General features: G+C 37.6%; 2 protein-coding genes, 1 long non-coding RNA gene and 2 other non-coding genes across 6 annotated transcripts; 3 read left to right on the top strand and 2 right to left on the bottom strand.

The window, feature by feature from the left end:
* Positions 1-7,419: 7,419 nt before the first annotated feature.
* On the top strand, positions 7,420-11,102 carry LOC113300144. 2 transcript variants are annotated; one of them, XM_026549343.1, is made up of 6 exons: positions 7,420-7,609; positions 7,743-8,304; positions 8,716-8,943; positions 9,463-9,636; positions 9,753-10,203; positions 10,326-11,102. In XM_026549343.1, the coding sequence occupies exons 2-6, from the start codon at positions 8,065-8,067 to the stop codon at positions 10,829-10,831; spliced, it is 1,599 nt and encodes a 532-aa protein (XP_026405128.1). In that variant the 5' UTR covers positions 7,420-7,609; positions 7,743-8,064; the 3' UTR covers positions 10,832-11,102. The 2 variants fall into 2 exon arrangements, with proteins under 2 accessions (XP_026405128.1, XP_026405127.1); XM_026549342.1 differs by having other exon boundaries at positions 7,420-7,616.
* A 22,750-nt stretch (positions 11,103-33,852) lies between these two features.
* Positions 33,853-38,726, top strand: LOC113296342. Its single transcript, XM_026544650.1, has 2 exons — positions 33,853-34,917; positions 35,425-38,726. The coding sequence occupies exons 1-2, from the start codon at positions 33,853-33,855 to the stop codon at positions 36,163-36,165; spliced, it is 1,806 nt and encodes a 601-aa protein (XP_026400435.1). The 3' UTR covers positions 36,166-38,726.
* Positions 38,727-39,980: 1,254 nt separating this feature from the next.
* Positions 39,981-40,087, bottom strand: LOC113300800. Its single transcript, XR_003335924.1, has one exon. It is a non-coding gene; the product is annotated as a small nucleolar RNA R71 (small nucleolar RNA).
* A 23,085-nt stretch (positions 40,088-63,172) lies between these two features.
* On the bottom strand, positions 63,173-63,279 carry LOC113300716. The gene has a single exon (XR_003335905.1). It is a non-coding gene; the product is annotated as a small nucleolar RNA R71 (small nucleolar RNA).
* A 3,502-nt stretch (positions 63,280-66,781) lies between these two features.
* On the top strand, positions 66,782-68,402 carry LOC113300143. The gene is made up of 2 exons (XR_003335461.1): positions 66,782-67,972; positions 68,073-68,402. It is a non-coding gene; the product is annotated as an uncharacterized LOC113300143 (long non-coding RNA).
* Positions 68,403-72,089: the final 3,687 nt, after the last annotated feature.

Below are 72,089 nucleotides of genomic sequence, written 5' to 3'. Positions count from 1 at the left end.
AATGAAAGGGAAGAAAGAAACGCTTAAATTTATATTAAAATTAACGTGGGAGTAGGTGACAGACGCGGATTAACGCAAATCAGATTATATTGGTGGGATGAGAAGATTCTAGCCACCGGTTAGAAAAATGGATGTATCTTAGCCGTCCCTGACACAACAAACACTACTGTTCTATAAGCATTGATGTGAAAAAAGAAATCGTAAATGCCTATTTTAATAAGCACCAAAATATAATGTTATCGCACTGATTATCAATTTATATATTAGTTGGGCCCTACTGGAAACTTAATAGTTTTATTATTTTATAAATATAGCAGGGTTATTAATTTAGTACACTAACCCAAATCGAGACTGGCAAAAAATATTATTTTAGCAAAGTTATTAATTTATTGTAATTTAACTATAGCTGAATACCACTAAATACCTACACAAATACGATATGGGCATCCCAAACAATTTGCCTTAGAATATTCATCCAAGGTCACTTTTGCTACCAAAGGACATGTATAAGGGAGGGGTATGTTTGAGAATCAAGAACCCTAAAGGAACACATTTTGTAAGTTGCATGGCGACTCTTGAGAGCTAGAAAAGCCAAAAGAATTTTTTTTTTGATGATTAACCAACGGAACATTTTCAAATCTGCTAAACAAACTTTTGAAAGAGACATGGAGAAATTGTTTAATTAAGAAACTCAATTAGGTATTGTCTTTGTTTATGTTTTAGACTTTAATTAATAAGCCATTGAATTCCTTGAGATGATGGAATCTATGTAGAGACAAACAAATGGGTTGGCTAATGACAACTAATTTCATCTTAAAATAGCAAAAATAAAAAATACAAGAAAACTGAAACGTAATCGAGCTAGAGAGATTTTAAATTCTCATTTTTTAAACCAACAAATCCTCTACGATGTCGCAACATTACATTACGATTCTAAAGATTTATATATTAGTTTAAGCAATTGATTAACATTAAATGATTATAACGATATTTGATGTTCACATTCACATTCAAAATTTCAAATACTATCATAATATGCTTCAAAAAAAAAATACTATCATAAATCGATAATCTATAGACATCATTTTCAGACATATTGTACTGGAAAGTGCAATACTCGATTCGCGGCCGATGTTCGGTCGTGTCACTTTTTTGTCGTTTATCATTTTCAATCTCTAATTAGATGATCTTATTCGCTAGTAGTTCAGTGGCAAATGATTATTTGAAGTTAATGTTAGTGGATTTAGTCTCCCAATTAACAACTTATAAGCTTAAGGAATTTTAATCACGATTTCTCGTATATATCTAATGAATTTGAATCATTGAGCATTTGTGGAAACAAGTAAACCTAATTAACTTTAACTAACAACATGCAATTAACAAATACTAATCCTCTACTGCTGTTGAAATGAGAATAAACTTACCTCAGGTACCTTCTAATCTTTAACTGTTGATTTTTTATTTTTTTTGATCGGCAAAAAAAAAAAGATTTTACTGATCAAAAAAGAGGGTATAAAAGGATTATACCACCCTAACCAAAATAAAAAGAAAAAAATGCTAAAAACAGACTAATAGCATTTTAAGTAATGTCAAAGTAAATTGCACTCCAATTCCTCATTACTTCCTTAACATCTACCTCCTCAAAGTCTTTGAATGCAAGAGCCCAAGTAAACAGAGTATAAATAACCTTATTAGCAACAACAATTGCATCATTCAGCTTATCAGAAGAGACTCTACCATTTCTTTCTTTCCATAAGCACCATATTATAGCAACATACACCAACTTCCACACTTCATTCTTCATCTTATCAGAGAACTGCAGCTGCCAAGATTGCAAAGCAGGCACAGTATCCAAAGGCATTACAAACAACCAATTCAATTTAGCAGATAAGAAGTCCCATACCTTTCTTGCAAACTCACAGTGGAAAAGCAAGTGAGAAGTAGTTTCATTAGCAGTGCAGAACAAACAATGGGCTGGCACATCCATTCTTCTTCTTAACAGCATGTCCCTAGTAGGAAATCTCCCATGAGCAATAAGCCATAAGAAAAAACCAATTTTAGGAGGACACTTTAGACTCCAGATAAACTGAAAAATTGCAGCATCATAAGGCTCATCAATCTCCAAGGAAAGCTTGTCATAAGTAGAACTGACAGAGAAAATATTAGTTGAGGTTAGAGGCCAATATAGTTCATCTTCACAATTAAGATTAAATCTGAAGTTATTTAGATCAATAGTCAGTAAGTTGAGCTCAATTCTAGCAGCAATATTTAATCTTCTAGGAACAAGCAAATTCCAGACAACAGAAACACCATTCACCACTCCCACTTCAGCCACAGTAAAATTCTTAGCTCTTGACACAACAAAAAGATTTGGATAGCAAGCTTTTAAAGGATGCTCATATAGTCAATTATCATGCCAGAACCTTACCAAAGAGCCATTATTGACTTTGAACCTAACAAACTTCAAAAAAAAATTATGTTAGATTTCATGATAGCTCTCCAAACAGATCTCCCATAAGTGCATTTAGGAATATTAGGAGACCAAATAACATCACCAAATCCATACTTTTCAGTCACAATTTTCTTCCACGGAACATCATCCTCAGTGGCATACCTCCAAGACCATTTAGCAAGTAAGGACTGATTTGTCATCTTCAAATTTTTTATTCCTAAGCCACGAAACTTCTTCTTCCTGCATAAAGCCCTCCATTTGATAGAATGAATCTTCCTTTTCCCTTTATTGTCATTCCACAGAAAATCCTTCATTATCTTCTCCAACTTCTTAATCACAGAAATAGGCATCTCAAACAAGGACATATAATAAACAGGTAGACTTGCTAGAATGTTGTTAATCAAAGCAATCTTACTAGCCCTTGAAAGGAGTATTTTTGCCAACCAGGAAGCCTAGCAATGAACTTATCCACCACCCTGTCCCATTTAGCAACTCCACCACATTTATCACCTAAAGGAAGACCCAAATAAGTTGTTGGTAATGAACCATTGTAACAACCCAAAAGAGAAGAAAAATCTGTCAAATCCCCATCATAACCAACACCATAAATTTGGCTTTTAGCAAAGTTGATCTTCAAACCAGTGAGCATTTCAAAAGAAAGAAGAATAATCCTAAGATTTTTAACTTGTTCAACATCAGCATCAAGAAAAATTAAAGTACCATCTGCAAACTGAAGATGACTGACAAGTAAACCATCATTCTTAACGTGAAAACCATATATTAGACCTTGTTCCTGAGCTCTCTTGATCATGTAAGTTAAAGCTTCACCAACCAAAAGAAATAAGAAAGGTGAAATTGGGTCACCTTGTCTTATAACTTTCTTGCTCTTGAAATAACCTGTGGCACTACCATTCACAAGAATAGAAAATTTAGTATATTCCACACAACATCTTATCCATTGTCTCCACTTAACTCCAAAGCCCATAAGCTGAAAATTTTCATCAAGAAAATCCCAATTAACATGATCAAAAGATTTTTCAAAATCAACTTTGCATAAAATACCTGGTTTTCCACTTCTTAGCCTTGAATCAATAAGCTCATTAGCAACAAGAACTCCATCCAAAATCTGTCTCTTCTTGACAAAAGCAGATTGATGATGAGAAATAGTAATTGGCAGTGTTTTCTTGAATCTTTCAGCAAGAATTTTGGACAGAATCTTATAAGCTCCATGAATTAAACTAATTTGCCTCAAGTCTTTAATTTCCTCAATAGTGTCTTTTTTGGGAATCAAAGCTATGAAGGTATTTTTTAATCTCTAATCAAGAAAAGATTTTTCCTGCAGTTCCTTAACAACATTCAAGAAATCATGTTTAATAAAGTCCCAACATAAAAGATAAAAGCTCACAGGGAACCCATCTGGCCCTTGAGCTTTATTTTGGCCCAAATTTTTGATAGCAAATAAGCATTCTGCCTCATCAATGTCACTCTCTAACCAAGTGCTCATGTCTGCAGGAATAGATGGAAACTACATACCTTCCATACTTACAGTTCTAGGAGATTGAGTTTGGAAAATATTTTGAAAGAAAGCCACAATTCCATTCTTGATCTCATTCTTATTTGAGGTAATACTGTCATTGACTTTAATAGAACCTACGAAACTCCTTCTTCTCTTGTCATTGGCAATTCTATGGAAGTATTTAGTGTTATGCTCAAAATTCTTGATATAAGTTACTCTTGCTCTACTTCTCATCTTCTCAGCATTAAGGATTGTAAGCTTGCAGTACTCTTGTCTTGCATTAAGTCTTGTTTCCCACTGAGCTTCAGTAAGACCGTTATTAGTATTCTCCAAAGCATCCAAATCAACAAAAACATCTTCTAATTCCTCCAACCTTCTACCAAGCTCTCCAAAATGATGTTTGCTCCAATCTTTCAACTTTGGTTTTAAAAGCTGCAACTTTTTATAGGAGATAAAGCCTTTACTTCCTGAAACAGAAAAAGACAACCACAGATCTTTCACAAAATCAAGAAAATTTGGGTGAGAAAACCAGAAATACTCACAGCGAAATGGCAATGGTCCATGCTTCACTCCTTCACAGACTAAGGCAATTGGATTATGATCAGAGCAGGATCTAGCAAGAGCTTGCTGAATTAATTGTGGGTAAAAAATTTCCCAAGCAGGAGAAACAAAGATTCTATCAATTCTGCTTCTGACATTTTTTTTTGAACTGGAAGTTTTATTTAAGATTAGGAATAGTTTTAACAGTACGGGTGTAGGTGACCCCGTTTCTATCATCTAATACAATGTTTGAAACAAAATTCAGACGTATATCATCCCATATTCTCGTTGATGTCGTCGTTGGGTGTTGTTGTTGATGGTCCACTTCCTCATTTGCTAACTTGTCAGCTGTCTGGTTTGCTTCCCTATAAGCATGCGTAATTAACTTTTGATCTTCAATGATCAGGTTTTCAAAATTCTCCACCATCAAAAAATAAGAAAACAAATTACATATACCATGTAAAGTATATGCTAACTAGAAACTGTGATATCATACCAAAAATGTACAAAACAAGAAGTGGGACATGAATGTAACGCAATTCAACCCCATTATATGCCTTTTTTAAGGATATATTCAGGGGGTATCCCATGGAATTGGAATTAAAATCCAACTCTTTGAAGGATATTTTAGAACTGAAATATTCAAGTTACATAAAAGTCCCAAAATAGCCACGTTACTTCGACATATATATTTATTCTTTCTGAGCGAAAAAAACTTTATTATATAAAATCAAATTTATAAAAGTAAATTCAATAAGAATTATAGGTTATATTAGGATGCCGCAGCTTTAAAGTAATAAATTCAACAAATGAATGTTTTTATATATATATAAGTAATAAAAAATTGTATTAATGAAATAGCAATATCTATAATAATGTTTACAAAATAACAAATGAATGTCTTCCGATTAAAAAGAACACTAAAAATCGAACACCCTTAAAATATCTAAATTAATGCCTCATAACTTTAAATAAACTTAACGGAAACAATAAACTCATCTTTAGCCTTCAATCCGGCGATTTTATTCGGCTCCTTCCAAATAGAACAACGAATGACGTAAAGTAGAAGTCTCATGATCTTACATATCCAATTGTTGATAGCTTATATTAGAATTTTGTGTTTCCCCCAATATTTTCTCAATATTGGGGGAAAAGTTCATAATGAAGCTTTTTTTTTCCATGCAAGAGCGTGAGTTTTGCACTTAGGAAACTGGTGAAATTTTATCCAAAAATTCTCAAATAAATGTACAAATTAAACCCCTATGTAAACTAAATTAGTACTACCGTTGCCACGGTGGGAGGGCCGACCGAAGTAGAATCTGAAGATGGGGTTTGTTCGCGACTACTTTCACATTCCGTTTCAGGAAAAATGATCTTTTCTCCTCGTTTCGTAAAAATTGATACTTTCACCTCGTTTCAGAAAAAGTGATATTTTCGCTTCGTCTCAGAAAAAGTGATACTTTTGCCCCGTTCCAGAAAAAATGATGCTTTCGCTCTGTTCCAGAAAAGTATCACTTTTCCCTAAACGGGGCGAAAGTTTTCCCGAAACGGGGCGAAAGTATCACTTTTCCCGAAACGGAGAGAAAGGATCACTTTTCCTGAAACGGAATGTGAAAGTATTACTTTTTTCTTAAACGGAAAATTAGTCGATCCATAAACCAAAATATGGTTGCATAATGTGTTATCCATCCTTTATGGCGGTTTGTATAATGGCTATGCATTCAATTTTCGAGAATTGTGCCTAAAATGAAAGTATCACTTTTCTTGAAACGGGGAAGTACATCGTTTTATTAGTTGCAACAGAAAATTAGTTGATGCATAAACCAAAATATGGCTACATAAAGTATTATGTATCCTTTATGGTGGTTTGCATAATGAATATACATTTAATTTTCTAAAATTGTGCCTAAAATGAAAAATACCTCCCAATTTTTCATAAAAACTCAAAATTTGATATTGTTGTTTATACTCATTGCATAGCTTTTTTTATTACCTTTCTAACAAGATAAAATTTGTAAAATTCCAAAGCACGGATTTTTAGGTATATTATATTAAAGTTTGTTTTTCAATTATACCCTTAAAAAAATAGGATACATAAAGAGTTATAGTAATTGGACTAAAAGTGAGGGATAATTGTGTCAAGTGAAAAAAACCAACCATGGACACCAAATCCAATCTTTTTGTGTCAATTGATGACTTAGGATTTACAAAAAAGTAACCATATAAAGGTCCTCCCTCGCTTCGCTCGGTCGGCCGAATTAAACTACCAAGAATGTTGTATTCAACTACAATATACACTGCCAATCAGTCGAAAGGATTGATGAACTTTGAGGTCGGGCAATCACTCAACTTCCTAAATAAAAGACGGAAAATGGGTAATTTGTCTAAATATTTTTAGAACATGGTTCAAATGGACGAGTAAAAATTTGTATGAATGAAATGCACACCAAAAAAAATAGCAAGGATGAAACTAGATTCATCCTGACTTAAACTTAAAAAATAGCAAGAATGAAACTGAATGCATCCTGATTTTGGTCTTTTTAACGAATTTTGTGAATAAAAAATGTCTTTACCCACCAATAAGTTATTGTATGTGATTCAGCAGCCAAAGGTATTCCCGACCGGGAGAATATTCTTACCCGTGCGATCAATTTCATTATTACTTTTCTAAAAATATCAAATACAAATAAAGCATTAGTCGTCTCATCATTTTCTGCTTATTAAGGGCATCTACGTCATGTACAAATTAATTTCTTATTATGTAGGTGGAAACTATCCAACAAAACAGTGGCAGTTACTGAATTCTATACGACTTAAACAGGGTTGTTTTGGTCACTGGAAAATTGCGGGACTAGGGAGTTTATAACTGTTTTCCTTTCAGACATTTCCTATAAATAAAGCTTCAGAAGCTCCTCACTGCTTGGTTTCGTTCAAACAACTTGATAAATCAAAATCCCAGTGTTTGATTTCTGAGATTTGCGGGAATTAAAAGTTCTTGTTTTCAACTTCAGACAAAAACAAACAATATCGCTCTCAAGTTTCAAAGTTGTGGGTTTTTGGTTGAATCTTGTAACGGAAATCGTACGTAGAGCTACTGTGTGGTGACTGGTGAGTAATCTCAACACTCTTTATATAATAACCTACTATAGCAATAATTTTCTTCTTTATTTTCATTTTTGTAGGTGTTTGATTTTTTTCATATTTACGTGTTGTTTGTACTTTGAATGTTTGCAGTGTCTTTGTAGCCAATTGAGAGCACTAGTTTGATTGGAAAAGAGAAGGTGAAAGAGTTGGATTACTAGCTTATTATTTTGGGTTTGAGTTGTTGACAAAATGGATAGAGACATAGAAATCTTTGAGCACCTAAAAGGCTAGAAACCAGATGAAAACTGCAGCCTTTTTTGAAACCGTAATGACGAGGAAAAGGTTATGGATTTTAATTTCATGCGTAGAAGAAAGTAGTTTGGAATATCTAATGCTAAAAAAGACCGGGGTTTTGTTATGATATTTGCACGGTAAATTGAAAATTTTCATTTTGGTCGGGATTACACAGTTCATGGCAACGGAAAACTTAAAAACCAGTAGTTTAGGAAATATGCGGTATCAAGAGCTTGGTCATCCAGTTTTCGAGGTAGAGGTCGATGCTACAAATGTTCAGCAGTCCGGTTTTGATTCAGATGCTGCTTATACGGCAACTTCAAGAGTTTTTTCCGGTGCACAATCTCTCAAGTTTGAGATGGAAGAAGAAAGTAATAAGAAATACAAACAACTGAGATTATCTCATCAAGTACAACAGGTGAGTACACATGTCATATAATTTAGTGTATTTGATGCTTTGTAATATTATCAGCCCTGGGAAAACAAGTACTGGTGGGGCGATATCATCCATTTGTTTGCCCAATGCTGGTACAAAGGTGATATGAATAACACTGTTGAAGATATTCACAATATTAATTAGGAATCAGAAACTGTAGTAAGATACAGAAATGAGCACATAATGTAGACTTAACGACCAAATGAATATAACTCAAAAAGCAGTTTCTTTATCTGTTATTCTTTTCTCCTTCTTCTTTTTTCTTTTTCTTTTCAGGCTTGTAAACGTTCCACGCCTTATTTTTGGGTGTTCACGTTTTGAATAGTACTTTCATTCTAATCGGTACATGCTAGCTATCTTTGGATTCTATTGACCATTTTTATTCTTACGCAGTGTCTTTATCTCAGCGTACCAGAGAATTCAAGTCCATTGGGACTGATTTTGAGGAAAACCCCATCATTTCTAGATCTAGTGGAAACCAAACTATCTCATGATTATTCATGTTCAGCAACTAGAAAAAGAAAGAGCGTAGATGATGATGCTAGTAGTACCCATCTGATTAATGGAAAGATGAAAGCTTCTAATTTCTCTGCATCAAGCTTGAATATTGGCTCATGGGAGGTACAAATTAAGATTCTCCGTCGTGACTCGTGACTATATTGTTTTTGGAGCAAAATATTCGAGTCTTTGAGGTCTTCTTAATTGTATATGCGTTAAACAATGAAATGTTTGCTCAAAATTGTAGCTTTGACTCCCTAACCTCAAAATGCTTTTAGATTAATTACTTCTGAAATTTTCCTTAGTGTGTTACAAGTCATAACATCATAGAACTTCTTTCTCATATCTTTCTGCGTTTTTTTTTTCTCGGTGCACACCTATACAAGACCCAAAAACACTTATTTATTTTTCTCTAAAACAAAGCACGTGTTTATGCTTCCCTTGCTTTTAATGGGTTCGTGAATGCATTCGTTCTTCTTCATTCATGCAAATAGTGTAGGATCAACATTTGCTGAATAGAAAACCTTCAGGCAGTATACTTTCATAGTTTGATGATCTCTTTGTGTCAATATTCCCTTAAGTTGGCTCATTAGTGCAAGTAGAAGTGCCAGTTTCTTCCTTCACTAACACTTGAGTTTGCAGAGAATTTCAAAACATGATGGAGATCTGGTAGCAAAGTGTTACTTTGCGAAGAGGAAATTCTTATGGGAGTTGCTCGATGGTGGATTGAAGAACAAAATAGAAATTATGTGGTCGGATATAGCTTCCATCAGAGCAACTTGTAAGGATAATGGTCCCCAAACACTAGAAATTGAGGTAATCTTATTAGTTCCACTATGTTCTCCTTGTATGTCACTGAAATCCATTATGCCTTGACAATTTGTTTGTTATGTGAAGTATCGATTTTGACTTTTACCTGAATATAAATCCAGTTATTGAGGCGGCCTCTTTTCTATCGAGAAACGAACCCACAACCTAGAAAGCATACTCTATGGAAAGCTACTGCTGATTTTACTGCTGGTCAGGCTTCCATTTTCAGAAGACATAAGTTGCAATTTCCTCAAGGAACTTTGCAAAAGCACTATGATAGACTTCTGAAGCTAGACAATGGACTATCTTTGCTCAGCAAAAATCCCTTCCCCTCATTGGAGTCTCCATTTTTTGGTCCAGATGATCTAGAAAGTCAAAATCCAAATGATTTCATGTTGTTTGGGCTGGAAGGTCAAGGTTCAAGTCTTCTGAAGCGGATGTTCGAATGGGGAACGAATGCTGACCAGTCAGAGAAGCTACCTTGTTTTACCCTCACTGGAACTTCTGTTCCTTTGCCGTACTCAAGTTCAGACCATGCTTTTACTTCTCCTGAAGCAAGTTCCTCGAGTTCAGGTACATACTGATACTTGTATTCATATTTCTAATATACCATCTCCAGAGTCCAGATGCATGCATGCTGCAAGATTCTAAAAATAATACAAATTGGAATATTTGAAGGTTGCCATATTTTGCAGGAGCAAGCAGGAGTTGTATGGGGCAAGGAACTCCAACTTCGAACTCGAACCTAGTTCCTGGTGTATTCCCCTCATTGAAAGCATCCTTACCTAACTACACAACACTAAGCTCTGATGGAAGGATATCAAGAAAAGCAACGGCTCAAGTACTAGGAAAAAATCTTGGTTTGGCAGTGAATAGTAACTCCAACTGGCATCATACTTCAGATTGCTGGATTTCAGACACTCAAACAGATAAAAATCTAACTAGTTCATTTGAAGGTGGCAGCATTATGCATAAGAGTGATCTAGATCAGGTCTATGACGAGTTCTCTCATTTCGAAGAAATGAATGGTGATCTTCATCCTGAGGACATGCCTAGCAGTTGCGCGGAACTCTTTGCAAATATATGCACCTTTCCAGTTGTCATTCTAGAGGATGAAGCAGCAATAAACATTCTAGAGGATGAAGCAGCAATAAATGAAGCAAAAGCAAAAGAGAGCATGGAATGGATGCCATGGGCGTAAGACATCAGCAGTGATACACATCCCCAGGGTTGTCCCACGAGAGAGAAAGAGGGTGGGGATCTTGTGACAGGGGTGGGTTTAGTGTGGGTCCCACCTCTTGTGTCATATAGGTACAACCCACGTGATTAGGCCCGCCGGATGTAAATCATTTTCGGTAAGACATAAACAAGTAGTACGATATTTGCATTGTATATACTACGTCAATCAATTGTCCTTTCTTTGTATCTGTGGGATTGTTCACCTAATGAAACTAAGTCGACATTGCCAAATACACCTCATTTATCCTACGTCATTATGCAGTTTTGTCGTCCGCGGACGGCGACCCATCCAGTCAAAATCTAACCGGGATAAAGACCAAATTTCTGGAAGCTATTTGTTTTCCCAAGGGAAAATTAGGCGCAAGTCCCGATTTTCTTGGCTTACCGTCAGGCCCAGAATTTATTTCAGATCCAGTCACACCCAGAATTTTTTAAAAATATTAAAAAAACGCAAAAGTTCGCTAATACCCTTGAGCGGTTTCAGGCAGTTTTATCAACTCCCTGAACGGTCGCAACATTTATTTCTTCTTCACCCGTTTCTTTTCTACTCCTACATTTATTTCTTCTTCACCCGTAACGAATCGATCTGCAGACAAATTTTTTTCTCCATCACTCAATTTGATGATTGAAGTTGATTAAACCTTAGAAATCAGCTTTACAACAGTTTACAAAAACCTAAAAAAACCCTAAAAATTACGTACAGTTCAATAAAAATTGATGAAACACCAACAAAAACACGTCTTCAGAAGTCAAAAGCTGCTAAAGAGAACAAATCTGGTATTAAAACTAGTTTAATCGATGGTATTCTTGCATGCATTCAGTAGATTCGATTATTTTTTTCGATTTTAACTTTTGTTCTTGATGGTGATGACCTAAAAGACGAAGAAGGGAAATCCGGAGGGAAAATCAAGTCGAAGAAAAAAAAAACGGTGAGAGTTATCATTGGATTCATCTGTTAGTATTTGATTTTGTTTTTTCCATTGTTTTTTTTTTTCAATTTTAAGTTTTGTTATAGTAACTGCCGATGATGAACCAGAAGCCAGTAATCCGGAAAAAAAAAAAGAACAAATCTAAGAAGAAACATGTTTCTGGTGAGATTTGCATCCTGAATGTGTTTACCCATAATTTGTTTTTCTTTATCTCTATCTTCTTCTTCGATTTTAACATCATTTTTTCCTGTTGATGTTGAAGGTGAAAAAGGAGAAACTGATAGTGACCAACCACTAAAGGAGATGAAAAACAAGGCAAACCAGGATGCTGTAAAGAAGAGAAAGAAAGTGTTTGGTATGCATCTACACTAGTTCATGTGTGATTCATGTTTGCATAAAAAATTCTGCTGAAAATAACATATGTTATGCAGGAAAAAGATGGTAAATAACAAGTTATGCAGCATAACATAAAATGTGCATAACCAGTTATACAGGTGCATCGCAAGTTATGCAGCATAAAAATAAAATTTGCATAACCAGTTGTGCAGGTGCATCACAGGTTATGCTTATCAAAAATCACTGCATAACCTGTCAAACTTGTTATGAATAACCCTTTTTTCCATTTTACTTCTTCGATTTTAACATCATGTTTATCTGCTGATGATGATCACTTAGAAGAGGAAAAGAGGAAAACTTATGATGACCAATAACTAAAGGAGATGACAACCAAAGAAAGCACAATGCTGCTAAGAAGAGAAAGGAAGTCTCTGGTATGCATCTACACTAATTCCATGTGTGATTCATGTGTTATGCAGGAAAAAATATTGAATAAATGTTATACAGCGTAAGTAAAATATGCATAACCAGTTATGCAGTTGCATGAAAGATTATGCTTACCAAAGATACTGCTTTACCTGTTATCAATGACTTATTTATTTTTTTTCACTGTGTGTTAAAAAAGATCCTGAAGCAACCCCATCAAGGAAATCAAAGAGATTGAAAGATCAGGAATCACCTAAACCTGAAGCAGATAAGAAAATAAAGACTAAAAAGAAAGTTGGTGAGAACTTAACTTGCCTACATCTTTCATGTTTCTGAAAATTTATTTATCTCTCTATTACACATCTTGATCTCTTCTGTCATGCATGATGTTGTTCTTGTTTGCTATTAGATTTTGATCGGGTAGCTGAGGAGTAATTAATTGCAAACACTAGTGCATCTAGAGTTCAGGATGATAAAGCTACTAAGGGAAAAAAGAAAGCAGGGAAAGCTGCACCAAAGGAAGTTTTGGATGATGATACAGAGAATGAGGATGATACAGATGATGAGAAAGAAGTAGATGATGACAAAGCTGGTAAGATTTGCTTGTGATATCTTTTGTGTGATATATTGTTTCTTTGGTGTGATTGATTTGTTTCAATATTGATTTGGTCTGTTTCAGTCAAGCAAGTTGTTGATAATCAGAAGAAATAAAATAGTCGTGAACCCAAACAATCAGAAAACCTGAAGAAGAAGAAGAAGAATAAGAAGAAGAAGAAGAAGAAGAAGCAAAGTGAAAGATCCGAAAGTGAAGAAGAAGAACTTGTTCAGCAATGTATCATCTATAAACCAGCTGCGTTCAATTCCTGTTATGCATCAGTTAATAAACTGTTCTTATCGTTTACCTGCTTGTTCTGTAGTTAACAGTTTGTAATACACATAATGCTTCTTAAAAAAATAAATGCATAACAGGTTATGCTTTCTTATAAACTATGCATAATAGGTTATGCAGACAACTGGTTGTGCATAATATCATATTACGTGTCTGATTATATTTTAAGAAGTAGTGCATTATAGGTTATGCATGGTAAATAATATGCATAACAGTTTATGAAGATGCCTGAGAAAGAGGCATAAGAGGTTATGCAGTCAAAATAACAGTTCTAACTTAGTAAAATGCACATTTTCTTGTTCTTTTGTTTATGTAGTTAAACCCAAACCTGCAACTCAAGGAGGTACTTATAGAGAAGGTTTTCTAAGGGTAAGTACCTTGTTCGTTAAGATAAGGAAAAGAGGTGGTTTAACTCCGTTGTAGGCTGGTTATATGAATGTGTGTCCGTTTGGGAAATTCTATAACTGGTTATATACTGCGAACATGTCATACTTGGATGGTAAGAGCAACCAGCTGATAGATGGGTCCTTCTATCATATGACCATGATGATTTGAGTCAGCATTCATTCAAGGTGTCCGAAAATAAGACTATACAGTCAACAACTAGTGAGCTTGATGTTACTTTTCAGATGCCAAGAGTTAAAGGAAGCATAGGAACTGATATTCTGACTTTAAAGGACGAAATAGGGCTGACTCAGTCACTTTCCCTCGTCCCATGCAAAACAAATTCAGGTGTTGTGAGTAAGGACCCTAAAGCACAGTAAAAAACGTATGGATAGATGATATTGAAAGGCTGGTGTTGGATAAACTTGATCAGAAAGGTCATGAAGAGGAAGTTGTCTCCCTTGTCTGCATTTACATGCTAGCCGTCTTGTTCTTTTGTCGGGCAATGGGAGACTCTTTGGACGTCTCATATGTTGGTTTGGTGAAGGATTTGGAAACCATGGACTCTGTATCTTTTCCTGATCTAATTCAAAAACACCTGATGGACGGCATCAAGACTGTGAAAAGAGACAATCTTCTTATCAGGAATTGCGGTGGTTGCACTATATATCATATCAACACCTGATGGAAGGCATCAAGACTGTGAGTTTTTTTTTACTTTCTTAATCTCTGTAGTTAAATCATATCAACAGAATATCTTATTAGTTGTTGTTTCTTGCAGCTGTATTTGGGTACCCTCGTCTTTTCAACAACCACACCCAATATTTCGTTTAGGTAATCTGTATGGACTAACTCCAATATTTTTCCAAGAGAATCAACTAGACAGACAGACTCAATCAATGAAAATACATCTGAGAGTTATATCTCTGTTTCTCAATGTAATCAGCAAATCAAACAGATAAAAATACGCGAGCCTGATTATTATGAGAAACAACTTGAATGGTACCAAAGACCAATGTTCAAGTTTCAATCAATTTATATCAACAACCAAAGGTTAGATTATCTAATTGATTGAACTACGCACAACCTGTGATTTTTCAATTATATAGAAAATATAATGCGGAAAAGAAATAACACATACACCAGAATTTTGTTAACTAGGAAATTGCAAATGCAGAAAAACCCCGGGACCTAGTCCAGATTTGGACACCACACTATATTAAGCCGCTACAGACTCTATCCTGCTACAAGTTAACTTCGGATTGGAATGTTTTGTTGAGCCCTAACCAATCTCACACTGATCAAGGTACAGTCACGTTCCTTACGCCTCTGAATCCCAGCAGGACTCTACGCACTTGATTCCCTTAGCTGATCTCACTCACGACTAAGAGTTGTTAAGACCCAAAGTCGCAGACATGATAAACAAATCTGTCTCACACAGAAAAGTCTATTGAATAGATAAATTTGTCTCCCACAGATATACCTACGAGTTTTGTTCCGTCTTTTGATAAATCAAGGTGAACAGGAACCAATTGATACACCAGACTTATATTCCCGAAGAACAGCTTAGTAATATCAATCGCCTCACCATAATCTTAACTATATGGTAGTCGAACAAGATATTGTGGAATCACAAAAAATGAGACGAAGAGGTTTGTGATTACTTTTTATCTTACCTATCCGAGATTAAATCTCGAGCAAATCTTAGAGAAGATAGTACTTAATGCGATAGAACAAAGTAAGATCAGAACATGCAACTACAGAGAAAATAGTTGGATCTGGCTTCTGATCGAATTTTTATAGTGGTAAATAGAGTTGTCGTTCACTCGGACTTAAAGAGATTGTTTTTAAGAATTAATAAACTAAAAGAAAAGAAAAATATATATACAAAATATTGTTACAAGATGAAGAGAGTTACTGGGACTCGGGATTCCACCAATTCTCACATTCATGCAGTTCAACTATTAATTCCGGACAATTAAAGCTCATAAAATAACAAACATCGACTCTAAATCTTTGCCAAGGTAGATTTTATAAAGAATTATATGTAAATCACAAGCATGACGCATCAAAAGTACCTAAGACTAAGCATGCGACATCAAACGAAATCACAAATAATCAAGAAAAATCATAAATCAATTATAATAGTGCAGATAGTCATAAAGAAATTAAATAGAATTACCACATGGGTGAAAAACAGCTTCCTTCGTCGTCTCAGTGATGGGTTCTAGCTCCGCATATTCAAAACACGCTCAAAATTCATTTTTATTACTCAAAGGGTGTTTACAAAGATGAAAATGGAGATGAAATAATAAAACCGGGTTTGTAACACTTACATTTGTTACAAACTCAATAGTTACAGAGAACGATAAAAGCTAGATGTCGTAGGCACCGTAGCAATTACGACTGTTCTAAACTGTAGCTAAATGTGCGTCTTATATTCTTCGTTTGTTCTTCACCAGCAGCAAACTAACTTCTGCAACTCTGATTTTTACGGCTCTCTAATGTCCTAAACTGCTCCCAATTCTCTCCCTCCCCTCTATGAGTCACGTAACCTCTTTATATAGCCAACAGGGGAGAAAATCTCTCGTCATAATCTCCAAATTTTCTCGGTTGAATGCAAGAATATTTTCTCTTTACTCCTACGGGAATCACCGAGATTTCCTTCTCTTTTTGACTTGTACACGCTCATGCAGCTGTTGAATTCTCCTTTTTTATCTCCTTCGTCTGGTCATCTTCAATCTATCAAACTCCAGCACACTGCCAGATACTACAGACTAAGTCAAACATACGAATTCGTCCCAAAAATAATCAACAACGTCTCGATATTCTTTCTAACTCCCATGTAAACTCCTCATTTATCGTTTTTGTCACACGTAAACAACCCTGTTATGTCATAACATACTGTTTCTAACCCATATCCACGTGAATATCTCACACATAACTCCCAGAAACCCGAAAACTCCTCAACAACTCTGTTTTGTGAAATCCACGTACACAGCCCAGGTTTTTCGATTCCAAGATAATTACCAACCCTGTTAGAACGCAACAGGATGAAATATATCCAAGTCCAACAGAAAATCACGAGAAAATCTCCTACGAATTCTTCCAGAAGTTCTCGTTTTTTAAACCAATTCTTCCCGCCATTTTCTGGTTTTCTGAAAATGAAGAAGGTGCGCCCCCTAACCAGAGTAGGGTGCACTTAGCCTTGGGGTGGAAATAGTAGATCCAGGGTGCAAATAGCGGTGGATGCCCCTTATCACTAGGATACCCCTTATCTAAAATGAGGGTCCGAATAGCAGGTGTCCTCCGGAGGTGCCTTTAGCAACTTTTCGAGACGATTTCTCCAAAAATGATTATTGCTCAAAAATACCTACAAACACACAAAAAACCATAATTAGTACAATATCGAGCACTAACAATACATAACATTGAGAACAAAATAGACACATAAATGCGTCTATCAAATACCCCCAAACTTATTATTTGCTAGTCTCGAGCAAATTAAATCTAAAAAAAATAAAACCGAGTTAATCTCGGGAGGGTTTACCAGAGGTGTACCCACAAAACCTTTACTCCAGACCCTAGCTATCTACGTAGAACCTCGGAAGGCACTAAATAATCTCCTTGGTTGGCATACTTATTGACTACAGGAGGAAGTACCCTGATGCGAAATTCCAATTATTGTACACGAGTTTGCACTCAAGCATACTAAAATTCATATAAAGTGATAGAGCTCTACTCAGATAGTTTCTGGACATCATAAACCGGATAAACCAATCACATTGATAGATTAAGAAGATGGATGTAGAGAAAAACGTGGATGATGTTGACTAAGGTGGACCTATCCTAATGGACTGAGATACTGGTCTGGACTAATATCAACACACTGGCATATACAAGGGAACTAGTGGTCGATAATCCTAACTCAGCTGGCATATACAAGGGTACCAGTGGTCGACTTTATTGTATTTATTCCGGTTGGTCTAGTGGTCTGGTCTCAATTTTTTTTTTTTTAATCTCAGTCACTCTATTTCACCCTAGCAATGGTAAAAAGAAAAAAATAGAAGTGATCAGGATTCTTTCGATGTTTCCATCACGAGGATATGGCGAAACTACCATGTTTTCTTTTTTTTCTAACACCCGAGCTCTGTGCTTTTATGAATAGACTCTTTAGATGTTTCCATCTAATCAGATTGGTTCCTCAAATCCTATAACCAAGATGCTTCCATCCACTTAGATTGGTTAGTGCATCCTTAATAAGTATAAATTTCTAGGCTCTGGAGTTTATTTAATGCAACTAAAAATTTTCTCCCATACCCCCAAACTTAAATCTAACATTGTCCTCAATGTTCTAAAGATAAAATTAAAAGCATGAACAAGGAGAAACTGTTACCACATGAAGCAAAAACATATAAGGAAAGATATTACCGTGTCGCATGAATATTGGGTTACCTCCCAAGAAGTGCTAAGTTTAAAGTCTTCAGCCAGACTAATAAAGGATTAGTCACCACGAAGAATCATATAGGAGCAGCCGGAATAATTGCGGGTCATCTGAATCAAAAAGTGTTACCCAAAAGAACAGAAAATCGTAACAGACCATGAAGATACCGAACATACCCTTATTTAACTTTAAGACAACAATATCTAGTTGTGGTTCATGCTCAGGCTCTATAAAAGGGTCTAGATAAAAGGTTTTCATTGGCTGGACTTCCTCAAAGGAAGGATCCTGAAGGTCAGGTTATAGAGTCTGGAAATACTCAACTGAGAATTTAGAAGCACATAAAAGTAACCTGAATAACTGGGGATCCTCTAAGTCAATCAAATTTGACTTACACATCTGACCATAATGAACGTGGTGGTCTTCCTTAAACAAATGTTCGACCCTAATCTCTTAAAGTAATTAGCTTTAGTCTCAAAACTCAATAACCGACACATCTGAAATTCAAACGTTCCCACAATTGGAATAAAAGTTTTTGGTGGGAAAACAAAATCAATCTGGGTATCATAGCCTGGGTAAACCACATCAACCAGATGATGGGTTTCTAACAACTGAGCTTCTTTTTGGACATTATTAGGATCGAGAAAACGTGTATGGAGATAATCTTGTAACATGGTTGAGGCATAAATGTCAAGTCCTACACGAGGGAACTTTCTAAGAGTTAAATGTAAAGCACATGGAGAATGATAATCACCCCCAAACTTAGAGTTTTGTGTGTCTCTAGATAGACTAACTACAATTTCCCTAATTTCTAGATCATCGGAATCCTGAAAATGGTCAATTGCTTCTTTTAGGTTATACTCAGGTGATGCATCCTCACTCATATTTAAAAGCTCTACGAGTTCATCTTCTTCGTCTAAGACTATTGTTTCTAAATCGCTAGACTCTAAAACATTATTCTCAGAATAAACTCGTTCCTCTAAATCATTATCGGCTTTGTAAACAGGAAATACTACATCGTCTAAAACGAGGGTATCTCTAGTCAAATCCTCGTCCTTTTGAATAGGTGAATAATTATTAAAATTATTTGGATTTGAACTAGAAATAATATTATCATTGTAAAGCTCAATTGGAGTAACCATTTTCTGATCACTATTCCTGCATAAGTATGATTCTCCATCAACACTATCCTCATCATAACAACATGAAAGAGATCGAACCTCATCTAAAATAGTGTCTCCAATTCTATCCTCGTCATCTTGATTAGGTGAATAGTAACTATCCTCATTTGCAAGGGTAAAACTGGGAACACTATGTTGGAAATTCATATCATTTCGAGTAATTCTTTCGTTCGTCTCAGCTATCCGCTTGAGGTGGTCTTCTAAAGAAGGTTCACTCATTATTGTAGTTCTTTCGTCTATAATTATACTATTCATCTCAGCTAACTTACGCGTCGACTCAGCTAACTTCCTGAGGGACTCTTCTAAAGGAGGAATAGGAACAGAGGGATCATAAAAAGGACTAATTTTCAATAGTTTGATTGTATCCTCTAGAGACGAAGAACTAGTACTATAATCTTCTTGATCGTAAGACTGATGCACGTGTGGATAGTAATTGGGCTCACCAGGGTATGACCCATATTCTTCCAAAGGTTGGCGTTCCCAACCACTATTCACACTATGGTAAGAGTAATGTCCATAGTGTTCAGTTGGATAATCATATTCATTGTGATGGCTATTATAATACCAGTTTGACATCCTAACTGCAAGAGAATTCTACACAAGCACAAACAAGGCTGACTCGACCACAACAAACCTATTTTATCTAACAAACAAAAAGCATGATGGCTCCCTTAGATTGTTTCTAGACCAGCTTCTAATCCTTCGAAAGGGAATTCGTTACAATTTGAGGCCAACCCCTCTGGAATCAATCCGAGTTAAAGTAAGTCCAATTGAGGCGAGGGAAGATCAGTGGAGCTTTGATACCCAAGGCCTCACTGGAATTACAAGACGGCGCAGTCACGCATTCAACTCACAGAAACCATCATGAACTTCGAAGTATGCTTAAAAGAGTAACCAATATTTTTCGAATGACTTTCCTATTAAGATCATTACCCTATCGGTCTCGTTCTAGTCAGTATTTTAAGGCTTAGGTTCGCGTAGGTTACGTGTTCCTAAGGCGGGCAAGAAGGAAACGGTGATGAAATCCGATTCCTTATCATGATTTGGCCAGGCCTTGCCCTTTACTAGAAAATTAAATCTGATTTCAGGTCCTCAACATATATGCATACAAAATCATCCAGTAAACCCGCTGACAGGGGATTCGCGGGTGTTTAGAATTCTTACCTCCCGTTCCAGATGGGATGAACCGTTGAGGTAGACTCGGGCCACCGACTCTAATGTCAGTGTACGAACCCGAGGGGTCGAGACAGTATCGTAACTGTCGTCCTTCCCTGTGCAGTTTATATTTAAACCAACCCTTCCTTAGGGTTTTAAAAATAAAGTCCAATGTTCAATGTCCGAAAAAAATGTCCAAAAATAAAAACCTTAATTACAGTTTCTAAAAAAATAAAAATAAAATAATATACAAAATCTTCTTCTTCACCCTTTTTGGATTACTCTTTTCTTTCCTTTTTGGGCTTTTCTTTTCAGCACTTTTTCTTTTTCTTTAGCTTAGCTCCAAATCTGAAAGCAAACAAATATACCAAAACGCGTAAAAAAGAACAAATAAAATAAAACCTAAAAACGAATCTATAAACAAATCCGCGTCGGCGGCGCCAAAAATTGATCGAATTTTTATAGTGGTAAATAGAGTTGTCGCTCACTCGGACTTAATGAGATTGTTTTTAAGAATTAATAAACTAAAATAAAAGAAAAATATATATACAAAATATTGTCACAAGATGAAGAGAGTTAATGGGACTCGGGATTCCACCAATTCTCACATTCATGCAGTTCAACTATTAAATCAGGACAATTAAAGCTCATAAAATAACAAACATCGACTCTAAATCTTTGCCAAGGTATATTTTATAAATAATTATATGTAAATCACAAGCATGACGCATCAAAAGTACCTAACACTAAGCATGTGACATCAAACAAAATCACAAATAATCAAGAAAAATCATAAATCAATTATAATAGTGCAGATAGTCATAAAGGAATTAAATAGAATTACCACATGGGTGAAAAACAGCTTCCTCCGTTGTCCCAGTGATGGGTTCTAGCTCTGCATATTGAAAACACGCTCAAAATTCATTTTTATTGCTCAAAGGGTGTTTACAAAGATGAAAATGGAGATGAAATAATAAAATCGGGTTTGTAACACTTATATTTGTTACAAACTCAATAGTAACAGAGAACGATAAAAGCTAGATGTCGTAGGCACTGTAGCAATTACGACTGTTCTAAACTGCAGCTAAATGTGCGTCTTATGTTCTTCGTTTGTTCTTCACCAGCAACAAACTAACTTCTGCAACTCTGATTTTTCCGGCTCTCTAATGTCCTAAACTGCTCCCAATTCTCTCCCTCCCCTCTATGAGTCACGTAACCTCTTTATATAGCCAACAAGGGAGAAAATCTCTCATCATAATCTCCAAATTTTCTCGGTTGAATGCAAGAATATTTTCTCTTTACTCCTACGGGAATCACCGAGATTTCCTTCTCTTTTTGACTTGTACACGCTCATGCAGCTGTTGAATTCTCCTTTCTTATCTCCTTCGTCTGGTCATCTTCAATCTAGCAAACTCCAGTACACTGCCAGATACTACAGACTAAGTCAAACATACGAATTCTTCCCAAAAATAATCAACATCGTCTCGATATTCTTTCTAACTCCCCTGTAAACTCCTCATTTATCGTTTCTGTCACACGTAAATGATAGACGCATTTATGTGTCTATTTTGTTCTCAATATTCTGTATTGTTAGACTCGATTAAGTACTTATTGTGTTATTTTGTGTTTTTGTAGATGTTTTCAGAGAAATAAGCCTTTGCGGCGAAATGAGCTCGAAAAGTAGTGTTTTACACCCCAGGATAATGTACCGGAGGCACCTCAGAAATGCATCGGAAGCGTCCCAGAAATGTACCGGAGGAACCCAGAAAAATTACTATTTCCACCCCAATTTCTAAAGGGACACCCGTACAGGATTAGGGGGAGGACACTTTTCTTCTCATAATTCAAATTTCGGAAAAAGGCGGGAAGATATTTCTTCTCACTGGCAGTTGGGTCGATCGATTTTTGGAGGGGTTAGAGTTCGATTAAACCTCTGATTTTCAATGGGTGTTTGTGATATGGATAGAGGAAGATATTTTGGATGTTAGGATCGATCATAATTGGCTGGAATCATCGCAATCAAGAAATCAGGAAGCACGTTCAAGAAATGAATATCACACGATCACATCAAATTTAGACGTGTACTCATGTGTTTGGAGAGTGTTGAATCAATTCTACAGCGTGTAAGATCATGTTTGGAGTGTTTATACATCATTTTAGCGCGTGGAGAGCTAATTAAAGGAAGAAAATATCCAAAAAATATTTTCTCTTTAAGCCGAGTAAAGAGAGAATTATCTTGAGTTATGGCGTGATTAAATGAGGCTGAGGGGTATAAATAGATTTCTGGTATCACAGAGAAGGGGTGTCGAGAGTTGGAGGTCGAGAGAATAGCTCGGGAGCAAGAAATCACGAGTTGATCAAACTCTGTTTCTGCTGCTGCTGATGATGAAGAACACCAAGAACACGAAGAACAGACTTGCGTAGACATTCGTTAATCAACAGTGTCTAAGACGCACACTGGAGGGTCGCAGTGCAGTCTCAACATCAGCAGCACCTGTCTCTTATCGTTCTTTTTGTGACGCCTTCTGTGGGTCGTACATTCACTGTTTTACTCATTTTTATCATTTTAATCAACTTTAATATTTTTATCATTTTTATCATTTTACAAACATGTATTTTGAGCAAGTGATTAATATGAGAAGCTAAATCCCAACACTGGGACGACGGATGGAGCCCTATTTCACGCATGTGGTAATTTTAATAATTCTTTTTATGACTGTTGCACTTGTTTTTAATTGATTTATGGTTCGAATTAATTAGTTATCATTTTATTTGATGGGTCATGCTTGCTTAAATGTTTGATGTTCCATGCTTACGATTTATAACTAATATTTTGCGAATCTATATTGGCAAAGAATAAGAGTCCATATTTTTAATATTTGAGCTATAATTGCATGGAATTATTATTTGAATCACATGAATGGAATTTGATGAAATTCTTAGTCCCAATACCTCTCACCATTGTTAATATTTTTTTTGTATATAATTTTATTAAACCTTTAAATTTAATCTTCACAAATCTTTGAGTTCGAATCCTATTTACTACAATCACAACCAAAAAATATAATCATTTTGGCGCCGCCGACGCGGATTTGTGCTTAGGTAGAATTTTTAGGTTTTTTTATTTCATTTGTTCTTTTTACGTTTCTTTGGGTGTGTCTTTGTATTACAGGTTTGAAGTTGGATACTAAAGACTTGGAATCAAAGCTTAAAGCTAAAAGAGAAGGAAAAAGACAAAACAAAAAAAAAAAAGAGAATTTTTTTTATTTTTTTTAGAGACCTTCCATATTTTTTGTAATTATTTTTTTTTCTTTTCTTTTGCACTTTATTTGGACTTTGGACTTGGACAATTATTTTTTTTTTAAACCCTAAGGAAGGGTACATTAAATATAAAACTGTTTGCAGGGAAGGACGACGATTACAATATCGTCTCGGCCCCTCGGGTTCGCACATGACATAGGAGACGTGGCCCGAGTCGACTTCAGCGGTTCTTCTCCCGTCTGGTACGGGAGGTAAGCTTTCGAAACACCCGCGAATCCTCTGTCAGCGGGTTTATTGTATGCCTTAAGGTGAATATATGCTGAGGATTTGAATACGGTTGTTTTAATTTCCTAGTAAAGGGCAAGGCCTGGACAAATTAAGATAAGGACTCGGATTTCATCACTGTTTCCTTCTTGCCCGCCTTAGGAAAACGAAACCAAACGCGAACCTAAGCTTAAAATTTTGATTAGAACGAGACTTATAGGGTAACGAGCTTAATAGGAAAGTCGTTCGAAAAATATTGGTTACTCTTTTAGCATACTTCGAAGTTCATGATGGTTTCTGTGAGTTGAATGCGTGACTGCGCCGCCTTGTGATAGCGGTGAGGCCTTGGGTATCAAAGCTCCACTGAGCTTCCCTCGCCTCAATTCAACTTACTTTGACTCGGATTGATTCCAGAGGGGTTTGCTTAAATTGTAACGAATTCCCTTTCGAAGGATTAGAAGCTGGTCTAGAAACAATCTAAGTGGAGCCATCATGCTTGTTGTTTGCTAGATTTTACAGGTTTGATTTGGTCGAGTCATCCTTGTTTGTGATTGTGTAGAATTCCCTTGCAATTAAGAAGTCGTACTGGTATGATAGAAGCCAATACAATGATTATCGACCTGAATTTGAATATGGACATCATCCTTTCTATGACCATGTTGGGAATAGTGGTTGGGAACGCCATCATTTGGAAGGATATGGGTCATCCCCTGGTGAGCCTAATTACTATCCACACATGCATCAGTCTTACGAGCAAGAAGATTATAGTACTAGTTCTTCGTCTCTAGAGGATACAATCAAACTATTGAAAAGTAGTCCTTTTTATGATCCCTCTGTTCCTATTCCTCCTTTAGAAGAGTCCCTCAGGGAGTTAGCTGAGTCGACGCGTAAGTTAGCTGAGATGAATAGTGTAATTCTAGACGAAAGAACTACAATAATGAGTGAACTTTCTATAGAGGAATCCCTCAAGCTGATGGTTGAGACGAACGAAAGACTTGCTCGAAATAATCTTACTTTCCAATATAGTGTTTCCAATAATACCCTTAAAAATGAGGATAGTTATTTTCATAATCAAGATGACAAGGTTAGAATTGGTAGCACTACTTGTTTTGATGAGGTTCGATCTTTTTCATGTTATTATGATGAGGATAGTGTTGATGGAGAATCATACTTATGTAGGAATAGTGATCAGGAAATGGTTACTCCAATTGAGCTTTACAATGATAATATTATTTCTAGTTCAAATCCAAATAATTTTAATAATTTTTCACCTATTCAAAAGGACGAGGATTTGACTAGAGATACCCTCGTTTTAGACGATGTAGTATTTCCTGTTTACAAAGCCGATAATGATTTAGAGGAACGAGTTTATTCTGAGAATAATGTTTTAGAGTCTAGCGATTTAGAAACATTAGTCTTAGACGAAGAAGATGAACTCGTAGAGATGAGTGAGGATGAACCTGACTTAGAAGAATCAATTGACCATTTCCAGGAATCTGATGACCTAGAAATTAGGGAAGTTGTGACTAGTCTTTCTAGAGACACATAAAACTCTAAGTTTGGGGGTGATTATCATTCTCCATGTGCTTTAACTCTTAGAAAGTTCCCTCGTGTAGGACTTGACATTTATGCCTCAACCATATTACAAGATTATCTTCATACATGTTTTCCCGAACCTAATGATGTCCATAGAGAAGCTCAGTTGTTAGAAACCCATCCTCTGGTTGATATGGTTAACCCAGGCTATGATACCAAGATTGACTTTGTTTTCCCACCAAAAACTTTTCTTCCAATTGTGGGAACATATGATTTTCAGATGTGTCGGATATTAAGTTTTGAGACTAAACCTAATTACTTTAGGATATTAGGGTCGACACATTTTCTTAAGAATGACCATTATTATGGTCAACTTTGTGAGTCTAATCTAATTGACTCAGAGGATTCCCAATTATTCAGGTTGTTGTTATGTGCTTCTAAGTTCTTAGTTGAGTTTTTCCAGACTCTAATACCTGAACCGGATCTTAGCTTTGAGGAAATCCAACCGATGAAAACCTTTTATTTAGACCCTTTTATAGAGCCTGAACCTGAACCACAACTAGATGTAGTTGTCTTAAGCAAGGGTATGTTCGGTATCTTCTTGGTCTGTTGCAGTTTCCTCTTCTTGTGGGTAACACTTTTTGATCCAGATGACCCACAGTTATTCCGGCTACTACTATATGATTCTACGTGGTGACTAATCCTTGCTTAGTCTGGCTGAAGACTTTAAACTTAGCACTTCTTGGGAGGTAACCCAATATTCTTGCGACACAGTAATATCTTTCTTTATCTCTTTTGCTTCAAGTGGTAACAGTTTCTCCTTGTTCATGCTTTTAATTTTATCTTTAGAACATTGAGGACAATGATAGATTTAAGTTTGGGGGTATGGGAGAAACATTATAGTCGCATTTTTGAAACTTCTAGCGTCACATAGTACCCGGTTAGCTAAGTTTACATACTGTTTCTCACCGAAAAGATAGAAATTGGAATGCTAGAGATAACAACTTATTGAGACATTAGAGAAAAAGACATTGAGATCCTTGAAATTCAGGAGAGAACTTGTTCCTTTTAGAGGGTAACCGTGATGGACCTAACCATACATGATGGAAAGGCAAGTAGGTCAGGGAAATGCCAGAAAGACAAAGCAACCTCACAATGTAATCTTAGTTACTGGATTGCGACTCTCTCTCAGTAGAAACTTATCATCATCAACAAGCGGAGCGACATCAAAATCTATGAAGAAAGTGAAGACGTTTTAGGTTTAGAAGCAACAATAGAAGAGAATAATTCAAAAATCAAAGTTGAAGTTATAAGAGCAAATGATATAAGTTGTTAGAATCCATGATACCAAGACATCACAAGTTGCGAAGATCCAAGTTTTGAAAGTCCTTCTCTCATGGCCATGTAAATTTTTGTCTTGTAATTTTTTGTTCATCAAAAAAAAATAAAAAATGAATGAATGAAAAAATGAAAAAATAAATAAATAAAAAAAATGAAACATCATTACGTTCTTTTTGTTCAATAAGGCCATAGGGAAGAAGAAATTTATAAGTCAAGCAAGAAATCGAAGAGAAGAGTTAATTGTCAAGGTTCTATGAGGTTCGAGAGTTTATCATCAACAGTTGAAGACCGAAGAAGGCGTTATTTCTACTGAGCACTGTGAGAGAGTCGAAGAAAGATGCATTTTGGTTGCTTTGTTAGTCTGCTTTCAATCTGGCACAAGATCTTTCTAGCACTGGTTTAACTCATCACACGTAATTAGTCCAGCTGTGTAGCAGATGTCCCTCTCATTTTTATCTCTCTCATAATCTTATCCAGCTGTAAAGTAGCGGACGCATCTTACAATGTTTATCTAGCTGTGTAGCGGATATCTCTTTATCTAGCAGTCGTGTGGATGTGTCTCCCCTTTTCTTCAGTCAGCTTTAGGGCTGACACCTTTAATTTCTCTGGCATTCTACTTACTTGGAGATAGGTTGAGAATATGTATGTCCTCATAGCTCTTTGGATACTTGTGACCAATTAGGAGTAATGGTTTTTTGGGCACACCTCTGGTAAACCCTCCCGAGATTAACTCGGTTTTATTTTTTTTTTTATTAGTTTTGCTCGAGGACTAGCAAATAATAAGTTTGGGGGTATTTGATAGACGCATTTATGTGTCTATTTTTTTCTCAATATTCTGTATTGTTAGACTCGATTAAGTATTTATTGTGTTATTTTGTGTTTTTGTAGATGTTTTTAGAGAAATAAGCCTTTGCGGCGAAATGAGCTCGAAAAGTAGTGTTTTACACCCCAGGATAATGTACCGGAGGCACCTCAGAATTGCACCGGAAGCATCCCTGAAATGTACCGGAGGAACCCAGAAAAATCACTATTTCCACCCCAATTGCTAAAGGGACACCCGTACAGGATTAGGGGGAGGACACTTTTCTTCTCATAATTCAAATTTAGGAAAAAGGCGGGAAAATATTTCTTCTCACTGGAAGTTGGGTCGATCGATTTTTGGAGGGGTTAGAGTTCGATTAAACCTCTGATTTTCAATGGGTGTTTGTGATATGGATAGAGGAAGACATTTTGGGTGTTAGGATCGATCATAATTGGTTGGAATCATCGCAATCAAGAAATCAGGAAGCACGTTCAAGAAATGAATATCACACGATCACATCAAATTTAGACGTGTACTCATGTGTTTGGAGAGTGTTGAATCAATTCTACAGCGTGTAAGATCATGTTTGGAGTGTTTATACATCATTTCAGCGCGTGGAGAGCTAATTAAAGGAAGAAAATATCCAAAAAATATTTTCTCTTTAAGCCGAGTAAAGAGAGAATTATCTTGAGTTATGGCGTGATTAAATGAGGCTGAGGAGTATAAATAGATTTCTGGTATCACAGAGAAGGGGTGTCGAGAGTTGGAGGTCGAGAGGATAGCTCAGGAGCAAGAAATCACGAGTTGATCAAACTCTGTTTCTGCTGCTGCTGATGATGAAGAACACCAAGAACACGAAGAACAGACTTGCGTAGACAGTCGTTAATCAACAGTGTCTAAGACGCACACTGGAGGGTCGCAGTGCAGTCTCAACATCAGCAGCACCTGTCTCTTATCGTTCTTTTTGTGACGCCTTCTGTGGGTCGTACATTCACTGTTTTACTCATTTTTATCATTTTAATCAACTTTTGAGCAACAAACATGTATTTTGAGCAAGTGATTAATATGAGAAGCTAAATCCCAACACTGGGACGACGGATGGAGCCCTATTTCACGCATGTGGTAATTTTAATAATTCTTTTTATGACTTTTGCACTTGTTTTTAATTGATTTATGGTTCGAATTAATTAGTTATCATTTTATTTGATGGGTCATGCTTGCTTAAATGTTTGATGTTCCATGCTTACGATTTATAACTAATATTTTGAGAATCTATATTGGCAAAGAATAAGAGTCCATATTTTTAATATTTGAGCTATAATTGCATGGAATTATTATTTGAATCACATGAATGAAATTTGGTGAAATTCTTAGTCCCAGTACCTCTCACCATTTTTAATATTTTTTTTGTATATAATTTTATTAAACCTTTAAATTTAATCTTCACAAATCTTTGAGTTCGAATCCTATTTACTACAATCACAACCAAAAACTATAATCAGTAAACAACCCTGTTATGTCATAACATACTGTTTCTAACCCATATCCACGTGAATATCTCACACATAACTCCCAGAAACCCGAGAACTCCTCAACAACTCTGTTTTGTGAAATCCACGTACACAGCCCAGGTTTTTCGATTCCAAGACAATTACCAACCCTGTTAGAACGCAACAGGATGAAATATATCCAAGTCCAACAGAAAATCTCCTACGAATTCTTCCAGAAGTTCTCATTTTTCAAACCAATTCTTCCCGCCATTTTCTGGTTTTCTGAAAATGAAGAAGGTGCGCCCCCTAACCAGAGTAGGGGTGCACTTAGCCGCGGGGTGGAAATAGTAGCTCCAGGGTGCAAATAGCGGTGGATATCATTAGGGTACCACTTATCCAAAATGAAGGTATGAATAGCAGGTGTCCTCCGGAGGTGCCTTTAGCAACTTTTCGAGCCGATTTCTCCAAAAATGATTATTGCTCAAAAATACCTACAAACACACAAAAAACCATAATTAGTATAATATCGAGCACTAACAATACAGAACATTGAGAACAAAATAGACACATAAATGCGTTTATCAGCTTCAGAATCCCAATGAAGTCTTTAAGTCGTTAACCTATAATGGTTTTAGAAAAACCTAGGTTAAAGGAGAATCGACTCCAATCGCAACTAGTATCACACAGGAGGTGTGGGGATTAGGTTTTCCAGTTGTTAGAGTTCCCCCTTATATAGTCTTCAAATCAGGGTTTGCAATAAATGTTACCTTGGTAACGAAGCATTCAATATTCAATGTTAGATGAAAACCTTATTAGATTCAATATAATATCTTTCAACCGTTAGATTGTCTTAGTTGGCTCAACAATAGTTAACCGAAGTTAGCCATTGATAAGCACGTAAATGCGATATTTTTATACCCACATTTAGACTACCTAGGTCTCGAGGCTAACAATATTGTTTTAATTCGTTTACAAGAATTACAAGTGGAATCCGTTCATCCAAAGAATGAACGGCTAACTGAGCTAATTGGAATTGGCGACATAAATGACCAAAATGGCTGGCCTGATATGTCTATATATCAGCACCACTCAAGTCAATCACGGCACCAAATGAAGACGGGGAGTTGTGACCTGGAAGACACATGAATTTGCTGGCAAGTCAACGGCTCATGTTGCCTCATCACTTAAGCAATCCGGTGGCCAGAACTGTTGATTTTAGAGAGTGAAGTCTTCTTTGCCAAACGTGTGAGATGCACCAGTGGGTCTAGAGAAACAAATACGTGGCTTACTCTATTACCTGGGGCTGCACAACGGGTAGGGTGGGTAGGATATGGCCTATACTCGCCACCCTACCCGTTTACCGGCGGTTAAGAAAATCTTTACCCGCCATCCTACCCGCCAAATAATGGATAGGGTAGGATACGGTTAAAAAACTGACGGGTAGGGTAGGATTGGCGGGTAGGAGTAGGGTATGTGCACTTCTAGGTAGGGTGGGTAGGATATGGCCTATACCCGCCACCCTACCCGTTTATTGGCGGTTAAAAAAATCTTTACCCGCCACCCTATCCGCCAAATAGTGCATAGAATAGGATACGGTTAAAAAACTGGCGGGTAGGGTAGGGTTGGCGGGTATGGGTAGGGTATGTGCACCCCTACTATTACCACATCATTTATGGGGGTATATTCTAAAACCCCAGCAGTATTTTCTCTGCTTCACCAAATTTCTCAATCGAGCAGGTGGTGTTGAGCACCAACATTACCGACGGTGGATAATGGAAATGGAGACGGCAAAGAGAGGCGTTGGAATTCAGTTTCTTCTCGCGAAATCAGCAACGTCAGTTCTTTGAGGTGCTGTCAGATTCAAGGTTTTGGGCGTTCAAACAACTGAAGAATGGATGGGCCATGAGGTGAATTCATTCATGATTTCTACATCAGCAGCAAATGGAATTTGGAGGTTTGGCATGGATCAATTTATAGGATTCGTATGTTAGGTTTGAATTGAATATCTTAATTGTGGACAAGCACAGCAGCAGCGGTACCAGATCGTGAAATTAGGTCAACAATGGAACTGAAATTTGGGGGTTTTGTGATTCAAGTTTGGGTCTTAATGGAGGAAGAAAAGTGCATTCAGTTGTGGTGTTGTCTGGTACCTTGAATGGGTTTGGTATGTAACCTGATCTTGACTAGATGGATGTTGTATGGGTGATGTTTCAGTCGTACAAGGAGATGGTTTTTGCTGTCATGGCCGAGAACTAGAAGGGTTAAGAGCTCAATTGAAATGGTGCTGGTGATGATGGCATCTGGGCAGTTTTCAGCCGTGAAACGGTGGCTGTACAGATCTTGGAAGTGAATGAAGCTGGGTTTAATTTGGAGATTTTATATATCTGAAATTGGATCTTAATACTGGCAGCAAAGGCATGAATGGTGATTGCATTGAGTAATGATGGGTTTCTGCTTTTGAACTAAGATTTAAGATTGGGGGTTTATCCCATGGACAGAGTTTGAATCAATTCGATTGTACAACAACAACAACAACAGATGGATTGGGGTTTGTTAATATGAAATTTTATTGTTTGTGCTTCAAATATGCTGGTGTGTTGGTTTAGCTGGTGCAACCAGTGGGAGACGAGTGAATTCATATTGCAGCTCTTGTATCTCGACTAAGAAATAAGTTGTGGTTTGTTTGTTGGATGTTGACGGGTTACATGGAATGGAATGAGGCCGGAATTAAGGCTCAACAACTGATTTCAGCTGGTGTGAGCAGAAATATGTGGAAGACGTTACAACAATATGGAGTGCTTTCCCCAAATCTAGGAAGTGTTTGAATCAAGTAGTTAGAGAAGAAGTCAAGTTGTTGATGTATAAAGGATGAGCTTAATCAACCAAGAAGGGTACGCTAGAATACCACTTTTTCCTCTTTTTCCTCTTTTTCTTCTTTGGTTTTCTAGCTAGGTCTTGCTGATAGTTTTTCTTATTTGTTGTTTTGGTGTTTTTCAATAGAAATATTTAATGGCTATCTACACAACAATGAGAAGCTAAACCCCTCTTTGCCAAGACAAGAGGTGACACTTAATGGGTTCAATGTTCTTAAGTTATCATCAATAAATCTTTTTAAATGTTTAATCCATTTCATCTTTGGTTGATTACTATTTTGTGTTGAGTGTGTCTATAAACTTCTTAGATTTAGTGTGATTTCCGGATACATCGAAAGCTATGAAATCCCTGTGACGTTTCTCAACAGGGCTTTATATTTAGAACATAATATCAATCTTTATGTAATGGTACTTTTAGTTACACTCAGAAATTTATATGTCTTATCTTCCGGGTAAGCAAATTACTATTTGTTTCTATTCAAGTTATCTTTTGATGATATAAGAACCTAAAGGCCTTTAGGTGGAACCTTAAAGTCTTGGTAGATTCACAACATTTATTCCTCTCTTTTACAAATATTGTTCTCTGTTTTCTCAATTACAAATCAAAATTATATTATTGCTTTGCTAAACAATTTTTCTGAACACCAACAATCTATGTGGGTTCGATCACGACTATACTACACTTCTTTATCTTTGATACTCTCAAAAGAGTGATCAAATTGTGGCGTCGCAGGCTGGGGATTGTTTAGTGTTCCTTAAAATTAAGTTTTGCATCGGTTTATTTTTAGTTTTGTTTTAGAGTTTGCTGATTTTTGTTGCTTCTTAACAGGGAGTAAGATAGATCTAAAGACTTGGCGACATTAGGAGCTGCTACGGGTGCAGGGAAAAAGTGTTGTTGCTTCAGTTGTGATTAGGCTAAAATATTGTCGAAATCACAGCCATTTAGGTAACATTGTATATGTTTCTTGTTTCTTTTATGTATGCAATATTCTAGGTCTGATCATTTTAATCGACTGCGTAACTATCACTGTTTTGCTAATAGGGTATTAGAGAATCACCCTAGTCATCCAATGGCAGGTGAAGCTGAGAGATCAGCGGTTGAGGCTGAAGCTGCTAGAATAGTTGCTGAAGCCGCAGCCAATGCTAATGGACCTAGAACCCTTAGGGATTACTTGCAGCCGGAAAGGACTTCTACACCTTCTTGTATAGTTCTTCCGGCTAATGCTGGCAATGTGTCGATTAAGTATGGGCAGATACAAGCACTGCCTAAGTTTCATGGTTTGGACTCGGAGAGTCCATATATACATTTGAAAGAATTTGACGAAGTCTGTGCAATTATGACTTTTGTTGCTGCGACTCAAGATGTCGTGAAACTGAAATTGTTTCCATTTTCTCTAAAGGAGAAATCCAAGACTTGGTTGCATTCTTTGCGACCAAATACTATTAGGAAATGGAATGAAATGACTAGAGAGTTTCTGAAAAAGTTTTTTCCGGTGCATAAAACCATCACTCTTAGGAAAAATATCATGAATTTTTCCCAAAATGAAAATGAGTCGTTTTTCGAGTGTTGGGAAAGATTTAAAGACTTGCTTTCTAGCTGTCCTCATCATGGTTATGAAATTTGGAGAGTAATTAACTTCTTTTATGATGGTCTGAATTCATGTATGCGTGAGTGATGTGTAATGGTCAATTTTTGAATAAATCACCTGATGATGCTTTGACTTACTTCGATTCGCTAGCTGAAAACGCCCAGAATTGGGATACTTCAAGCACAACGGTTAGAATTAAGTCCAAACCGTTAGCTACCTCTAGACCTGGAATGTATGTGCTGAGTGAGGAAGATGATTTGAATGCTAAAATTGCTAGCTTGCCTAGCAAAGTTGATGCTATTCAGAAACCAAATGTAGTTAAGGTAGCTGACTCGGTAGAACATGCTTGTGGTATTTGCGAAAGTTTGGAACACTACACTAAGGATTGTCCTACGATCCCAGCATTTCAAGAAGTATTACATGACCAAGCAAATTCCATAGATGCTTATAAAAGACCATTTAGCTCCCCATATTCAGAAACGTACAATCCAAATTGGCGAAACCATCCTAATTTCAGTTGGAGGAATGGTCCTACCATGAATGGTCTTAATGTTCCCCAAGGGTTGTCATCTAGTAACCCTTATGTGCCACCTCATAAGAATAATCTTGAGGATACTTTACAAACTTTTGTGCAGGGACAGACACAGATAAATCAGAATGTTATGAAGACTTTGGATGAGCTGAAAACTAGCATAGTTAGAATTGAACCACGTCTCAATGTTAGGGAGAAAGGGACATTGCCTGCCCAAACTCAACCTAACCCAAAGGGCCAATTTGAGGTTAAAAATTCTAACTTGGAGCAAGCTAATGTTTTCACCACTCTTAGAAGTGGTAAGGTGATAGAGACTCCAATGAAGGTAAACGAACCTGAGAAGTCTGTAAAACCCAAGGGCGGTGACTGTCACAGTGATACTGAAAATGAAAATTCTGATGTTGATAAGAAAATGCATGCTCAATTTCCTCATCGTTTGTTGTCTACTAAACAATTGACTGATAATAAGGATATCCTTGATGTTTTTCAGCAGGTGAAGATCAACATACCTCTCTTGAGCGTGATTAAGCAAGTTCCAGCTTACGCCAAGTTCTTGAAGGATCTCTGCACAGTCAAGAGGAAGCACAATGTGCATAAAAAGGCATTTCTCACGGAACAGGTAAGTTCTATTCTTCAACATAACACTCCTCCCAAATATAAAGATCCGGGATGCCCTACTATTTCTTGTATAATAGGGGATTTCATGATCAAACAAGCACTTCTAGATTTGGGAGCTAGTGTAAACCTCCTACCTTTTTCGGTATATGAGCAGTTGGGCTTAGGTGAATTAAAATCCACCTCGGTCACTCTACAACTTGCGGACAGATCCGTTAAAGTACCGAGAGGGGTAGTTGAGAATGTGTTAATTCAAATCGATAAATTTTACTATCCGGTGGATTTTATCGTTTTGGATACTCAACTTGTAGCCAATGCTAGTAAAGAAATACCTGTCATCTTAGGTAGTCGTTTTCTTGCAACTGCAAATGCCTTGATTAATTGTCGAACTGGGATAATGAATCTTTCATTTGGAAATATGATTGTTGAGTTGAATATATTTGATGCATGTAAAGGTCCAGGTGGTAGTGATGATATTCATGAAGTTAATATGATTGAAACATGTGTGCAGGAAAAAGCATCTCGTCTAGAAGCGAAGGTTCCTTTAGAAGCTTGTCTTCCTAATCTATTGGATTTAGATGAGAATGGATGCATTGAAGAAGTTAATTCTTTACTGAATTCATCCATGTTGCTGGAAACGGATAAGTGGCAGTCTAGATTTGAGTCACTTCAAATCAGTGAGACTGAGCCATTGCCTCCATCTGTAGAATTCCCAAAGCCTGACCTCAATCGCCTTCCTAATGAACTGGATTATGATGTTTTAGGCCAAAATGGAGATGTTCAAGTTCTCTTACCATTTGAACTTAATGACGAACAGAAAACAATGCATTCACATGTTGTCAGGAAGCATATAAGTGCCGCAGATTGGAGTATTGCAGACATGAAAGGAATTGATCCTAGTATTTCCGCACATAGGAAGTCACAGCTCAATGAGCTTCATGAGATCAGAAATAGGGAAGATACAAACTGCAAATGTAAAATGAAATTGTGTTTTGATAAACATGCTATTAGGGAAACAGTTGAACCAGTTCTTTGCTATGATTCTCATTTGCAATTGTTTTCTAATAAGCTCAAGTCACAATGGAAAGACCCATTTAATGTTAAAAATGAATTTCGTGATTGTACTGTTGGCATTCAAAATCCTAATAACATCAACATCTTCAAGGTTAATGTGCAGCTATTGAAACCAGTTTTGGAACTTGTGAATCCAGAAGTCGATACCACGGCTCTGGAGGATCCTTCTTATGCTTGATTGGCTGTGTTTTGCAGATGTCTGACTGGAGACATAAAATTCAGCGCTTTAGGGAGACAACCCTTGTGTTTGTGGGTATCACAGCTGGAAGCCCTCACGAGACAAAAACTCGTCCTCTTGTGCGAGCTTGAGGTTTAAAGGCTTGTTGCATGGGCTAAATGCAACCGAACTGACCTGCAACAGTGGTAAAATAATGTAGTTTTATTTTATTTTCTTTCTTTTCTTTATCAGGAATAATATGTTTGTGCCTGGCTGATTACCCCTTTCCACCTTTGAATTGTTTTTAACCACTGCCACATTGGGGACAATGTAGAAATTAGATTGGGGGTGGGGTGAATTATATCCATGCTTTTCTGATTCTCTGTCTGCATATTCAAGTTTCATTGTTGCTTGTACATTTTAATGCTTTAAAAAAAATGAAGTGAAAATTTTACATGATAAGATCAGTTGTTTGGCGGTCATTCTACACCACTGTTTAGTGGTTTTGTCTAGCTGTTTAGCTGACACCTTTAATCCAGCTGTTTAGCGGATTTGTCTTGCTGTTTAGCAGACATTTCTCAATCACTGTTTAGCGGTTCCGTCTAGCTGTTTAGCGGTTCCGTCTAGCTGTTTAGCAGACGTCTCTCCAATCCAACTGTGTAGCGGATATAATTTTTTCTTGTTTTGCTCGGGACTAGAAAAATATAAGAGTGGGGGAGTTTGATAAGCACGTAAGTGCGACATTTTTATATGCACATTTATACTAGCTAGGTCTCGATATTTGTCTAATATTATTGTTTTAAGTCGTTTACAGGAATTACAAGTGAAATCCGTTCATCCAAAGAATGAACGGCTAAATGAGCTAATTGGAATTTGCGACATAAATGACCAAAGTGGCTGGCCTGGTATCTCTATATATCAGCACCACTCAAGTCAATCACGGCACCAAATGAAGACGGAGAGTTGTGACCTGGAAGACACATGAATTTGCTGGCAAGTCAACAGCTCATGTTGCCTCATCACTTAAGCAATCCGGTGGCCAGAACTGCTGATTTTAGGGAGTGAAGTCTTCTTTGCCAAACGTGTGAGATGCACTAGTGGGTCTAGAGAAACAAAGACGTGGCTTACTCTATTACCATATCCTTTATGGGGGTATATTCTAAAACCTCAGCAGCATTTTCTCTACTTCACAAAATTTCTCAATCGAGCTGGTAGTGTTGAGCACCAACATTACTGACGGTGGATAATGGAAATAGAGACGGCAAAGAGTGGCGTTAGAATTCAGTTTCTTCGCGCAAAATCAGCAACGTCAGTTCTTGGAGGTGCTGTCAGATTCAAGGTTTTGGGCATTCAAACAACTGAAGAATGGATGGGCCATGAGGTGAATTCATTCATGATATCTACATCAACAGCAAATGGAATTTGGAGGTTTGGCATGGATCAATTTATAGGATTCGTATGTTGGGTTTGAATTGAATATCTTAATTGTGGACAAGCACAACAGCAGCGGTACCAGATCGTAAAATTAGGTCAACAATGGAATTGAAGTTTGGGGGTTTTGTGATTCAAGTTTGGGTCTTCATGGAGGAAGAAAAGTGCAGTCAGTTGTGGTGTTGTCTGGTACCTTGAATGGGTTTGGTCTGTAACCTGATCTTGACTGGATGGATGTTGTATGGGTGATGTTTCAGTCATACAAGGAGATGGTTTTTGCTGTCATGGCCGAGAACTAGAAGAGCTCAATTGAAATGGTGCTGGTGATGATGGCATCTGGGCAGTTTTCAGCCGTGAAACGGTGGCTGTACAGATCTTGGAAGTGAATGAAGCTGGGTTTAATTTGGAGATTTTATATATCTGAAATTGGATCTTAATACCGGCAGCAAAGGCATGAATGGTGATTGAATTGAGTAATGATGGGTTTCTGCTTTTGAAATAAGATTTGAGATTGGGGGTTTATCCCATGGACAGAGTTTGAATCAATTCGATTGTACAACAACAATAACAACAGATGGATTGGGGTTTGTTAATATGGAATTTTATTGTTTGTTCTTCAAATATGCTGGTGTGTTGGTTTAGCTGGTGCAACCAGTGGGAGACGAGTGAATTCAGATTGCAGCTCTTGTATCTCGACTAAGAAATAAGTTGTGGTTTGTCTGTTGGATGTTGATGGGTTACATGGAATGGAATGAGGCCGGAATTAAGGCTCAACAACTGATTTCAGCTGGTGTGAGCAGAAATATGTGGAAGACGTTACAACAACATGGAGTGCTTTCCCCAAATCTAGGAAGTGTTTGAATCAAGTAGTTAGAGAAGAAGTCAAGTTGTTGATGTATAAAGGATGAGCTTAATCGACCAAGAAGGGTACGCTAGAATACCACTTTTTCCTCTTTTTCTTCTTTGGTTTTCTAGCTAGGTCTTGTTGTTAGTTTTTCTTATTTGTTTTGGTGTTTTTCAATAGAAATATTTAATGGCTATCTACCGAACAATGAGAAGCTAAACCCCTCTTTGCCAAGACAAGAGGTGACACTTAATGGGTTCAATGTTCTTAAGTTATCATCAATAAATCTTTTTAAATGTTTAATCCATTTCATCTTTGGTTGATTACTATTTTGTGTTGTGTGTGTCTATAAACTTCTTAGATTTAGTGTGATTTCCGGATACATCGAAAGCTATGAAATCCCTGTGACATTTCTCAACAGGGCTTTATATTTAGAACATAATATCAATCTTTATGTAATGGTATTTTTAGTTACACTCAGAAATTTATATGTCTTATCTTCCGGGTAAGCAAATTACTATTTGTTTCTATTCAAGTTATCTTTTGATGATATAAGAACCTAAAGGCCTTTAGGTGGAACCTTAAAGTCTTGGTAGATTCACAACATTTATTCCTCTCTTTTACAAATATTGTTATCTGTTTTCTCAATTACAAAACAAAATTATATTATTGCTTTGCTAAACAATTTTTCTGAACACCAACAATCTATGTGGGTTCGATCACGACTATACTACACTTCTTTATCTTTGATACTCTCAAAAGAGTGATCAAATTGTGGCGTCGCAGGCTGGGGATTGTTTAGTGTTCCTTAAAATTAAGTTTTGCATCGGTTTATTTTTAGTTTTGTTTTAGAGTTTGCTGATTTTTGTTGCTTCGTAACAGGGAGTAAGATAGATCTAAAGACTTGGCGACATTAGGAGTTATTACGGGTGCAGGGAACAAGTGTTGTTGCTTCAGTTGTGATTAGGCTGAAATATTTCCGAAATCACAGCCATTTGGGTAACATTGTATATGTTTTTTGTTTCTTTTTTGTATGCAATATTCTAGGTCTGACCATTTTAATCGACTGCGTAACTATCACTGTTTTGCTAATAGGGTATTAGAGAATCACCCTAGTCATCCAATGGCAGGTGAAGACGAGAGATTAGCGGTTGAGGCTGAAGCTGCTAGAATAGTTGTTGAAGCCGCAACCAATGCTAATGGACCTAGAACCCTTAGGGATTACTTGCATCCGGAAAGGACTTCTACACCTTCTTGTATAGTTCTTCCGGCTAATGCTGGCAATGTGTCGATTAAGTATGGGTAGATACAAGCACTGCCTAAGTTTCATGGTTTGGACTCGGAGAGTCCATATATACATTTGAAAGAATTTGACGAAGTCTGTGCAACTATGCCTTTTGTTGATGCGACTCAAGATGTCGTGAAACTGAAATTGTTTCCATTTTCTCTAAAGGAGAAAGCCAAGATTTGGTTGCATTCTTTGCGATCAAATACTATTAGGACATGGAATGAAATGACAAGAGAGTTTCTGAAAAAGTTTTTTCTGGTGCATAAAACCATCACTCTTAGGAAAAATATCGTGAGTTTTTCCCAAAAGGAAAATGAGTCGTTTTTCGAGTGTTGGGAAAGATTTAAAGACTTGCTTTCTAGCTGTCCTCATCATGGTTATGAAATTTGGAGAGTAATTAACTTCTTTTATGATGGTCTGAATTCATGTATGCGTGAGTGATGTGTAATGGTCAATTTTTGAATAAATCACCTGATGATGCTTTGACTTATTTTGATTCGCTAGCTGAAAACGCCCAGAATTGGGATACTTCAGGCACAACGGATAGAAATAAGTCCAAACCATTAGCTACCTCTAGACCTGGAATGTATGTGGTGAGTGAGGAAGATGATTTGAATGCTAAAATTGCTAGCTTGCACAAGAAATTTGATGCTATTCAGAAACCAAATGTAGTTAAGGTAGCTGACTCGGTAGAACATGCTTGTGGTATTTGCGAAAGTCTGGAACACTAGACTAAGGATTGTCCTACGATCCCAGCATTTCAAGAAGTATTACATGACCAAGCAAATTTCATAGATACTTATAAAAGACCATTTAGCTCCCCATATTCAGAAACGTACAATCCAAATTGGCGAAACCATCCTAATTTCGGTTGGAGGAATGGTCCTACCATGAATGGTCTTAATGTTACCCAAGGGTCGTCATCTAGTAACCCTTATGTGCCACCTCATAAGAATAATCTTGAGGATACTTTACAAACTTTTATGGAGGGACAGACACAGATAAATCAGAATGTTATGAAGACTTTGGATGAGCTGAAAACCAGCATAGTTAGAATTGAATCACGTCTCAATGTTAGGGAGAAAGGGATATTGCCTGCCCAAATTCAACCTAACCCAAAGGGCCAATTTGAGGTTAAAAATTCTAACTTGGAGCAAGCTAATGTTGTCACCACTCTTAGAAGTGGTAAGGTGATAGAGACTCCAATGAAGGTAAACGAACCTGAGAAGTCTCCAAAACCCAAGGGCGGTGACTGTCACAGTGATGCTGAAAATGAAAATTCTGATGTTGATAAGAAAATGCATGCTCAATTTTCTCATCATTTGTTTTCTACTAAACAGTTGGCTGATAATAAGGATATCCTTGATGATTTTCAGCAGGTGAAGATCAACATACCTCTCTTGAGCTTGATTAAGCAAGTTCCAGCTTACGCCAAGTTCTTGAAGGATCTCCGCACGGTCAAGAGGATGCACAATGTGCAGAAAAAAGTATTTCTCACATAACAGGTAAGTTCTATTCTTCAACATAACACTCCTCCCAAATATAAAGATCCGGGATGCCCTACTATTTCTTGTATAATAGGGGATTTCATGATCAAACAAGCACTTCTAGATTTGGGAGCTAGTGTAAACCTCCTACCTTTCTCGGTTTATGAGCAGTTGGGCTTAGGTGAATTAAAATCCATCTCGGTCACTCTACAACTTGCGGACAGATCCGTTAAAGTACCGAGAGGGGTAGTTGAGAATGTGTTAATTCAAATCGATAAATTTTACTATCCGGTGGATTTTATCGTTTTGGATACTCAACCTGTAGCTAATGCTAGTGAAGAAATACCTGTCATCTTAGGTAGTCCTTTTCTTGCAACTGCAAATGCCTTGATTAATTGTCGAACTGGGATAATGAATCTTTCATTTGGAAATATGACTATTGAGTTGAATATATTTGATGCATGTAAAGGTCCAGGTGGTAGTGATGATATTCATGAAGTTAATATGATTGAAACATGTGTGCAGTAAAAAGCATCTCGTCTAGAAGCGAAGGTTCCTTTAGAAGCTTGTCTTCCTAATATATTGGATTTAGATTTGAGTCACTCTAATCAGTGAGACTGAGCCATTGTCTCCATCTGTAGAATTCCCAAAGCCTGACCTAAATCTCCTTTCTAATGAACTGGATTATGATGTTTTAGGCCAAAATGGAGATGTTCAAGTTTTCTTACCATCTGAATTTAATGACGAACAGAAAACAATGCATTCACATGTTGTTAGGAAGCATATAAGTGCTGCAGATTGGAGTATTGCAGACATGAAAGGAATTGATCCTAGTATTTCCGCATATAGGAAGTCACAGCTCAATGAGCTTCATGAGATCAGAAATAGGGAAGATACAAACTGCAAATGTAAAATGAAATTGTGTTTTGATAAACATGCTATTAGGGAAACAGTTGAACCAGTTCTTTGCTATGATTCTCATTTGCAATTGTTTTCTGATAAGCTCAAGTCACAATGGAAAGACCCATTTAATGTTAAAAATGAATTTCGTGATTGTACTGTTGACATTCAAAATCCTAATAACAGCAACATCTTCAGGGTTAATGTGCAGCTATTGAAACCAGTTTTGGAACTTGTGAATCCAGAAGTCGGTACCACGACTCTTGAGGATTCTTCTTATGCTTGATTGGCTGTGTTTTGCATATGTCTGGCTGGAGACATAAAATTCAGCGCTTTAGGGAGACAACCCTTGTGTTTATGGGTATCACAGCTGGAAGCCCTCACAAGACAAAAACTCGTCCTCTTGTGCGAGCTTGAGGTTTAAAGGCTTGTTGCATGGGCTAAATGCAACCGAACTGACCTGCAACAGTGGTAAAATAATGTAGTTTTATTTTATTTTCTTTCTTTTCTTTATCATGAATAATATGTTTGTGCTTGGCTGATTACCCCTTTCCACCTTTGAACTGTTTTTAACCACTGCCACATTGGGGACAATGTAGAAATTAGGTTGGGGGTGGGGTGAATTATATCCATGCTTTTCTGATTCTCTGTCTGCATATTCAGGTTTCATTGTTGCTTGTACATTTTAATGCTTTAAAAAAAATGAATGAAAATTTTACATGATAAGATCAGTTGTTTAACGGTCATTCTACACCACTGTTTAGTGGTTTTGTCTAGCTGTTTAGCCGACACCTTTAATCCAGCTGTGAAAAGGAGAGGGTACCCAAATATACCTCAAGCTAAAACTTTTACTACCTATAAGTCCTTTCTCCGAAAGTGATTGTCTATGGACTGAGTCGAGACAATACAACTAATCGGTTCACACTTCGTGTGATCGTCTATGGATACGAAATTGAGACAATACAACAACGAAGTATGTTTACTTGATACAAAGCTTCGGACTTAACCAAACACAATAGGATTGCTTATCAAGTAAATAGGAATTAACGTTTGTGTAATTTACTTTAATTATAATAAAACAATTATAATGCGAAAAATAAAAGTAAATGACACAACAAGATTTTGTTATCGAGGAAACTACAAATGCAGAAAAACCCCGAGACCTAGTCCAGAATTGAATACTCTTAGGATTAAGCCGCTACACAAAATTACACCTAACTTCGTATAGTTGAGACCAAGTAACTAACCCTATAGTTCACTTAATTCCGTCTGTATTCCCACGCCTCCGACCTATGAATAAGTCACGTACTTGGAACAATCCCTTTGGTTCGTATTCCAAACAGTAAAGGAACAAGAAATCTGTTTGGTATCAACTCTATTCAACCAAGTGATGAGTCGGACAAAGGCTCTTCCGTTTATCTTAACATAAACTCCTTCGTCGGGTCTAGATTTATCTTATGTTCAATCACTCTAAGGTAATCGTTTAAAATTAAGCCAACAACACCTTTAATCCGAAGAACCGTGTTGATGTCGATCTACTCAATTAATCAATCCAATATACCACAAGGATAAACCGATTATTAATTGGATCCTATTTTACCGAAACAAGTATTGTGCACACCAAAGATTATAAAACCCAAGTCAGATCTTCAATATCTTATTTGTCTTCAAATCTTCTTAAATCTTCAATAAAAACCTGCACACAATCACTTGAATCTCTTGTGATCAATCACGCACAGAACGGAGTCTGTTAACGACGGATTATCACAAGATCGTCTTTAGAACTAACAACAGTCTAAAGATCCTTGTCGAAACTCTGAACTAGTTTGAGTGAATCTTATATCAGAAGAGAAGATTCTCAAGAATAAACAAACTAGGTGCAATCAGATTTCAACCACTGTTAGTCAATCAAATCAATCGAAAATAAAGATAAACCGCAATTATCTAGTTTCCCACCAACGGGTCGCACTAGAGCTTCTCAAAGAAGACTTTAAAACGAGCGGCCGTAAGAGATTTCACCTAATTAGATTACTCTCCTCTCCGATAAGCGGCTACACCGGTAACAAAGACAAAAGAGGAAGTCTGTTGTTACGAAGGATTAGTTTGCTAGAAAGGCAAACTTCGTGTATTTATAGACAAGGAAGTTTGGATACCAAGGAATTTCCAAAACCGAAAATATTCTCAAGATATTCATAAATGCACAGATTCGGTTTTCATAATTCCTGGAAATGTTCTGTCCAAAAATAACAATCGAAATCTCTTGGAAAATATAATTAGTAAATGCACATTACCAATTCTGTAATTTCTATACAAATGAAATTAATAACCTTAATTAAAAGATTCTTAAATTATTTGTGTTTCGATCCTGGGATTCTCTTCCCTTAGCCGTTAAGGAATATCTTTGAACAATTATAGAAATAAACATTCTCAGCACGTGTTCAAAGTTTGTCGACATCTTTACTTTGTAAGTTCTCTTCCACACTTACAACCTTGAAACCGATTTTCCACACTTCCAAACAAGTTTAGAATTGGTTCATCCGACTTTCAAGAACTATGTGATTGATCAAACCAACATTCAATCACAATCATGGGTTTACGGTTCTACCAAAACAAGTTTCGGTTCTACCTCCATGTGAGTACTACGCATAGTCACACTAGCTTCCCAAAAGATTCAGTTGACTAGGTACTAGGATCGGTTCCCCACATATATATGGTATCTAACTTATACGTGTTGCACATGTTCACAGGATCGGTTCCCCTTTCTGCTGTAAACCTTGCTGCACCCCACAAGGATCGGTTCCCCTTGATGTACTGCACCCCTTACAAGGATCGGTTCCCTTTTCCTTACAAGGATCAGTTCCCTTTCCCCAAGGCAGACATAATCTGATCATACCAAGGTGATTACTTAAGATTGGTTTTACTAATAAAAGTTATATCAATACAAAAGTCAGGCCTTTGTGAATAGTTCTACCAAAAACACAACAAGTTGTGAGCAGTTCCACTTTATCACACATATTGGTTGTTCATAAGATATGCAATCAATAACAAAACTAATAACACCTGGCAATTTCCTTTTCGGTTCACAAAACAAGTTTATGAACTTACTTCCTTAGAACACATGTAAACATTGTTCCATATGTGAAATCCTCACCTCATACCCATACATAATCACAATAGCATTCAAATGATTATGGCGATGTCTTATCTACAAAGTTTAATGGTTAAGCAATAAACCTCGTATTGTATTCCTTAATACTATGTCTATCTAGAGTTCAAATATGCTTCGCAGTTATGTTTTCAATATGCACGACTTGAAAGATACGTTAGGGAATGAAACAGTTCAAGTCAAATATCACTAACCTCAAGTGGAAGGATGATTATTGTCGTTGTAGCTCCTTGCTTCTTCACATCTTCAAGTCTTCGCAATACTTGTAATGTCTCATATCCTAATACTTTCAAGCTAACCTATACGAAGTTTAACTCTAGTACATACTCAAGCGACTCTTAACATGAGTTTTGATTCACTAAAATATGACAACCAAACTTGACATACCAACGCTTGGTAGGTTCAACCGAGCCATGCTCTAACAAGCTGTTTAGCGGATTTGTCTTGCTGTTTAGCAGACATTTCTCAATCACTGTTTAGTGGTTCCGTCTAGCTGTTTAGTTGTTCCTTCTAGCTATTTAGCAGACGTCTCTCCATATCCAGCTGTGTAGCGGATATAATTTTTTCTTGTTTTGCTCGGCACTAGAAAAATGTAAGTGTGGGGGAATTTGATAAGCACGTAAGTGCGACATTTTTATACGCAGTATTGTTTTAAGTCATTTACAGGAATTACAAGTGAAATCCGTTCATCCAAAGAATGAACGGCTAAATGAGCTAATTGGAATTTGCGACATAAATGACCAAAGTGACTGGTCTGATATCTTTATATATCAGCACCACTCAAGTCAATCACGACACCAAATAAAGACGGAGAGTTGTGACCTAGAAGACACATGAATTTACTGGCAAGTCAACAGCTCATGTTGCCTCATCACTTGAGCAATCCGGTGGCCAGAACTGCTGATTTTAGGGAGTGAAGTCTTCTTTGCCAAACGTGTGAGATGCACTAGTGGGTCTAGAGAAACAAAGACGTGGCTTACTCTATTACCATGAGGTGAATTCATTCATGATTTCTACATCAGCAGCAAATGGAATTTGGAGGTTTGGCATGGATCAATTTATAGGATTCGTATGTTGGGTTTGAATTGAACATCTTAATTGTGGACAAGCACAACAGCAACGGTACCAGATCGTGAAATTAGGTCAACAATGGGACTGAAATTTGGGGGTTTTGTGATTCAAGTTTGGGTCTTAATGGAGGAAGAAAAGTGCAGTCAGTTGTGGTGTTGTCTGGTTCCTTGAATGGGTATGGTCTGTAACCTGATCTTGACTGGATGGATGTTGTATGGGTGATGTTTCAGTCGTACAAGGAGATGGTTTTTGCTGTCATGGCCGAGAACTAGAAGGGTCAAGAGCTCAATTGAAATGGTGCTGGTGATGATGGCATCTGGGCAGTTTTCAGCCGTGAAACGGTGGCTGTACAGATCTTGGAAGTGAATGAAGCTGGGTTTAATTTGAGATTTTATATATCTGAAATTGGATCTTAATACTGGCAGCAAAGGCATGAATGGTGATTGAATTGAGTAATGATGGGTTTCTGCTTTTGAAATAAGATTTGAGATTGGGGGTTTATCCCATGGACAGAGTTTGAATCAATTCGATTGTACAACAACAACAGATGGATTGGGGTTTGTTAACATGGAATTTTATTGTTTGTGCTTCAAATATGCTGGTGTGTTGGTTTAGTTGGTGCAACCAGCGGGAGACGAGTGAATTCAGATTGCAGCCCTTGTATCTCGGCTAAGAAGTAAGTTGTGGTTTCTCTGTTGGATGTTGATGGGTTACATGGAATGGAATAAGGCCGGAATTAAGTCTCAACAACTGATTTCAGCTGGTGTGAGCAGAAATATGTAGAAGACGTTACAGCTATATGGAGTGTTACCCAAATCGAGGAAGTGTTTGAATCAAGTAGTTAGAGAAGAAGTCAAGTTGTTGATGTATAAAGGATGAGCTTAATCAACCAAAAAGGGTACGCTAGAATACCACTTTTTCCTCTTTTTCTTCTTTGGTTTTCTAGCTAGGTCTTGCTGTTAGTTTTTCTTATTTGTTGTTTTGGTGTTTTTCAATAGAAATATTTAATGGCTATCTACACAACAATGAGAAGCTAAACCCCTATTTGCCAAGACAAGAGGGGACACATAATGGGTTCAATGTTCTTAAGTTATCATCAATAACTCTTTTTAAATGCTTAATCCATTTCATCTTTGTTTGATTACTATTTTGCGTTGAGTGTGTCTTTAAACTTCTTAGATTTAGTGTGATTTCCGGATACATTGAATGCTATGAAATCCTTGTAACATTTCTTAACAGGGCTTTATATTTAGAACATAATATCAATCTTTATGTAATGGTACTTTTAGTTACACTCAGAAATTTATATGTCTTATCTTCCGGGTAGAGCAAATTACTATTTGTTTCTATTCGAGTTATCTTTTGATGATATAAGAACCTCAAGGCCATTAGGTGGAACCTTAAAGTCTTGGTATATTCACAACATTTATTCCTCTCTTTTACAAATATTGTTCTTTGTTTTCTCAATTACAAATCAAAATTATATTATTGCTTTGCTAAACAATTTTTCTGAGCACCAACAATCTCTGTGGTTCGATCACGACTATACTACACTTCTTTATCTTTGATACTCTCAAAAGAGTGATCAAATTTTGGCGTCGTCGGCCGGGGATTGTTTAGTGTTCCTTAGAATTAAGTTTTGCATCGGTTTATTTTTAGTTTTGTTTTAGAGTTTGCTTATATCTGTTGCTTCTTAACAAGGAGTAAGATAGATCTAAAGACTTGGCGGCATTAGGAGCTGCTACGGGTGCAAGGAACAAGTGTTGTTGCTTCAGTTGTGATTAGGCTAAAATATTGCTGAAATCACAGTTATTTGGGTAACATTGTATATGTTTCTTATTTCTTTTGTTTATGCAATATTCTAGGTATGATCATTTTAATCGACTGCGTAACTATCACTGTTTTGATAATAGGGTATTAGAGAATCGCCCAAGTCATCCAATGGAAGGTGAAGCCGAGAGATTAGCGCTTGAGGCTGAAGCTGCTAGAATAGTTGTTGAAGCCGCAGCCAATGCTAATGGACCTAGAACCCTTAGGGATTACTTGCAGCCGAAAAGGACTTCTACACCTTCTTGTATAGTTCTTCCGGCTAATGCTGGCAATGTGTCGATTAAGTATGGGCAGATACAAGCACTGCCTAAGTTTCATGGTTTGGACGCGGCGAGTCCATATATACATTTGAAAGAATTTGACGAAGTCTGTGCAACTATGCCTTTTGTTGCTGCGACTCTTTAGATGGGGAAAAACGATTTGCTGGTTTTTAAGGAATTGGGGAGACGACCGTATGGAGGAGATTCCTCGAACCGAGCGAAATGTTAAACCTCACACAGATGCACCGCTACAAAGAGGGTGCTTTAGATTCGAGAGATCAATTTGTAGTACTCCGGCCTAAATCAAGACAATGACCGTTCCGGAGTAAATTCGGTCACAAGAGAGGATGGGTTGATCTGTAGGAGGGAAGTTGAGAAATGTGTGAGATTAATGGTGATCGAGATTGTGGGTGTGTGAATTCTGAATATGATAAGCTCTGAATGATTGAAATTGCTCAATTGAGAGTAGTTGCTCAATTGATGATTTGATGATCTCGTGTTGTCGATGAGACGTGAGATTGATGATACTGTTGATGTTGATGATTCAATCATGATTCAGAGACTTATTTATATTGCTGGAATTTTAGACAACATGATCCCATGAAGTGTGACAGTTGATGGAATCCAGGAGTGGGGAAGTGGAGATCGTGTTTGAAACCAGTTGCTCAACGTGTGGAGACTTGGTCGATTTTCCACCCACCACCTCGTGAATTCCTTCAACTGATTGCATGACTTGCTCACATTCCATCGTGTGTTTGAACACACGTGTCGTAGACCGCCAGACCAAAACCCTAAGTGATATCCCCCAAGTGACACGATTGACGTCTCGTGGTTTGTTAGTCAATTGATGACTTCGTGGTTTGATGGGACGATGAGTCCATGTAGTCGTTGAGTTGAACATGATGTTCTGAAACTCATGAATTAAACATGTCATGAGACAGAGGTATAGTTCTTACGATGAAGTGAGCAAGTATTGCTCATTCGGTGGATCGTTGAATATTGATTGTTGAACAAATATTCCTTGGTTTGAGCAAATATTTATCATCTGAGAAAGTGTTGCTCATGTGATGAATTGTTGAATATTTGATCGTCTGAGCATGTGTTGCTCGTCTGATGGATTATTGGCAGCGTACCAAAAATATTAATTAGAATACTGGTCGTTGAACGGAGCATAATTAATAAAATTAATGACCGTGAGGTCGTCGTAAAATTATTAAGGTTAGAATCTGGAATGATGATCCTTGGATTCAGAAACCCTAATTTGATCAATTGATGATCAATTCATGGTTCGTCAGAATTTCAACCATGGGACGAAGGAGGGAGCGACTACATGGGACCGTGGATCAACCATGTAGCGTCCATATGCTCACGTGAGAAAATACGAAGAACTCATGAAGAGTTGACGATTTGTTGGTGGAAGAATGATTTCATCATTTATTCGAAAATGCTCGTCTGAGCCTTAGGTGAGAAAACCTAATTAATTATGACGAGGCGAGGGACCGACCATGGAGTCATGAAACCCGCCCTAGGTTGTCACGTGACCGCCTGACGATCACTTCATGAAAATCCAAAGTGTTTGGGAGAGTTTTGGACCTAATACGAGCAATCGTGCAAATTAGGTCAAAACTGTGAAAATTGATGGGACCGGCTTCTGTGGGCCAAAGAGCCAATCTTGGTCGGTCAAGATAGCGTGCTCGTGTCCCCAAGGCGTCCGCGTCTCAGTCCTGAGAATTTTGATATTTTCTGGCGTGCAATTGAGCATCCATTCGAGAAAATATGCCAAAATTAGGGTTTCGACGAAACTGAGGAAAACACCATGAGATGATGAAAAATAATTATAAAATAAGGAATGAGGAGGCGTGGGACCGTCGTGGCCAAGGCATGGTCGGTCGGTCGTGACCACGGTCCCGTGGTGCCTTTTCCTTAATTTTATAATATTTTGATGATTTTATGAAATAATTCATGAATTTTGAGAAATTTGATGAATTTAGGGAGTTTCCATGAATTGAAGGAGTTTTCATGAGTTCAGGGAAGCAAAAAATATTAATAAAAACAAGGGTGCGTGGGACCGTGGAAGGCATGGCCGGTCGGCTAGGGCCCGGTCCCACGAGTTTCCCTAATTTTTTAATATTTTTAGGTATTTTGATGATTTGAGGGAATTTTTCCTAATTTGAGAGAAATACCATGAAATCAAGGAATTTGATGAATTCAAGGAAAACTAATAAGAAAATAATAAAACAAATGGGCGTGTGGGACCGTCTAGGGCATGGCCAGCCGGCCAAGGCCCGGTCCCACAAGTTTTCATAATTTATTTTATTTTATTATTATTTGATGATTTGTGCAAAATATCATGAAATCAATGAGTTTTTTCATGAAATTAGAGAAATAATAATAATAATAATAATATAATAAGGAATCGTGGGGTATGGGGCCGGTTGGTTCCAAGGCATGGCCGGTTGGCCAATGGTCACGCCCCACACTCCTTTCCTTAATTTTATATTATTTTTTATGTATTTATGGAAGTACCATGAAACCGAGGAGTTTCCTCGAGACGAAGGAGATTTGATAAAATGAGAGAATTTTCATTAAATCATGGAAAATAATAAAATGCATTAAAAATATAAAACTGGCGTGGGATTGACCACGACACGGTCGGTCGTGTGTCCATGCTCCCAGCATCCTGTCAATATTTTTAATTATTTATTATTTTCTTCTCTATTTTGCATAGGTTCATCGTTTCGTTGTATTTTTGAAATACTCGTTCATGCGGTGATTGTTGGTGTATCATCGTTGAATACACCTTCACCATTTGAATCGGGGCTTACTTAGAGGTAGCTCAGACGCCCGGTTGTTGATTATTTATTACTAATTGTGGAATTCGGTGGAGAATAATTCACAAAACTGAGCAATAAGATGTTTATTATTAATTCATAGGATCAGCTGAGGATTCGACTATGAAACCATAGAATCGGAGTAATTAAGATTTATCTATTACCCTTTATGAGACCAGTTGTGGATTCGATCATGAAATCGGAGTAATGAGATAATATAGTTATTTCTATTCTATGAGATCAAGTTGTGGATTCGATCATAGAATCAAAACAATTGTTTATTGCTATTCCATGGGACCAGTCGTGGATTCGACCATGGAATAGGAGCAATTCTCATTGCCATTCCATGGGATCAGGCCGTGGATTCGACCATGGAATAGGAGAAATTGTTATTGCCATTCCATGGGACCAGTCGTGGATTCGACCATGGAATAGGAGCAATAATAGATTATTATGGGAATTCAGTAGTGAATGTCACGGCAGAATTAATCTTAATTAGGAATAATTAACTTTGTGGCTCTATACTAGCAGAGCAAGCTGTCTAGGAGCATTAATTATCCCGATATGAGCTTGTCGGTAAGTCATATCCTTTATATAGTCAGGTTAAACTCGTTGTTTGTTCCTGAAGACGTTATCGCTCTATACTAGCAGAGCAAGCTGTCAAGGAGCCGTCCATCTCGTGATACTATATAGAAATAATCACTGAAAGTGTTCAGTGTACATGAGATATGCCGTTGTCCAGTCGTGAGACTACATATCTACATGTACTCTGAGAGAAAGTACTCTCCGTTCAGAATTCGATGAGAGACCCGTGTCTCAATACTCACGTCTGATTGCTGGATCAGAGCTTCGTATAATTATGAGTTCACGATTTTAGCCCTTGTCGAAAATCCACCATCTACATTAAGTCACCTGCTTACTGAGGAAAGCTGTGTTCCTCAGTCAGCATTAAATGGTGATTTTCCGGCCATAAATAACAATACCAGTAATTGAACTTAGTCGTAAGTTGAGACGTTACCGGATTTAGAGAGCATGAGCAAACCACGACTTGATGAAGGCTTCAATGTCATGATTGGAGTATCGTTTGATGAGCATAAATTGGTGTTGAACCGCTGGTTTAAACGACGAGTCCGTGGTTGGTCAGGATTCGCGGGACGGGCCCATGAAAACAAATCCTTGTTTTATGAATAGACGCTCGTTCGTTCTTTAGTTTAATGAACAAACAAAATAGACCTGAGTCTAATGATATAAAATTCGTCTATGAGCTTTTACAAAAACCGGAATTTTATATTTTAAATATGTGAGATTTCACAAAGTGGAATAAACTCTCGTTTCAAAGGTGGATGCTCGTACGAGAGAAAAGTTTTTTTTTTGATAGACGTGCGTCTGTTAGTAATAAAATTTTGTTTATGAGCCTTCATGAAAAATTTATCTTCGAGCTTTCGGAAATCTTTGAAAATATACTCTCGCTTCAAAGGCAGATGCTCGTGCGACGATGCACTAGCATATATAGATATATTTTTCAAATTTACGTGAGTTTCACGTTAAAATATTTTTCAATGTTTTGATTTTGAACAATTGTTGAAAGTAGACAACCATACATGGTGAAAGAATGTCTATATGTGAGTTTTCACAATCGTAGAATGGACGTATGTCCAGATTTTGAGAAACCAGTGAATGTTCACATTGTAAAATTTACGTGGGTTATTCACGGTTTTGTGAAAATCATGTCAGAATTTTGCTCGTCTTAGCAGGTTTGAAGGAACGAGAAAGATTTGAAGTATTAACTCATGTACTGTTAGTGGAACCGTAAACATGTAAGATTTGAAAGTTACCATTTTTGCAGACGCTGATGTGAACATCTTTATTCCATGATTCGTTGTTTTGCTGAATCCTGCGCTTTGTATAAATGACGCGTTGAATGTTATGCATCTGTCACAGCCACTTTGCAAGAATGACTGACTCCCATGATGACACTTTCAAAGACGATGTTTCCAGGGATGACATCTCCGCGGGTGTAACTTCAAGAAATGGTACTTCTGGGACCTCTGAGTGATGAGAGATCCTTCATACTGAGTTGTACTCCTGGTTATTTCATCAACTATACCACAGAATGATCATGTAGTGAGGTTTCAGATCAATGTAGACTCCTCGGAAATGGAAGAAAGTCTTCGGGGCGGAGCACCCAGAAGTAAGGACTACAGGATGTTAGCAAATGACGTGCAGTCCCCAGCCGTTTCTTTGGTGAGTTGTTAGCGCTCCTTGTGTCATGAATTTTTCCTGCCCGTGCAATTAGGATCACGAGACCAAGGTTTTGTTATTTCTTTTCAGACCTTTTCTCCATTGATTGAAGGTCTTCAACTTGTTCCCAGGCGAACAATTCAGGAATCCAGTACTGATGAAGAAGTCGATGTAAATATCTCTTTCATGCAGGTGATCGCGGCATCTCCTTGAATGAAATAATAATAATTTTTGTTGATGAATACAGGAAGAAATCATTGTAGATAAGAATCATGTTGATGAAGCGCACTCTTCTTTGGGAGATGGGAATATGGAGAATTCCCGAAATCCCGAACCGAATGGAGATAGCGGTGTTGTCAACGGAGATTCTGGCATCGTCGAGCCTTCAAATGATTTAGAGACTCCCTTAGTAAGTATATCTCCTGTAATTTATTCAAAGAAGTATGATATCTCTGATTCGTGAATGAATGAATGAAAATCCATGTGAATTTATGGATAACTTTTCCGAAATACGTCACCGGAAAATTTCAAACTTCAGATTTTACTAGAAACGCTGTAGAATCTTCGTCCGAAGTCGGATTTTTGCGGTTTTCATATGTATCTTCAAGACCAGGAAATTTCCAAGATTTAGCAAAGAATATCTTTGAAGTTTGAGCATGTTTAGGGCCTGAAAAAGGCGAAATAGTGAACTTCCAGGAGACCTTCAGAACTTTTTCAGATGACATGTTGCTCCATGTTTTAGCCACATCTCTTTGCTCGTTCATCGGATTGTCATGAAATTTTGAGACGTTGTAGAGGACATCCATACAAAGAGAATGGTATATAACCCATATTCATATTCCTCGTAGATTGCTCCCAGTTCGTCTTTTAGTACAGGGCAGAGTACAGTTTCTTCAGACGAGGTTACCGTAAACGTATTTTCATGACTTTCATGCTATTTGCTGGTGACTTGAGTGTATAATGATTAATCTTGATAATGTTGGATTGATTGTATGATGTATTTTATGATCTCATTTTGTTTCAAGCTTAAATGACTCTAATCCTCATGTAATCTTCGTATTAGGTGTCAAATACCGAAGTTGAGGATATTGAAACCAATGAGGATAACTCAAACTTCCATGGAGTTATTGATGAAGAGACAACCATCTCTGCACTTCAAGGCCATGACAAGGTTGTCATTGAAGTCTTGGAAACTCAGATTGTTGCTGCTTCAGTGATAGAAGAAACCGAAACACCAGTAGAGAATACTGAAGAAACCGTTGCCCTGGAGGCTGCTCCAGTAATTGAGAACCGTATAGTGGTGCATGAATATCCAAGTGCAGGAGTTGATTTTGATCCTCCGTTCGATGCTTCACTCCCGTATCATGAACTAGTTGGCGGATTCAGCGTTCCCATTGGATATGCAGGCTTGTACGAGAAACCGTGGAAGATGTATGGGCACATCGTCGCTACCAAGGATCCGGAGCATAGTTATTTCTTTACGAGGCAAGTAAAAGACATATTGCGTGTTATAAATGATATCCGCATCACAACTGGAAATACTGTCACCCGGGATATACTCTTTGATTGGGAGTACAACTTGAAGAAAGCTGAAGAACTTGGCTTCAATCTGAAGTGGCTTCATCAAAAGATTGATGCTATAAGGAAAGCGGTGGAAGGTGACACTTCTTTCACCACCAGTGATGCCGTGTTGAAGAAGATGGATGAAGAAAAGCAGAAATCTTATTTTGCTGACTTTCTTTAATTTTCTTTCCATGATATCTTGAACCTTGGACTTCTGAGAGATGTGAGGTTTTATTCTGGTCTTGATTTCTTGATCGGTTTTGGATTGTGAAATCGATCGTCTTGACAAGTGGACCGTCAGTCCCCAGTATTTTGTTAAGTCTCTCCCTTCTTCTAGTGAGACCTAGATAGAGGACCCAGGTAGAAAAATTGATGTAAGGACCTAGGTGGTCGAAGTTGGAGGTACCTTGATGAAGGATTTAGCGGAAGGACCTGGTGGACACCGATCGACTGTGGAAGTTATGAATCCCGTCTAAAAATTGTTGTTTGCATGTTGTACGCTCAGGAAGCTGTAGGAACCTCATACAACGTCGAAATCTGACGATTGACCCCAACTTTCGAAGCTAAGAGACGGAGGAATCATATGCAACCAGAATGCTTAAGTTTGGATATGTCTAGGGAAATCAATAAAGTATGCACTTTCATAACTTGTAATCCCGTGCAAATTTTCAGATTTCATAGACCTCACAGTAAATGTCGTATCTTTCAGCTCGTATGTCCGATTGATGCGCCCTTTTGGTATGTTGTAGAAGAGACATGGACGAACATCTTTTGTTGAGGAATCATTGTCCCATTCCTCACCCATTAGTACGTTTTTGCAAACTCATGGCCTGGAGTGTGTTGTATCTCATTTATAGAGGTGATGAGAACATCTTGTAGAAGACTTTGGATTATGCCCACCAGTCGTGCCAGCTTTGGGAAGACTTTCATGTGAGCATGTTATCAGGCCCGCACATCTTGATATGAATCATTGGTCTTAGAGAAGTCCGCTTCATGTGTAACACTTCAGAGAATGATTAGTTGATGAAGCCCTGAGGATGTTGCTCCTGAGACCGTTGTTGGTGCTGAAACCATGAATGATTACGCTCCAGAGATCCTTGTCGATGCTGAGATCATGGATGGTGTTCCTCTAGAGATTATTGTTGATGCTGATACCATGGTTGAAGTTGCTCCAAAGACCGAAAAGGCTAGAACCATGATTATAGATATAAACTTTGCTCCTTCATCCAGTGAGCCTTTTACATTCATGAACTAGTTGATGAGTTGAGCGTCCGTAAGATGAAGGTGTACTGAGAGTTCAACCTGAATGCTTCTGAAAGCATAACTTTACCACGATCTGGTTTTGTCAGTGAGTCAACATTGTTGCGGTAGATAGCATCATCAGTTTTCATACTGGATGTGATTGGTGAAGAGAGAAAGTTCCTCAATCATGCAGGGGCTTGTGATGTAGAGAAAACCCGTTGATGAAGTTTCACGGAATCACCTCAGGTTGCCCAGTATATATTGAAGGAGTTAGTGCCATCCATATATGAATGATGTTGCATATGCTTCAGAAGTCTTATCATGAGATAATGAAGACTTATTGTTTAGTTACACTTTGATCGTGCTGGTGTTGAATCAATGTGTCATCATCGAGATATTTGTGTTGAAGCTGTACTCTTTGATTGGGAGTACAATTTGATAGCTTTTTTAGATGCTTGAGTGTTGAAGCGTATATTCCTTAAGCATTGAATATCTTAGGGGTTTGATCGTCTCGGCCCTGGAGTATCTTGTTGATTCATCATCCCTTTCGTTGTAGTAGTGGGATTCGACACTTGTGCAGACATTAGAGCTTTCTGATTTTGTGGAACACATGGAAGCTAGAGGAGAAACGCCCAAAGTGTTCTTTGCCATGTTTGGACATCATCTCGGTAATGAATGTTTCAGTGCTTGATTCGGAGGAGCGTCAGATTCAACCACTTGGTAAAATACTAATGTGGTGAAGCTACCATTCATAACGTCTTGCAGAGTTGCTAGCAGAATTGAGTCCCCATGCTAGGATAGCATGTGAGGAAATAAATGACATAGACATGGGATGAGACTTGCCTGAGTGCGGAACCTCTTAATGGATGTGTATATGCATCTTTTGCAGGTTCTTTCTTCAACCTCGTCAAAGTTTGAAATTCCTCCAAGTACTCTGATGATGGAATGTCCGTCAAATCTTCTGGATCAGAACTTTCTTCGTTGGAGAGACGTGTAACCAAAGGCGCTCTGTAAGTACCCATATTTTCAGCGTGGATCCACGCTCGTCTGAAGGACATGTCATATCCTGGATCTTCTTTATGTGAAACTTGGTTTCTGTCCAGTGTTGAACTTATGTTCACTTTGAGAGTGATGTAGCCATAAGTATTCCGAGCGCTCCTTCAAGGTCTCTGATTGAGATGGGAGCATGAGTAGCTTCTTGTCGACTGATGCCTGCGGCTCTGAGGTTTTCAGTGGAATGATGTTGATGGCGGTGCCGGCATCGATCAACGTTCTTCCAAATTCGTTTCTTCGACTGTGGTAAGCAGTCCCCAGTCGTACATCTCTTGGTTTGTGGCTGGAGGCTCAAGAAGTATTTCCGGAATGGACTTCTTGACACGATGTGGTTCAGTGTTGTAACATGTCTCTCTTTTGTGCCTTCGACAGATAGAGCAATTCACGTTCGACCAAGGATTGAACTGCCTCTTTGATAGGTTGTTCAGAGAGTGTAGAGTGTAAGGTTATGATTGGGAGAGGATTCTTGTGTACTCCTCCAGTGCCCAGTTGAAGCTATTGTGGATCAACCTTCTCTTTGGTGACGTGCTTCAAAAGATTGCAGTTACTTGTCGAATAATTGATAAATCTATGAAGGTGACAGTACCTTGGATTCTTTATGTTGGCTCTCTATGATGAGCAACAGTTTGATTGCACCGTCTTGAACCCAGACTTCCAGTAACTCGATCACTCCTTCATGAGAAGTTTAGTCTGTCCGATCATTTTCCCGTTCGTTGATGCCAGGTCGAGGTTTGTGCAAGATTGGTTATCCTTCCGTGATGCTTTTGTAGGAAGAGGTGTTGGATGTCGCATGTTTGAGCAGAAGCTTTCCTTTTTCTTCCTTGAGCAACAACGTTCATGGAAGGTCGGACATCGTACTATTTGTTGATCAGGCGTCGGATGATCCGAGGTTCCTCGACCTTGTAGACTTTGCTTTTTAAAGCAGGTGTAGTAGTCGCTGATCGTTTTGGCTGCTTCATGAAGTTCTGAGAAAGTGTGGAACCGGAGGTTTTCCAGCAAGGCTCTGTAGATCGGGATCATTTTTTTGACGCACAAGTCTACAAGTTGTTTCTATGTGACGTTTGGGTCGTGGCAGTCCAAGGCTTGAATTCTGAACCTTTTCACATAATCATCAGGATGTTCGTTGTTCCTCCGAAACATCCTTCCTAGATCAGAGAGAGTGACTTGCTCTGACACGAAGAAGTGTTCTCTGTAGAAAGCATTAATCATCTCTCCCCAATCGGTGATACTTCACGATGCGATGTTGTTGTACCAGGTGTATGCCCTGCCTTTCAAGGATTTTGAAATTTTTTCCAGACGGACGACATGGTTGTGCTCGTGTTCGCCCAATAATTCCAGAAACCGAGAAATATGTTTTTGAGTATTGCATGTTCCATCAGAAATAATGAATGTTGGAGTGGTATAACCTTTTGAAAGAGGAATCCTCTGTATGGCAGTATGGAGGTTGGTGACGATGGACGGATGATGTCTTGTCTTTTCATCGATCCTCAAAAAAGCACTCCATATCTTCACGAGTGATGAAAATTGCAGGTTCCGTTGCTGGAGAGTCATCTGCAGCTTTGCGTAATTCTTCATCATGTACAACATGGATTGGAGAGATTTCAGGATCAGCGGTTGAAGATGTTTCTTTAGCTTTTCCTTTCTCGCGTTGAGGCTGAGTTCGTTCAGACGCAAGATTGTCTGTGATAGTTTTAATATAAATACACAACTGTTTCTGTGTTGCAGCCACGTCAGTCTGAACCTTCATGAGATCAACAATGGTAGGCTGATTTTCTCTGGTTTCTTCAGGAGATCAACCGAAGAGTAGATTGTTGATGGCGCCAGTATCGTCGCTTGCAGGGTGATCACTGGAGCACCAGTGCTCGGAGGAGTAGTAGTAGCAGGTTGCGTCGGAGAAGTGGTGTTAGCGGTACCACTAGAGCTTGCGATATTAGGATCGGGTTTTAAACCCGGATTGGCAGACCTAAGACCGTCCATCCTTGTGAGAATTGAGATTGCAACCGAGAGAATGATCTCCCACTATGGTCGCCAATCTGTAGATGGGGAAAAACGATTTACTGGTTTTTAAGGAATTGAGGAGACGACCATACGGAGGAGACTCCTCGAACCGAGCGAAATGTTAAACCTCACACAGATGCACCGCTGCAAAGGGGGTGCTTTAGATTCGAGAGATCAATTTCTAGTACTCTGGCCTAAATCAAGACAATGATCGTTCCAGAGTAAATTCGGTCACAAGAGAGGATGGGTTGATCTGTAGGAGGGAAGCTGAGAAATGTGTGAGATCAATGGTGATCGAGATTGTGGGTGTGTGAATTCTGAATATGATAAGCTCTGAATGATTGAAATTGCTCAATTGAGAGTAGTTGCTCAATTGATGAGTTGATGATCTCGTGTTGTCGATGAGACGTGAGATTGATGATACTGTTGATGTTGATGATTCAATCATGATTCAGAGACTTATTTATATTGCTGGAATTTTAGACACCATGATCCCATGAAGTGTGACAGTTGATGGAATCAAGGAGTGGGGAAGTGGAGATCATGTTTGAAACCAGTTGCTCAACGCGTGGAGACTTGGTCGATTTTCCACCCACTACCTCGTGAATTCCATCAACTGATTGCACGACTTGCTCACATTCCATCGTGTGTTTGAACACACGTGTCGTAGACCGCCAGACCAAAACCCTAAGTGATATCCCCCCAAGTGACACGATTGACGTCTCGTGGTTTGTTAGTCAATTGATGACTTCGTGGTTTGATGGGACGATGAGTCCATGTAGTCGTTGAGTTGAACATGATGTTCTGAAACTCATGAATTGAACATGTCATGAGACAGAGGTATAGTTCTTACGATGAAGTGAGCAAGTATTGCTCATTCGGTGGATCGTTGAATATTGATTGTTGAACCAATATTCCTTGGTTTGAGCAAATATTTATCATCTGATCAAGTGTTGCTCATGTGATGAATTGTTGAATATTTGATCGTCTGAGCATGTGTTGCTCGTCTGTTGGATTATTGGCAGCGTACCAAAAAATATTAATTAGAATAATGGTCGTTGAACCGAGCATAATTAATAAAATTAATGACCGTGAGGTCGTCGCAAAATTATTAAGGTTAGAATCTGGAATGATGTCCTTGGATTCAGAAACCCTAATTTGATCAATTGATGATCAATTCATGGTTCGTCAGAATTTCAACCATGGGACGAAGGAGGGAGCGACTACATGGGACCGTGGATCAACCATGTAGCGTCCATATGCTCACGTGAGAAAATACGAAGAACTCATGAAGAGTTGACGATTTGTTGGTGGAAGAATGATTTAATCATTTATTCGAAAATGCTCGTCTGAGCCTTAGGTGAGAAAACCTAATTAATTATGACGAGGCGAGGTACCGACCATGGAGTCATGAAACCGGCCCTGGGTTGTCCCGTGACCGCCTGACGATCACTTCATGAAAATCCAAAGTGTTTGGGAGAGTTTTGGACCTAATACGAGCAATTGTGCAAATTATGTCAAAATTGTGAAAATTGATGGGACCGGCTTCTGTGGGCCAAAGAGCCAATCTTGGTCGGTCAAGATAGCGTGATCGTGTCCCCAAGGCGTCCGCATCTCAGTCCTGAGAATTTTGATATTTTCTGGCGTGCAATTGAGCATCCATTCGAGAAAAAATATGCCAAAATTAGGGTTTCGACGAAACTGAGGAAAACACCATGAGATAATGAAAAATAATTATAAAATAAGGAATGAGGAGGCGTGGGACTGCCGTGGTCAAGGCATGGTAGGCCGGTCGTGACCACGGTCCCGTGGTGCCTTTTCCTTAATTTTATAATATTTTGATGATTTTATGAAAAATTCATGAATTTTGAGAAATTTGATGAATTTAGGGAGTTTTCATGAGTTCAGGGAAGCAAAAAATATTAAAATAATAAAAACAAAGGCGCGTGGGACCGTGGAAGGCATGGTCGGTCGGCTAGGGCCCGGTCCCACGAGTTTCCCTAATTTTTTAATATTTTTAGGTATTTTGATGATTTGAGGGAATTTTTCCTAATTTGAGAGAAATACCACGAAATCAAGGAATTTGATGAATTCAAGGAAAACTAATAATAAAATAATAAAACAAAGGGGTGTGTGGGACCGGCTAGGCATGGCCGGACGGCCAAGGCCTAGTCCAACAAGTTTTCATAATTTATTTATTTTTATTATTATTTGATGATTTGTGCAAAATACCATGAAATCAAGGAGTTTTTTCATGAAATTAGTGAAATAATAATAATAATAATAAAATAATAAGGAACCGTGGGGTGTGGGGCCGGTTGGGACCAAGGCATGGCCTATTGGCCAATGGTCACACCCCACACTCCTTTTCTTAATTTTATATTATTTTTTATGAATTTATGGAAGTACCATGAAACCGAGGAGTTTCCTCGAGACGAAGGAGATTTGATAAAATGAGAGAATTTTCATTAAATCATGGAAAATAATAAAATGCATTAAAAATATAAAACTGGCGTGGGATTGACCACGACACGGTCGGTCGGTCGTGTGTCCGTGCTCCCAGCATCCTGTCAATATTTTTAATTATTTATTATTTTCTTCTCTATTTTGCATAGGTTCATCGTTTCGTTGTATTTTTGAAATACTCGTTCGTGCGGTGACTGTTAGTGTATCATCGTTGAATACACCTTCACCATTTGAATCGGGGCTTACTTAAAGGTAGCTCAAACACCCAATTGTTGATTATTTATTACTAATTGTGGAATTCGATGGAGAATAATTCACAAAACTGAGCAATAAGATGTTTATTATTAATTCATAGGATCAGATGAGGATTTGACTACAAATTCAGAATAATAAAGTGAGCATTACCATTCCACGGGATCGTAGATTCGACTATAGAATCGGAGTAATTAAGATTTATCTATTACCATTTATGAGACCAGTTGTGGATTCGATCATGAAATCGGAGTAATGAGATAATATAGTTATTGCTATTCTATGAGATCAAGTTGTGGATTCGATCATAGAATCAAAACAATTGTTTATTGCCATTCCATGGGACCAGTCGTGGATTCGACCATGGAATAGGTGCAATTCTCATTGCCATTCCATGGGATCAGGCTGTGGATTCGACCATGGAATAGGAGCAATTGTTATTGCCATTCCATGGGACCAGTCGTGGATTCGACCATGGAATAGGAGCAATAATAGATTATTCTTGGAATTCAGTAGTGAATGTCACGACAGAATTAATCTTAATTAGGAATAATTAACTTTGTGGCTCTATACTAGCAGAGCAAGCTGTCTAGGAGCATTAATTATCCCGATATGAGCTTGTCGGTAAGTCATATCCTTTATATAGTCAGGGTAAACTCGTTGTTTGTTCCTGAAGACGTTATCGCTCTATACTAGTAGAGCAAGCTATCTAGGAGCCGTCCATCTCGTGATACTATATAGAAATAATCATTGAAAGTGTTCAGTGTTCATGAGATATGTCGTTGTCCAGTCGTGAGACTACATATCTACATGTACTCTGAGAGAAAGTACTCTCCGTTCAGAATTAGATGAGAGACCCGCGTCTCAATACTCACGTCTGATTGCTGGATCAGAGCTTCGTATAATTATGAGTTCACGATTTTATCCCTTGTCGAAAATCCACCATCTACAGACTCAAGATGTCATGAAACTGAAATTGTTTCCATTTTCTCTAAAGGAGAAATCCAAGACTTGGTTGCATTCTTTGCGACAAAATACCATTAGGACATGGAATAAAATGACTAGAGTGTTTCTGAAAAAGTTTTTCCCGGTGCATAAAACCGTCACTCTTAGGAAAAATATCATGAATTTTTCCCAAAAGGAAAATGAGTCGTTTTTTGAGTGTTGGGAAAGATTTAAAGACTTGCTTTCTAGCTGTCCTCATCATGGTTATGAAATTTGGAGAGTAATTACCTTCTTTTATGATGGTTTGAATTCATGTATGCGTCAGTTTGTTGAAATGATGTGTAATGGTAAATTTTTGAATAAATCACCTGATGATGCTTGGACTTACTTCGATTCGCTAGCTGAAAACGCCCAGAATTGGGATACTTCAGGCACAACGGATAGAAATATGTTCAAACCGTTAGCTACCTCTAGATATGGAATGTATGTGGTGAGTGAGGAAGATGATTTGAATGCTAAAATTGCTAGCTTGCATAGGAAAGTTGATGCTATTCAGAAACCAAATGTAGTTAAGGTAGCTGACTCGGTAGAACATGCTTGTGGTATTTGCGAATGTCTGGAACACTACACTAAGGATTGTCCTACGATCCCAGCATTTTAAGAAGTATTACATGACCAAGCAAATTCCATAGATACTTATAAAAGACCATTTAGCTCCCCATATTCATAAACGTAAAATCCAAATTGGCGAAACCATCCTAATTTCAGTTGGAGGAATGGTCCTACCATGAATGGTCTTAATGTTCCCCAAGGGTCTCCATCTAGTAACCCTTATGTGCCACCTCATAAGAATAATCTTGAGGATACTTTACAAACTTTTATGGAGGGACAGACACAGATAAATCAGAATGTTATGAAGACTTTGGATGAGATGAAAACTAGCATAGTTAGAATTGAATCACGTCCCAATGTTAGGGAGAAAGGGACATTGCCTGCCCAAAATCAACCTAACCCAAAGGGACAATTTGAGGTTAAAAATTCTAACTTGGAGCAAGCTAATGTTGTCACCACTCTTAGAAGTGGTAAGGTGATAGAGACTCCAATGAAGGTAAACGAACCTGAGAAGTCTCCAAAACCCAAGGGCGATGACTGTCACAGTGATACTGAAAATGAAAATTCTGATGTTGATAAGAAAATGCATGCTCAATTTCCTCATCGTTTGTTGTCTACTAAACAGTTGGCTGATAATAAGGATATCCTTGATGTTTTTCAGCAGGTGAAGATCAACATACCTCTCTTGAGTGTGATTACGCAAGTTCCAGCTTACGCCAAGTTTTTAAAGGATCTCTGCACGGTCAAGAGGAAGCACAATGTGCAGAAAAAGGCATTTCTCACGGAATAGGTAAGTTCTATTCTTCAACATAACACTCCTCCCAAATATAAAGATCCGGGATGCCCTAGTATTTCTTGTATAATAGGGGATTTCATGATCAAACAAGCACTTCTAGATTTGGGAGCTAGTGCAAACCTCCTACCTTTCTCGGTTTATGAGCAGTTGGGCTTAGGTGAATTAAAATCCACCTCGGTCACTCTACAACTTGCGGACAGATCCTTTAAAGTACCGAGAGGGGTAGTTGAGAATGTGTTAATTCAAATCGATAAATTTTATTATCCTGTGGATTTTATCGTTTTGGATACTCAACCTGTAGCTAATGCTAGTAAAGAAATACATGTCATCTTAGTTAGTCCTTTTCTTGCAAATGGAAATGCCTTGATTAATTGTCGAACTAGGATAATGAATCTTTCATTTGAAAATATGACTGTTGAGTTGAATATATTTGATGCATGTAAAGGTCCAGGTGGTAGTGATGATATTCATGAAGTTAATATGATTGAAACATGTGTGCAGGAAAAAGCATCTCTTCTAGAAGCGAAGGTTCCTTTAGAAGCTTGTCTTCCTAATCTATTGGATTTAGATCATGATGGATACATTGAAGAAGTTAATTCTTTATTGAATTCATCCCTGTTGCTGGAAACGGATAAGTGGCAGTCTAGATTTGAGTCACTTCAAATTAGTGAGACTTAGCCATTGTCTCGATATGTAGAATTCCCAAAGCCTGACCTCAATCGCCTTCCTAATGAACTGGATTATGATGTTTTAGGCCAAAATGGAGATGTTCAAGTTTTCTTACCATCTGAACTTAATGACAAACAGAAAATAATGCATTCACATGTTGTTAGGAAGCATATAAGTGTCGCAGATTGGAGTATTGCAGACAAGAAAGGAATTGATCCTAGTATTTCCGCACATAGGAAGTCACAGCTCAATGAGCTTCATGAGATCAGAAATAGGGAAGATACAAACTGCAAATGTAAAATGAAATTGTGTTTTGATAAGCATGTTATTAGGGAAACAGTTGAACCAGTTCTTTGCTATGATTCTCATTTGAAATTGTTTTATGATAAGTTCAAGTCACCATTTAATGTTAAAAATGAATTTCGTGATTGTACTGTTGGCATTCAAAACCCGATTAACAACAACATCTTCAAGGTTAATGTGCAGCTATTGAAATCAGTTTTGGAACTTGTGAATCCAGAAGTCGATACCACGACTCTGGAGGATCCTTCTTATGCTTGATTGGCTGTGTTTTGCAGATGTCTGGCTGGAGACATAAAATTCAGCGCTTTAGGGAGACAACCCTTGTGTTTATGGGTATCACAGCTGGAAGCCCTCACGAGACAAAAACTCGTCCTCTTGTGCGAGCTTGAGGTTTAAAGGCTTGTTGCATGGGCTAAATGCAACCGAACTGACCTGCAACAGTGGTAAAATAATTTAGTTTTATTTTATTTCTTTTTTTTATCATGAATAATATGTTTGTGCTCGGCTGATTACCCCTTTCCACCTTTGAATTGTTTTTAACCACTGCCACATTAGGGATAATGTAGAAACTAGGTTGGGGGTGGGGTGAATTATATCCATGCTTTTCTGATTCTATGTCTGCATATTTATGTTTGATTGTTGCTTGTACATTTTAATGCTTTAAAAAAAATGAAGTGAAAATTTTACATGATAAGATCAGTTGTTTAACGGTCATTCTACACCACTGTTTAGTGGTTTTGTTTAGTTGTTTAGCTGACACCTTTAATCCAGCCGTTTAGCGGATTTTTCTTACTGTTTAGCAGACATTTCTCAATCATTGTTTAGTGGTTCAGTCTAGCTGTTTAGCAGACGTCTCTCTATATTCAGCTGTGTAGCGGATATAATTTATTTTTATTTTGCTCGGGACTAGAAAAATGTAAGTGTGGGGGAGTTTGATAAGAATGTAAGTGCGACATTTTTATACACACATCTATACTAGCTAGGTCTCGATATTTGGCTAATAATATTGTTTTAACTCGTTTACAAGAATTACAAGTGAAATTCGTTCATCCAAAGAATAAACGGCTAAATGAGCTAATTAGAATTTGCGACATGAATGACCAAAGTGGCTGGCCTGGTATCTCTACATATCAGCACCACTCAAGTCAATCACGGCACCAAATGTAGACGGAGAGTTGTGACCTGGAAGACACATGAATTTGCTGGCAAGTCAACAGCTCATGTTGCCTCATCACTTGAGCAATCTGGTGGCCAGAACTGCTGATTTTAGGGAGAGAAGTCTTCTTTGCCAAACGTGTGAGATGCACTAGTGGGTCTAGAGAATCAAAGACGTGGCTTACTCTATTACCACATCCTTTATGGCGGTATATTCTAAAACCTCAACAGCATTTTCTCTACTTCACAAAATTTCTCAATCGAGCTGGTGGTGTTGAGCACCAACATTACCGACGGTGGATAACGGAAATAGAGACGGCAAAGAGTGGCGTTGGAATTCAGTTTCTTCTCGCGAAATCAGCAAAGTCAGTTCTTGAAGGTGCTGTCAGATTCAATGTTTTGGGCGTTCAAACAACTGAAGAATGGATGGGCCATGAGGTGAATTCATTCATGATTTCAACATCAGCAACAAATGGAATTTGGAGGTTTGGCATGGATCAATTTATAGGATTCGTATGTTGGGTTTGAATTGAATATCTTAATTGTGGACAAGTACAACAACAACGGTACCAGATCGTGAAATTAGGTCAACAATGGAACTGAAATTTGGGGGTTTTGTGATTCAAGTTTGGGTCTTAATGGAGGAAGAAAAGTACAGTCAGTTGTGGTGTTGTCTGGTACCTTGAATGGGTTTGGTCTGTAACCTGATCTTGAGTAGATGGATGTTGTATGGGTGATGTTTCAGTCGTACAAGGAGATGATTTTTGCTGTCATGGCCGAGAACTAGAAGGGTTAAGAGCTCAATTGAAATGGTGCTGGTGATGATGGCATCTGGGCAGTTTTCAGCCGTGAAACGGTGGCTGTACAGATCTTGGAAGTGAATGAAGCTGAGTTTAATTTGGAGATTTTATATATCTGAAATTGGATCTTAATACTGGCAGCAAAGGCATGAATGGTGATTGAATTGAGTAATGATGGGTTTCTGCTTTTGAAATAAGATTTGAGATTGGGGGTTTATCCCATGGACAGAGTTTGAATCAATTCGATTGTACAACAACAACAACAACAACAGATGGATTGGGGTTTGTTAATATGAAATTTTATTGTTTGTGCTTCAACTATGCTGGTGTGTTGGTTTAGATGGTGCAACCAGTGGGAGACGAGTGAATTCAGATTGCAGCTCTTGTATCTCGGCTAAGAAGCAAGTTGTGGTTTGTCTGTTGGATGTTGATGGGTTACATGGAATGGAATGAGGCCGTAATTAAGGCTCAACAACCGATTTCAGCTGGTGTGAGCAGAAATATGTGGAAGACGTTACAGCTATATGGAGTGCTTTCCCCTAATCCAGGAAGTGTTTGAATCAAGTAGTTAGAGAAGAAGTCAAGTTGTTGATGTATAAAGGATGAGCTTAATCAACCAAGAAGGGTACGCTAGAATACCACTTTTTCCTCTTTTTATTCTTTGGTTTTCTAGCTAGGTCTTGCTGTTAGTTTTTCTTATTTGTTGTTTTGGTGTTTTTCAATAGAAATATCTAATGGCTATCTACACAACAATGAGACGCTAAACCTCTCTTTGCCAAGATAAGAGGGGACACTTAATGGGTTCAATGTTCTTAAGTTATCATCAATAAGTCTTTTTAAATGCTTAATCCATTTCATCTTTGTTTGATTACTATTTTGTGTTGAGTGTGTCTATAAACTTCTTAGATTTAGTGTGATTTTCGGATACATTGAATGTTATGAAATCCCTGTGACATTTCTCAACAGGGCTTTATATTTAGAACATAATATCAATCTTTATGTAATGGTACTTTTAGTTACACTCAGAAATTTATATGTCTTATCTTTCGGGTAGAGCAAATTACTATTTGTTTCTATTCGAGTTATCTTTTTTCGATGATATAAGAACCTGAAGGTCATTAGGTGGAACCTTAAAGTCTTGGTAGATTCACAACATTTGTGTCTCATAGAAGTATGCAAGACACAATTGAAGCAAAATCGGTTATGATTCACTCGAATCAATTCATGAACATTATAGCCACGGTTTGCAAAGATTGCATTCCTTATTATATAAGTGTATTTGTTCATGAGTATGTAAACATACTTAACCGATTTTAGAACTTAACCTTCAGGTGCGCAAACAGGTACGCATACCTAAGTTTCCGGACCTGGTCTTGTTCGCCAGTATGCAAACGGGTAAGCATACTGTCATTCATGACCGAACTTAGTTGAAATCAGTACGCATGACCGAACTTAGTTGAAATCAGTACGCATACGGGTACACATATTATAGTTCTTGGACTTCAACTGTTGAATCAGTATGCATACGGGTATGCATACTAAATCCCGGGCTTGGAATATACTTGGAACAGTTAGCATACAAGTACGCATACTGTGTTATATCCAATCAATGGTCAATCGTTCTAAACTCCCATTTTAATCATTGAAACATTCTTAAAAGACGAGAATAGCTGTCTCACACAAACTATTAACTTCAAAGCAATTTTCAAGTGATCAAACGATTAATACGAAACATTCCGAGTCTACATCAAATAATTGTCTCACACAAATCATATAAGATGTTACCAGGCGATTTTCACATGATCATCTTTTGACTTTCGTCAAGAATAAAAGATGAACTTGGCTAAAGGGAATGTTGGTCGAATTTTAGATAGTGGTAAATAAGGTTGTTGTTCACTCGGACTTTGTTGAGATTGATTTTTGGCTTAAATATAAAAAAAATACTAAAAATAAGAAAATATATATATATAAAAATGATCACAGGATGAAGAGACACTAGGACGCAGGATTTCACTACTTTTCATATTCTTGTGGTTCAGTCATTAACTCTAGATAATATATCTCAAACAAAAGAAGTTGTGACTCTAATTCTGTGTCAAAAATAGATTTCATAAAACATTAGTTGTAAGTTGTAAGCATGACGCATCAAAAGTGATTGAAACTAAGCATGCGACATCAGACAAAATAACAAGTAATTAATAGAAATCATAAATCAATTAAATCTATGCAAAAAGTCCATAGAGAATTAATTAATTTACCACAATCATGAAAAGTTGCTTCCTCCGTTGTCCCAATGTTTGGGTTTCAGCTCCTCATATTGTAGACACGCTCGAAATTCATCTTTATTTCTCAAAGGGTGTTCACAATAATGAAATGGGAGAAAAACAATAAAACCGGATTTTGTAACACTTATAATTGTTACAAATAACTGTTACAGTGAACGATAGAAAGAAAGTGTCACAGTCATTGTAGCACAACGACTGCCTTTAAGGGTCTTATGTTCTCCGTTCTCTCCTTCAATAGAAGCAGCAGAGACAAGCTCTGCAACTCTGGTTTCTTACCCAATTTCGTCCCCTAACTCTCCATGTCCTCCTAAGACATCCCAGCAGCCTATATATACTCAACAGCTGATGAGTGTCAACTAGTGCATAATTCTTTATCGTTATACTGGCATTTATCTCATCTTTTGTGCTTAAATTCTCCATTTTATCCCAAATTCTGTATTTTCAGTGCTTTCAAGAATAAACGATTTTACTAGTTTGTTTTGTGTTTTTAAGTAGTAACTAAAGCTTGGATGTCTTGAGAAGATAAAGGAACAAAGAATTTGTGGCTAGAGGCAGAAAGCAAGGGCACCACGGAAAGGCTGTGAGAAATATAGAAGAACACAGTGGGCTTGGTTGGAGATATTTGCTTAAAAGAGAAAGTGGTCTTGATAGAAGAATTGTCAAACAAACCCAAAGCTTGACCCATTTTCATAACCCGATACATCAACATTTGATGCAAGCGTTCGCAAAGGCACCGCGGAAAAGCTGTGAGAAGTATAGAAGAACACAGTGGGCTTGGTTGGATATATTTGCTTAAAAGAGAAAGTGTGCTTGATAGAAGAATTGTCAAACAAACCCAAGGCTTGAAGCATTTTCATAACCCGATACACCAACATTTGATGCAAGCGTGCCACACTGAATCACCTCATTTCTCCCCAATTTCATCCTATCGACCAAAATCCTAACTCCATTTTCATCTTCTCCTTTCCTACCTATGTGTACTTTAACCACCACCCATCTCTACCTCTCCGTCATGTACTTCTTTTTTTACCACCAAAACCACCCATCTCTACCTATTCAATTCTCTCATTTATTGTAATTGTTCTTTATTACTTCACCTGCCTAGTGAAGGTAGCCCTAGGTATACTGATTGCAGCAAGAAAAATGCATGAAACATTACATCAATCTGTAAAGTGAAGAGAGGCACCATACCGAAGACAGTGAGTGGTCAAGATGAAGTGGTTAAATTTTGATTAGGCAACTAGTAAGTTTCAGAATTATTATACCTAATTTTATGGTTGTCTATTGATAATTGGGGGAAATCTTGTATAAATAGAGATGGGTTTATGATGTAAAAAGCATTCCCGGAGTAGCCAGTGCTCCAAACTGTAGTAATAATATCAGGTTTAATTTCAGTTTTCTCCATGTTTTAATACATAAACTAGGGTTTAGATGAAACCCTTAATCTACAACTAGTTTTATTCATGTTTTGAGTATTGTTCTTGTTGTGCTTAAATGATATATGAATGGTTTAATCATTGTGTCACACATATTGCTTTCACCTTGTTTGTCATGCAACCTAGGTAGTTAGAATACCTCTATGTTGTGCTTCAACTCATGCTTAAGAGACCAAGCTAATCTGTGATGAGTTGTGCTGTAAGAAGACAACTTATTCTAGGGATTAGTTACCTTAGTTGATATTACGCCATCTAATTAAGATTACCATGGATAAACAGCAGACTTGCATCTTGACTAGTGTCCATTACAAGGGACAAGATTAGTATCAGAACTGAATTGACTTAGCATAGGTTAGAAGGTGGATTCAACTGCCCTGGTACCTTTATTTATCTTTGTGTTTCTTAATCTTGTATGTTTAAGCATAGTCATTCATAACCTTTGTCGTATCGACGCAGACCCCCCTGGTTACTCTTTGTTCGAAATCCGTTTAGAAAGACTTAAAATTCAACTTTACATCTCCCTAGTCTCTGTGGGATCGACATGTATTTGCTTTGTCTATAACAGATGTTGTTTACTTGCAGTTTAATATTGTAGGATTCTAAGCCTACCAAGTTTTTGGCACCGCTGCCGGGGACTCGGTAGCGGTGTAGCTGAATCTGTAGTGTATCTTTATTGGTTCAAGATTTATTCATGTATATATGTGTTTAGATTTTCTAATTTTTTTCAGTTGTTTTTCACATAGCTTGTCTGTAATTCTAGCCTGCATCTTAGTGTTAGCTGTAACTCTTAATCTCAGTCATCCACTTTCTGTACATATTTGTTTCAGTTTTAGATTATAGTTTGTCTGACATTAGTTTTACTTAGTTATTTCAACCATCTGTGTGTAGAATTTTCGTCTCATCTCTTTATTATTTTCTGTAGTTGCTAATTTTCTGTCACTTAAGTCACCTGCATCATCATATATCTTGCTTAGTTAAAACTTTCGGCCATTGTATGTTGTAGCTTGTCAGTTTTTTATAA

The sequence above is a fragment of the Papaver somniferum genome, chromosome 7 (assembly GCF_003573695.1).
Source record: "Papaver somniferum cultivar HN1 chromosome 7, ASM357369v1, whole genome shotgun sequence".
Taxonomy (NCBI): domain Eukaryota; kingdom Viridiplantae; phylum Streptophyta; class Magnoliopsida; order Ranunculales; family Papaveraceae; genus Papaver; species Papaver somniferum.
Note: the sequence above shows the minus strand (reverse complement) of the source record. Positions and strands in the feature narration are given on the sequence as shown.

Coding starts and splice junctions, on each gene's coding strand:
- LOC113300144 (XM_026549343.1), top strand. CDS start 8,065: ATGGCAACGGAAAACTTAAAAACCAGTAGTTTAGGAAATATGCGGTAT. Junction 8,944..9,462: donor TGAATATTGGCTCATGGGAG/GTACAAATTAAG, acceptor TTGAGTTTGCAG/AGAATTTCAAAACATGATGG. Junction 9,637..9,752: donor CCCAAACACTAGAAATTGAG/GTAATCTTATTA, acceptor ATATAAATCCAG/TTATTGAGGCGGCCTCTTTT.
- LOC113296342 (XM_026544650.1), top strand. CDS start 33,853: ATGTGTAATGGTCAATTTTTGAATAAATCACCTGATGATGCTTTGACT. Junction 34,918..35,424: donor AGGCATTTCTCACGGAACAG/GTAAGTTCTATT, acceptor ACATGTGTGCAG/GAAAAAGCATCTCGTCTAGA.